General features: G+C 49.3%; 1 long non-coding RNA gene across 1 annotated transcript; it reads right to left on the bottom strand.

Annotated features, from left to right (window-relative positions):
- Positions 1-33,083: 33,083 nt before the first annotated feature.
- Positions 33,084-53,841, bottom strand: LOC128838909 (uncharacterized). Its single transcript, XR_008445323.1, has 4 exons — positions 53,705-53,841; positions 52,909-52,982; positions 52,006-52,079; positions 33,084-33,467 (listed from the first exon to the last, which is right to left on the bottom strand). It is a non-coding gene; the product is annotated as an uncharacterized LOC128838909 (long non-coding RNA).
- Between the last annotated feature and the right edge of the window lie 18,248 nt (positions 53,842-72,089).

Genomic DNA, 72,089 nt, shown 5'->3' with positions numbered 1-72,089 from the left:
ACCCAGGATCGGATTTACACCTTACGCATCCTTAGGCACAGCGTCTTCAGTGCCCCGCCCCCTGCCTACAGCTGACCTTCGTGTTTTCTGTAAAAGAACGAAACTTTTTTAACCCACTTTTAACTTTTAGGTACCCCGGCACCCCGAGGCACGTGCCTAGTGTGCCTCATTGGAAATCTGGCCATAGGGTTACCACAGTGGGTAGGTCTCTGTGGTGAGAGAGAGGGGAGATGACAAATGGCTGACATTTTAAACCCCCGCGTTTTAGTTTGCCACACCATAATTTACAGATTATTATACTTAAATTATCAATGTGTGTTACAGGATGGTTTCACTTTCTATGAATTAAATAAACTAGTTAAAACAAAATCCAACACTTGTAACCACAACATCATCTCACCAAGGTCCAGCAGCATGATTTGATCCCTAGACCTTCAACTCAGACCTCTGCTACTTAAGCAGCTGCTAGCCTTTCAGTTCAGCCGCTAGAGGAGGACGCGACATGCGTTCCCAGAGGGTTATGGAGCTGTCTGGCCTGGCTTTTGGAAGACCAGCAGGATTTAGTGCTTAGAAAAGGCATGTGGCTGAGTAGTTAAAATTTGGTTCTACCATGTTAGTGCTGGGTTGTATTCCTGTTTATGTCAGCCATCGCCTTGTGTAATTCCTCTGTTAACTTCTTTGTAAAAAGGGGGGGGGGGTGACTAATACTTGACTATCTTCTAGGCTTGTGGTTCATGGCTTTGAGCAATAATAAGGGTAGTGAAGTGAATATAAATACAGTCTGAGCTAAGACTTGAACTTGTGGATTCATCTCTCTCAGATCACCAAACTTTCCCTGAGACCTGGGGATCACAGTCTGAATCACTTGCCCCTCTAGCATTTTTATGTGCATGTTGCACTATCATGGCCAGTTCAGCCAGATTCCCTTTTTGTTTGTTTTTTTAAAGTGAAAAATAATGACACAGTCTGTCATATGCTATACCAAGTATAGCTTGTGTTATAAATGACTTAGTGTCATAGGATCCAAGTTCATCTGTGCATAAATTTGGGTTAGTGAAAATAAGAGAAATGTAAAAAACAAACAAGAAGTTTCGCGTGGTAACCAACTTAAGCTGTTTAAGGGTGCGTCCCAGACTGTGCACAGTGAAGAAAACCCCAGGCAGCAGCAGAAGAAAATATGAAAGTGTTTTAGCAACAACAGACTGGTCAACTACACTCCAACCTATCAGATACGGACAACTGAGTATGCAATCGACTATAGAGATCTTATAAAAAAAATGACTGGTCGGACCACATCCAACTTAAACTGTAGATTATCAAGCAGAGTCAGTTTATGTATATACCTGTGGGTTTGAATCTCTCTCATTGAAATATGGCTAAATTTGGTTAACGTGTAAAAGCGAATGTATCATTACTGTATATGGTAATTATTTTGTTAATTAGTATGATGGCATCTTCTCAGGAACGCTACAAAACTTGATGGCTGGGCAAAAGAATGTTCCGCAGTCTGGTATCTCTTGAACTAGGAGACTTTGAAATCCAGACAGAATTCTTGGTTACATTTCAGGATTATTTGAACCTAGAATATCTATTTCGGAGAGGGGTAATATATAGTGAAATAAAAAAACCCCACATTAACTATTTTGAGCATCAGGCGGTGGAAGCCATCTCTAAACCCATAATCCATGGCATTAAGGGCCTAGCTACTAAAAACAAAACAGTACATGATGTATAATATGCATGACATTGCTAAATTCTTAAACCAAACACAAGCAAAACTTATTACAATCACAACAAATAATAATAAGGTAAAGATATTATTTGTACTGCTTATGGGAGTTACCTGTTAGCTACCCTAACCAACTCATTAGGGAGCACTGAATAAGGAAAACTGATTGACCTTATTAGCGATGAGCCGTTAGCCAATGATATTGTCCTCGATGTACAACAAAAACTATGGTAAACTAGCAGCGTGTTGAATCATGAAGGCAAATTCCCTTTAGCACAATTCATAATTTGGGGTCAGCAACACCGCTTCCTAATCTTGCTCGGGGTCTGATTCCAGGTACATTTCTTTGATGTTTTCACTGCCAATATTGGATGCTGACATAGCAATATTTAATACATTGGTTACTGTCCCTTCTGCAGGTTACCTAGCAAATGGCATCTATAAGAAGCGACTGGCTTTGCCTCAAATATTGGTGTATCACACGGCAACACAAACCTGGAGCGAACTGCACACGGACGGTTGTTTCCACTAACTGAGATCAATACCTTTGCCAATGTGATGTTTTCGATACTGCAATGCCAGTGTGTGGCTACAGTGGCTCAGGCCAGTACAGTGGGACAGAAGCTAGGCACTCCTGTCTCCTGCCCAGGGAAGATTACTCAATATCAACACCCAGCAGTAAGGGTGACTTTTAATCAGGGTTTAAACTCTTAAAGAGTATTTCCAGGAGACCATCCCCGCCCCCAACATGCTATAAAACCTCCAGGGGGTTGAAAATATGTACTGGAGCTCTGCTCTGGGCAGCCCTGGGTGAATTTAAGCCTTGCTTATAATATTATTGGACACTACTGTGTAGTAACTGAATACAAGGAATTTATATATGGAGGCCTCACTAGTCCAAATTTCTGTGTTATGCCTCATGGCACTGTGGTACACACTACAATAGTGCCTATCACACTCTTTTAAAAAAAAAAAAATCTCTTATCCAAAGTGAGCCCCGATATCAGGATAGAATTGAAAAGTACTCACTGTTTTTTAACATGCATATTAATCCACTCCCTGTAAATTTAAAAACATATATAACTTAGAGAATTTTTCACTTGACCACAGCTCAAAGAGCTGGGAAGCACAGAAAAGAACACACACCGTATTCAAATTAGCAATGAGATGCACAAGGCAAAACAAGTCTTAAATGACCTTATCCATGATGATCTTGAAATACTAACCTCCCATCGCAACAGGGTCGGCACCCCCCTTTCGCAAGCACCCCCCCTTGGCCAATGTGTGCCTGCAATCACTCGGCTTTGGAACAGAGCAGCACCCACCTCTCATGAGCACCCCCTTCTGGTGAGATGCGAGCCGGCTGTCTCTTAGTTTATGATAACAAGGTGGGACCCACCTCTCATAAGCACCCCCCCAGATGATGGTTTCTTCAGCAGGTCCTCACACACTATCTGTAGGTGGAACAAACAAAACCAACCTCCTTCCAAGGTATACAGTCTTTACGTTCCCGCCAAGGCTTCCTCCTTGGAGACACTGCTCTACTGTAACAGTCCAACATGGGCCCATCACCGTACCCTCAGCTGGTGTGTCCTTTTTGGCAGCCCTCCCTGGGCTCAGTCTCTAACCAGACCAACAGGGCCCATCACAGTACCCTCGTTCGGTATGGCTAGGCTCTGGGCTGAGTCCTTGCTCGGCCTTGCAGTCAGACAGGAGCCTTTTGGGCTCCTCCAGTCTTCGGCAGTCTTCCCTGGGCTCAATCTTGCCCCCCACTGAGCTTTCCATGGTCCTGCTGCTCCCCCAGCCAGGAACCTGATCTTCCCTCTCTGAGCTCCAGGCAGCAGCTGACTGCACTGTCCCTATTGCTCCTTTTTATATGGCCCTACTGGCCCAATTGGCTGCTCCAGCAGCCCCCTCTGATTGGCTGCCTCCACTGCAGCCACTCTAGGCCGCTTGAAGAATTTCTTCTTGGCTGTTTTCTGGGGCGGGGTTGGGCAGGGCCATGAGGCCTCCAGCAGAGGGTCTCTGGACATAGTCCAACCCATCACACCCAAACTTGGATAGAAGTTGCATTTAAAGCTTTGTTTGTGGTACAAGGTGTATTCGTTTTAGCTGTGTTAATTGTGTATTGCCACTTATGTACTTTGGTAAAATACTTTAAATCATATGTAAAGGCTCTCACCACTACTTCATAAATTAATATGTCAAAGGTGTCACCTTGACTATAACCTATAGTCTTGCTTGGCTAGCATATATATTAGTACACATTAAGCAAAAATAACTTTAAGCACATACGTTATGGAAGCTATATAGCCAAAATTGGCCTGTGATTTTTATATAATCCTGCTGACTTATGCTAAGTATCCCATAACCCCTTGCATTCATTGAAGTAAGTTTTGGCTTGAGCAAATAGGGAAGCTGTCAAGATCAGGACAGATGAGTGCTTTACCATAGCAACAGAAAGGGAGTTACTCTCACAAACCTGTACCGAAATCGCCCAAAGGAAGAGGACAAGACATATGATTGTTCTACCCTAATGCAAACATAGGAGGTATCGTCACACCGTTTGGTACCTGAAATGCATGTGTTCAGAACAAAGATAAGGGGAACACCATGTTACCAGAAAAACGAGGTAAAAAGTTGACTGGTTAAATCTAGTTTCAGATGACATAGATAGTATCTTTTACTTATAAACAGGTAGGGTATAAAATATGGCTTTAGGGATTTAACTGTGTAAGGTGAATGTAACTTCGCTGGACAAGATGGCTTCCTAGAAACTGGTATCATTGAGACACTCCGTACCTCAAAGTAGCACCCTGGAACCCCATATTCACCACTGTCATATGATTATTATATGTTTTGTATAATGTATGTCTTGTGAGGTATCGTGTTGAAAGTCTTGATGTTGAACCTTAATATTCTCATTAACTTGTATGTACTATCATTGTATGTGAAGTTATGAAGTATTACTATGTGTGTGTTACTGAACTATGTTGTGAGGTTGGGAAATGCCCACAGCCAGCCTTTCAGTGCCAACAAAGGGGCAGAGTCACATCAGGACCAGCCAGACATGTGTCGATGAGCCATTAAGGGGAATCCACTCTCCAAATGACCATCCCAGAGGCTCCTCAGAGAGGGCACGTAAGCAATGGGAGCGGCCTAACTCTGTCTCAGAAGGATCTTTCTAGCATCTGAAAGAAAGTATAAAGGAGGGACAGTGACATCATCATTTGGCCTCTCTCCTCCCCTATCTCAACACCTGGAAGATCATCTGGAAGACAAAGTCTTTGAACTGGGGAGATTGGTCCCAGGCTGGGAAGGGAATCCAGACTGTGTATTGAGAACTCTGAGCTGCCTGTAACATCTCTTAGAGTGAGAGACTGCTTGATTCAAATCTTGCTTTGTCTGTAGAATTTAGACTGTGAATTTATTTTTAGTTCTTGTGTGTATTGGCTATGTTTACAATGTGCACCTTACAACGGCTCTCCCGGCGACAAAATAAAACCACCTCCAACGAAGGGTGGTAGCTTCGTCAATGGTAGAATGGCTCCCACCAACAAAGAGCTGTCCATACCAGCACTTTTCGTTGCTAAAACTTTTGCCATTCAGGGGGTGTTTTTTCACACTCCTGAACGACAAAAGTTTTAGTGATGAAAGTGTCAGTATAGACAAAGCCTAACCAACTTTGCTCTCGATGCCTGCAGCTTATAATCACTTAAAATATATCTTTCTGTAGTTAATAAATCTGTTTTATATTTTACCTAAGGCTTTGTCTACACTGGCACTTTCATCGCTAAAACTTTTGTTGCTCAGGGGTGTGAAAAAACACATCCGTCCCCCCAAATGACAAAAGTTTTAGTGACAAAATGCACTGGTGTGGACAGTGCTTTGTCGGTGGGAACCATTTTACCGTCGCCGAAGCTACCGTCTTTTGCTGGAGGTGGTTTTCTTTTGTTGCTGGGAGAGCTCCCTCCCAGCGATAAATAGCGGCCACACAGCACACCTTAAGTGGCACAACTACGCCATTGTAAGGTGCACAGTGTAGCCATAGCCTAAAACTGTGATTTTGGTTGAAGTGAATCTCAGATTAGGTTAACAAGGGCAGGTGCATGTCCACTACCCTTTTGTCGGAGTGTTGAACTAAATAATGAGTTTGCACTGCCCATGGGAGTCTTAAGCAGCATAAGATTGTATATTTCTGGGGTGCAAGGCTGGAGTTGTTTGCTGGTGCCCATCTCTGTAGGTTTGTGCATGGTTCAAGGAGAGAAATGAGGTGACTTGCCCAAGATCACCCAGCAGGCCAGTGACTGAGCCTAGGTCTTCTAAGACCCAATGCTGCCTCCTCACCATAGATTCAACTGTCAGAAAAAGTAATAAGATTTTAAGAGAGGCCTGAACATTTGTTCTGTTCCAAAGGACCAAAAACTCCCTTAAATAAAGAACCCAGATATTAAAATAGACCGAAGAAGCCGATTTGCAGAACATTTCTATATAGACCATTATTGTTTGGGGGTGGGGGTGGGGGCAGGAACTGAGGCATAACAAGGTTTTCTCCTACACGTTTTTAATCTTTATCAAGGACTTTCACACTCTCAGCTGCTGGGCAAAGCCCAGTAGGAGAAATATTGTTTAACTCTGTCAGCAAAAACATTCAACATTCAGTTATTATCCTCCTCCGACTGGAGGTGGTGGGGGTGGTCAGGGGAATCTGAATGATGATAAAAGATATTGTCAAAAAGACGTCAAAACTGCACATGAAAGGGCAGTGTCAAAGATGACAAGTTTTGGAGTCCCCCATGTATAAAACCTCTGGACACAGGCACTGCAGATGAAATTCAGTAAAATCACCCTCTGTACTACAGACACCTTTAAAAAGAAAAAGAAATCAATCTGCTGAAAAGTTTCTTAACTGGGACCTGCTAAATCTAACTTGTTACTGGAAGTACCTACACTTAGTAACCTGAGGTAGCTATTATTTCTGTGAATGACATTGCCCTAAAGAATATCTGATTCTATCGAGCACGACTACAGCTTCTTGTTGAGAAAATTTCCCCTGTGTGTTGAAGATAGCAGTGATTTCCTCAGCTAAACTGGGGACTAAATTAACACCACAGCTTTAATGAAGACACCCTTTTAGCCACTTTTAATGTTATGTCTCTTTACACCAATGTCTCTCCAGAGGACATCCTGCAAGAATTAACAGAAGCTCTTAACAAAAATCAATAGGAAAGAGTCAAATACAGAAGGGCTTACACTAGCTAAGCCCATCTTTCACACCTGTAACAACTTCACTTTCAATGAAAAACTCCATCTACAATTGCCAAGTGCAGCTAAGGGAATGCACATGGCCTCACGATGTGCAAGTGATTTCATGAGCAACCTGGAGGAGAAGGTTAGTACAATCTCCCACATACAAAACTCATGCACCCAGGATGTGGTTTATGTCAGTGTCAACTTACAGAATGCAGGCAACAAAGCGTGGTCAAACCCAGCTATCATCACTCACCCATATACACACACACAGAATGCTTCATTGCAGGAGATAACTGATTTTCAAAAATGTAAGTGACTTAAGAGCCTGACTTCCATTTTCAAAAGTCACTTAGGAGCCTAAGGGTAAAAAGTGTCAAAATCATCTAAGTGACTAAGGAGCCTAAGTACCACTGACTTTCAGAGCCCAATGGCCAGCCTTGGATGTCTAAATTTGGACACCTAAACCCATGCTTAGCGACCTGAATCTAAGCAGCCTGATTTTCAGAGTTGCTGATCACCCACAGCTCTCACTGTCATCCTTGGGAAACACGGGTGCTTAGCATGTGCAAATCAGGGCACTTTTATTTAAATATAAATTTCCCCACCTTTAGAGACCCACATCTGCACATTTTGCCATTGTTCTTAATAGATTAGGAATATTTAAAGAAAAAAACATCACTGTGCCGTGGTTTAACTTTGAATCAACTGGTTTTCTTCTGATGTGCCTTACTAAATTTGCCTGCTCTCCTAACTGACCAGGGAAATACAAGCAATTCTGTGTTTGGTTAAATTTATCCTGAAGATCGGAGGAAATAATGCAGCATCCCTCCTATTATTAGTAGTGAATCCAGGACTTTTAAATTACCTGGCATAATGAAAGGGTTGGGAGCCAGAACAGTCAGAGCTGCAAGCAAGGAAGATAACATATCTTCTGTGTGTCAATTTCTTTGTTCTAAACATGATGACTCAGGGTCATGAGTCACAACAAAGTTTAGTATGAAGCTGATAGAATAGAAGGTAGCTACTTGGCTGGTATTTCAATGCTAGGAAACGGCTGGTACTTTAATCAGTGCCTTTTTCCTTGGCGCTGCCTCTTGAAATTGATCCATCATCACTACATTCATCTAGACTCGTGTATTGCCCCATCACTGTGATATCCCACACATAATAGCAACAATAGGGATGTTTCTCTCTTCCTTTCTTGTTGATAAGAAGCAGGAATGGGTTGGTATGATTGTAGACATATATATAAGGCTGTGATTAGTTCTAATTCAGCCACTGGTGCCTAGAAAACTGTTGATGGATTAGTGCAAATCCTCAGTGCTAAATCATAATTTGCACCAGCTGAGTTTGCCCCTGCAAATGGGTGCAAAATGGATGCAAATTGTGGCTTTCCCTATCTATGCCTGGAGATTGCAACAGTGCAGCTATACCAGTTGCTAGCCACCATAGACTTTAAGGCCAGAAGGGACCATCATGATCATCTAATCCAACGTTCATGGACTAGCACTGGTCTGTGAGATTTCCCTGACACAGTTTAGGAAGGCAACAAGCTGGTCCCTGGTATCAAAAAGGTTGAGGAAACACACCCCTCCTACACATCACAGGCCACAGAACCTCACCCACTTCCTCCTGTGATAGACCCCTCACCTCTGGCTGAGTTACAGAAATCCTCCGCTCATGATTTAAAGACTTCAAGTTACAGAGAATCCACCATTTACACTAGTTTAAACCAGCAAATGATCTTTGCCTCATGCTGCAGTGGAAGGTGAAAACCTCCAGGGTCTCTGCCAATCAGACCCAGGGGGAAGTTCCTTGCTGGCAATCAGTTAGATCCTGAACATGTGGGCAAGACCCAGCAGCTAAATACCTAAGAAAGAATCCTCTGTAGTAACTCAGAGCTCTCTCCAGCTGGTGCCCCATCTCTAGTCATTGGGGCTAAATCCTTAAATGGCCCCCTCAAGGACTGAACTCACAATCCTGGGTTTAGCAGGCCAATGCTCAAACCACTGAGCTATCCCTCCCCCTACATGCCATTATAGGCAATCTCCTCCATAAACTTACCATGCTGTCTTAAAGCCAGTTAGCTTTTTTGCCCCCACTGCTCTTTTTGGAAGACTGTGTCCAAACTCCATTCCTCTGACCGTTAGAAACCATCTAATTTCAAGCCTAAACTTATTGATAGCCAGTTTATATCTAGTGGTTGAATTGGGCCATGATCTTGGTTGGAGCTCCCAGGTGCTCTGTAATAACACATAATGCTGATGATTAGCAGTCATTGGCAACTGGGAACATGCAAATTTCCATTGATTTGGTATAAATATCCAAAAGTTCAGGGTCTGTTGGAAATTAGTGGGAGTTTTGCCATTGACTTCTGTTGAGCTAGGATTTCACTCTCAATGGTCTACTGATTTGAACTGGACCTCTCACAAAAATAGGATATTTTAAGGAGAATGCCAACATTTCTGCTGGCAGCTGGAGAGGATGCAAGTGCCTCCTTTCTTGATATTTTGGCAGTTTCATTTCCAGACCCCACCAGAAACTAGAAGTAAAATGCCCTTAACTGAAGATTTCAGAGTCTCCAAGAAGTTTTAATTCAAGTTCATTTCTCAAGATAGGTGATGGCTCTGGGCAGGGGTTGTACTTTATCCAAACCCACTGATCTATTGCTAAAGTAATAGCATCATGAGAGTTGGTGCTAATTAGAAGCAGTGCCCTTGTGGTGAAGGTCTGAGTAGACATGGGGAGCTAGCACCTTAGCTGGTGAAAATCAGCACAGCTCCATCCAACGTTGAGGCCTTAGAGGGTTGGACTGGTGCAAAGCTAACACACTAACTCCATGCCACTAGAAGATTCTGTTGTGTGAGGGGGATTCCCAAGCAGCTTGTTAAACACAAAACCTGATGATCTGGCCTTAGATCTAAAAGCTGAGAGAATAAATTCACAACCCATCCCTGTGCATGAGCCGCTGAAGTGGTTCTAGGATGTAGTACCTTTCACTTTTCGATTCAGGGCCTGGTGGAATCATTTACTCCTGTGCAAAGTGGGCATCAGACGTGCCCAGAGCAGAATTCTCCACACGCTCACATCAATAGTTCCTGGCATCCATTTTGCATAAGTGTAATTGACTCTGCAAGACAGTGGAGCATCACCGCAACCGACTTTCACTCACCCTCACGTTGCCCATTACCCAGTCTGGTTAGGTCCTGCTGGGGCTCCTCCCATGCGCTGTGGCATCAACAGATTTTTCCATTTAACTAAGAATTGTCCTTTTGTGTGTCCCTTTTGCTTTCTATCTGGTCACCAGTTTTCAATCCAAGATAGAACTTTCCTTTTCATTCTGTGTGGTTACATATTTCCCTTCAGAGCTGCTTGGGAGGGACTTTATCACAAGCCATGTGGAAATTTTAATACTTTATCTCGTGTGGCTCATTTCATCTGTTCTTGGGCCACATCCTCACCTGGCGTAAATCAGCATTGCACCATTCAAGTCAAGGACAGAGTGCCATGTTATGCCAGCTGTCGTTCTAGCAGCTGCGAATCTGGCCCATTATTCTTTATAAGAATGTGTTGCGGAGCAGTGACTTACCCTTACAAAAGCAATGCTAGGTTGCTCACACTGATACGTTTTATAATTCCGTCTCTAATGACTGGCTTAAAGATGTTTCTGTGACGGTTGGATCACAGAAACCCTCTTGGGAGCTGCCACCAGATGTGCAAAGACTACCCCTGCTCCTGTTTTCCCTGCCAGCTCAGGACTCCAGCACCCTGTCTTGCTGAGCCAGACACTCCCGTCTGGCTCCACCACAGATCCAGGGTCTGAATCACTTGTCCCAAAGCTGCAAGTTTCCTGAAAACAGCTTACAGAAGTGTGCTTGTCTTTAGCACTCAGATGCCCAACTCCCAATGGGGTCTAAACCCAGATAAATCCGTTTTACCCCGCATAAAGCTTATGCAGGGCAAACTTATAAATTGTTCACCCTCTATAACACTGATAGAGAGATATGCACAGCTGTTTGCTCCCTCAGGTATTAATACATACTCTGAGTAAATTACTAAATAGAAAGTGATTTTATTAAATACAGATGATAGGATTTAAGTGGTTCAAAGTAGTAACAGACAGAACAAAGTAAGTCACCAAGCAAAATAAAATAAAATGCGCAAATCTATGCCTAATCAAACTGAATACAGATAATCTCACCCTCAGGCCTGGTCCCCACTAAGTCCCCACTTCGGACTAAAGTACGCAAATTCAGCTACGTTAATAACGTAGCTGAATTCGAAGTACCTTAGTCCGAACTTACCGCGGTCCAGACGCGGCAGGAAGGCTCCCCCAGTCGATGCCGCGTACTCCTCTCGGCGAGCTGGAGTACCGGCGCCGACTGTGAGCACTTCCGGGATCGATCCGGGATCGATTTATCGCGTCTTAACCAGACGCGATAAATCGATCCCAGAACATCGATTGCGTGCCGCCGGACCCTCCGGTAAGTGAAGACAAGGCCACAGAGATGCTTCAGTAAGTTTTTTTCTCAAACTGGACACCTTCCAGGCCTGGGCACAATCCTTTCCCCTGGTACAGCTCTTGTTGCAGCTCAGGTGGTAGCTAGGGGATTCTTCATGATGGCTCCTCTCTCTCTCTGTTCTCTTCCCCCCTTTATATATCTTTTGCATAAGGCGGGAACCCTTTGTCTCTCTGGGTTTCCACCCCCCCCTCACTGGAAAAGCACCAGGTTAAAGATGGATTCCAGTTCAGGTGACATGATCACATGTCACTGCAAGACTTCATTACTCACTTGCCAGCACGCGCCTATACAGGAAGACTCACAGGTGAATATAGCCATCTGCAGACAATGGGAGTCATCAAGATTCCAAACCATCCTTAATGGCCCACACTTTACATAATTACAATAGGCCCTCAGAGTTACATTTTATATTTCTAGTTTTAGATACAAGAGTGGTACATTTATACAAATCAGATGATCATACTCAGTAGATTATAAGCTTTGTAATGATACCTTACAAGAGACCTTTTGCATGAAGCATATCCCAGTTACGTTACATTCACTTATTACCGTATTTTCTCTAAAACTCAGTTACATTATATTGAATTATCAAGTTTTTATAAAACCATATAGACTGCACAACGTCAGTTTCCTTTTAGCATTTTTTAAAACAGATGAATACAACACAGGCTACTGTCCAGCCAAGCAGCTGCTTGGAATGTAAAGTGCATAGTTTTGCTATTTCTTTCACTGGTTCCTTTGGAACTCCCAGGCAAACGTCACCCAGCCCTGGCGCTCTACTGAAATTTCATTGCATGAGCTCCTGCAGCAGTTTTTCTTTCGGCACTTCTGTCTGTGACAGCCTTCCACCTAAACCACCTCTACAGAGAAACTTTGGGGTCTGATTCCTTTGTGGTGCAGACTGTGCCAAAGAAGTGATTTAGCTTTTCATTTGTGTGTTTTTCCCCAGACAGAAAGAGCAAAACTTGTATATTGTCTAGATGATTTTTATTTTAGCCCAAGCAAGAACAAATATAAAGTCTATGGGAGATAATTGCCCCCTACAGAGGGGCGAGTCCCCAGATGGCAAGAACCACAGCCTGCAGCACAGGATGAGATATCAGGTTGCAAGGGTTGAGATGATTATTTGTGTCTATTTAGGTAATGCCTAGGCGCTCTAAGCAAGAATCAGGGCCCCATTATATATAGCTCTGTACTAACAAAAAACAACGAAGACAGTCAGGTGCTTACATTGAGCATGTTCAAACTGACAGAGTTCATGACATTTCAAGCCATTCCTGGTTCTGGCTGGGCTATAAATAGCACTTAGCATTTACATTTTCAAAGCTTTAACTGATGCTCACTACTGGACCCATGTGAGGTAGGTTCTGTAAGTATTATCCACTCTTGTTGAGAAAAGGGAGACAGAGAGGGTGACTGATTTGTACAAGAACACATGGAGCAAAGGTGTCTGACCTGGGACTACAACTCAAGAAGTCCTGGTTTGTAGGTGTGTGATCAGACTATATATAGTCCCAGCTGAAAAAATGTGTAGCAGGGAAAGAGTAACCACTTTTTCTGGACCATCCATTTGTGTTTAGTTTAAAGAGATGCCATCAAATTGAAAATAAGCCACCTGTCTGAAAATGTTGTGTTTCTCCAATTACAAGTAACGCCTAAAATTCCCATAACCCAACGAGACTAAAGAAAAAATCCCGTTCTTTCAGCTCAGGGTGCTCACTTTGTGCCTTTGAGAGCGCTCCTGCACATACAGTCAGCTTCACTGCTTTGACAGACACCTTGTGTGTGATGGCATCACTCTAATGCACTGATCTTGGGGAGTTTCCATACAGGTTCTTCCCCATTCCTCTCAAGATGGGGTTCATTATTAACAGCAGCAACAAAGCTGAAAGCAAAGAAACAGCAGGCAGGCATGTGAGCAGAGAGGACAGGTGAGCACAAGCAGAGAATATTTGATCTTTCATGGATAGAGCCCTGCCCCCATGTAGAACCCCAGTGGGAGCAGTGGGTCTCTGGAAAATAAAAGGGTTAATGTCAAGTCTTATCCAAGCATTATATGTGACCTCAAGGGAAGTTTCTGAGATTGTAAATAGGAAAATACCCACTGCTGTCACCATCCTATTTCCTGTCTAGCAAAATTTCTCCAGGTGAAGTCGACCTTTAAGTCCTGCCAAAATTGGATTGGCTCTCTTAATTCCAAATCTTTAGAAAAATCTGTCTTGATCTTGTATACACTATTTCTTTCCAGGCAGCTGCCACACAGACTTGGCTGTTGATTCTTTGATATGTCGGTACTTACATTCATGAATAACTGCAAATGGTCCAGCATCTTTCACTCTTAGTCATTATGATCTGGAGATGGAGACCACATACCTCATTTCACTCTGCAGTTGGCAAGGACGCTTGGGATTTCTCTGCTTTATTTCTGATTCCCTTTTCCCCGTTTGAATCCTGTATTGAAGAGAAATACAGCCAAAGCATCTTTAAAACCCAGCCTTATGGTTCAATATTTAGCAATCTAGATTTTAAGTCCCTGCCCTTCTGTGATGCTTCCCCGTGGCTATCCAGTGTTGTGAGGCACCTCACTATCACCTGCCCTTAGTAAGAGGGAGCCTTGTCTGTGCCCATTGTGGGTCAGCTCCCTGACTCCACTGTGTACTGTCAACACAAACACTACCCTCAGGGCTCCCATTCTTTACTGGTTAGCTAGCAATACATACACTTCAACTCCCCGAGTAGCCTCCTGGAGTGACCAACCCCTTCTTCACTGGACACTCACAGAATTAGCAGACCTGCTGTTCCCAAAGAGACAGTTCAAGACCCCAGCTCTGCTTACTACACAGGACTTAGATATGTTTATAGGGCAAACACTAAGTTCATTTCACAGAGACTCAAATGATAGCAAGTAGAGTTACTGGAAACAATGGGTTACACAGAAAATAAAATCATAATGCATTCTAGAGCTTGAACTTAACAAAACACCTTCTCAGAGAGACCAGGTAGGGGAGGTAACATCTTTTATTGGACCAACTTCTGTTGGTGAGAGAGACAAGTTTTTAAGCTACATAGAGCTCTTCTTCAGGTATGAGAAAGGTACCAGAGTGTCACAGCTAACTACAAGGTAGAACAGATTGTTTAGCATCAGTAGTTATCACATATTCTAAGGGACCATTCAAGGTGAAGTGGCCTGTTTACACCCCTGCAGTCATAGGACAAAAAGAGGGGTTAGTGGGTGTAGCAAATCGCTGACTCATCAGCGCAGCACCTCCTGCTGGTTATCAGGGAATTAGCACTCTCAGCCCTGGAGCACCCTCCCTGGGCTGGTGTCTCACCCTCTGTTACCTACCCCTCTGCAGTGTCTTTATCGCCACCATGTATAGGCCCCACATGCCTCCCAGACCACAGTGCCCCTTACCTTGGGGGGCTGCCACCCACCCAGGGAATCCCACTCCTAGGGTTACCATATTTCAGCACGCAAAAAAGAGGACAGGAGGAGCCCCGCCCTAGCCCCACCCCTGCCCCTCCCACTTCCCACCCCCCCAGAACCCCCGTTCCTTGTCCCCTGACTGCCCCCTCCTGGGACCCCTGCCCCTAACTGCCCCCCAGGACTCCACCCCCTATCTAAGCCTCCCTGCCTCTTGTCCCCTGACTGCCCCAACCCTTATCCACACCCCCACCAGACCCCTGGGACTCCCACGCCCCATCCAACCACTCCCCCCCCCCTGACAGCCCCCCCCCCCAGAACTCCCAACCCATCTAAACCCCTCTGCTCCCTGTCCCCTGACTGCTCCGATCCCTCTCCCCACTCCTGCTCTCTGACAGCCCCCCCCCAGAACTCCCAACCCCCCCCCACTCCTTGTCCCCTGACTGCCCCCTCCTGGGACCCCTGCTCCTAACTGCCCTCCAGAACCCCACCCCCTACCTAAGCCTCCCTGTTCCTTATCCCCTAACTGCCCCCTCCTAAGACTCCCCCCCCCAACTGCCCCCCAGGACCCTACCCCCTACCTGTACCCTGACTGCCCAAAACTTTCTCCTCTCCCCCCAAAAAGCCCCCCCCTGAACTCCCGACCCCCCCCCCGTTTCTTGACTGCCCCCTCCAGAACCTCCCTGCCCCTTCTCCTGCCCCCTTACCCTGCTGCTCAGAACAGGGTGTTGGGCTCTGTGTGAGCCGGACACGTGGCTGCGCTCCCCAGCACAACAAAACCCGGTCCCTGGCCCTGCACAGTGCTGCCGGACCGGGCTGCAGGGGAGAGCTGCCGGCTCAGAATGCAGGGCGGCTCCGGCTCCTCTACAGCTGCTCCAGAGTCCAGCCCGGGACTTTCCTGCAGCCCTCCCAGCCGCTCGCTCTGCTCTGCCGGGGGAGGGGGAAATCCCGGACATTGTGAGTGCTTTACAAATTCCCCCCGGATGCTATTTTTAGCACAAAAAGGAGGACATGTCCGGGTAAATCCGGACGAATGGTAACCCTACCCACTCCCCTGAGCCCACCTCACCTCAGTGACCCGCTGCCAGTCCTCCTCTAGCCCCTTTACTCAGGGCAAACTGCAGTCTGCAATGGCCACTCATCATTGGCTAGGGGGTTGGACCTGCTGCCTTTCCCTGCAGCCCCAGTACCTCCTTAGGCCTTCCTGTCAGCCTACCCCTTCCCCAGCACTTCTCTGTTGAAGGTACTCTGTGCTCCCAGGCAGCCCAGTCCTTCCCACCCCAAGGCTGGGGTGAGACTGTCTGCCACCTAGCTCACAGCCCTTTTAATACCAGCCCTCCTGGGCCCGGATTGGCTGCTACCTGCCCTCCCCTGATTGGCTCCTTGGGGCAGCCCTTTCCCAGAGCTGGCATTAACCCCTTTCTCTCCAGAGTGGGGTGCTCACCCCGCTACATTGGGTTACATATTGTAATAAGCTGTAAATCCAGTGCCTCTGTTCAGTCCATGATTTTTAGTGTCTAGCAAAGTTATAAATGTAAGCTCCCAGGCTTGTCTTTTGAAAGTGTTATGCAGATTTCCTTTAACACTTTAACACACTCAAAACAACCTTCACCAAACAAGGACACTCTATAGAGAAGTAAATCACATCATGGATCAGGCCACGCAAATACCCTGAAAGAACCTGCTTCAGTAAATAAATAAATAACGCATCCCCCGCCGACCGCACACTCCTAGTTATCATCTACTGCCCCACACTGGAAGCCATACAAGGTATCATCCAACAGCTACAACCTGTACTCGATGGGGACTCCATTCTGAAATAAATCTTTCCTGAACCCCACACCAGAGGCACCAGATCTTGCCAGAAACAACAGATGCAAAACCTGCAGACAGATCTCCACTGCTACAATGATCAACACCCCCATATCACCCCCTTTCAGGATCCATGGGTTCTACACATGCCTATCACAACATGTGGGGTACATCATCCACTAAATGTCCCAACAACAACTATGAGGGTGAAACGGGACATCACTATGCTCTTTAATGACCTTACACAGGAAAATGATAAAAGACAAAAACACCCTATTACCTGTGGGGGAACACTTCTCACAAAGTGGTCACTCTATATCTGACCTCTCAGTCCTCATCCTCAAAGGAAACCTGCATGACACTTTCAAAAGACAAGCCTGGGAGCTTAAATTCATAACTCTGCTGGAAACTAAAAATCATGGTCTTAATAAAAACACTGTATTTATGGTTTAGTACAGGGGTGGGCAAACTTTTTGGCCCGAGGGCCACATCTGGGTATGGAAATTGTATGGTGGGCCATGAATGCTCACGAAATTGGGGGTTGGGGTGCGGGAGGGCTATGGCTGGGGGTACAGGCTCTGGGGTGGGGCTGGGGATAAGGGGTTCGGAGGAGGATCAGGGCTGGGACAGGGGGTTGGGGCACAAGAGGGAAGCAAGGGGGGCAGGCTCCAGGCGGTGCTTACCTCAAGCAGCTCACAGAAACAACGGCATGTCTCCCAACCGGCTCCTACGCAGAGGTGCGGCCAGGCATCTCTGCGCGCTGCCCTGTCCACAGGCGCCGCCCCTGCAGCTCCCATTGGCTGTGGTTCCCAGCCAATAGGAGCTGCGGGGGGAGCACTTGGGGCAGGGGCAGCATGTGGAGCTCCCTGGCTGCCCCTACACATAGGAGCTGGAGGGGAACACGCCGCTGCTTCCGTGCGGAGTGGGGTAGAACCCCAATCCCGCTCCCCGGCTGGAGCGCCGGAGCGGAGCAAGCCCCGGACCCCGCTTCCCAGTAGGAACTCGAGGGCCAGATTAAAACACCTGGAGGGCTGGATGTGGCTCCCGGGCCGTAGTTTGCCCACCCCTGGTTTAGTACAACAATCTGTCACCCACTAATTCCCCGTTTTTGTCCTATGACTACAGAAGTGTTAATGGGCCACTGCACCTTGAATGGTCCTTTGAAATAGTTGTTTTGCCAGGCCAGAGACAGTGGTGGTTGATCAACACTCAACAATGGTCTATTCAAAGTACAACAAGTTGGGACAATGGATTTGCTTTACCTGGGAGAAGACCTTCCTCCCCTTGGAGCAATGGAAAAATTACCAAAAGGCAGAACAAAAGAAGGAGGTGACCCCAACAGAAGCCCAAAAAGGGACTCACTGGAAGGGTGGAGGCAGAGGGGACTGGGGAGGAGAGACATTTTGGATCAGATTAAGATGAGGGAGGCTGCTGCAGGGGCGGAGTAGGCAGGGGGGTGGAGGATGCAGCCTGCCTGTCTGACAGAACACAGATGGTGTCCCAAGGATGCCCAAGGGAGAGGCGAGCTGGTGAGAGGCATTGCATTTAGGATGTGTTGTATGATCTGTATGCGCCATGCTGGGTCTGTTAAGTAAAGAGCAACGGTGCTAGAATTGGGGCAAAGCCTGTCTACCACTAGGTGGTAAGTGTTCACAACTACCATGTTACCCGTGAGAGGGTTCAGGGATAACAGTGTGAATTGCATAAGTGCCATCGTTCTAGGTCATAGTCCAGGGCAACTGCACCTGTATTTCCCCCATCATGGTCCAATGAGGGCACCCATTCATCTTCCCCTGAAGATTTCCTGGGAACCCCACCTAGCTTTAAAAGTTCATCTTGTCTAGGACATAGTCCTTAGAAGCTCATAACACTTCTCAGGGTTTACATTAGTCATGTCTCCTCCTAGAGACATTACCTACAATCCCACACTAATCCAGAAACTGTTGCATTTTTACTACAACGATCTAAGATTCTTAAACTTAATTCAGTAAGGTTTAACTCAATTCAGTAGTGTTTGCCAGATGTCACAGTATCTTACTTCACAAGCAAACCCATGAGACAACTCATGGAGTAAGGTAGTACTCAACATGGATGAGGTGGCGGAATCCAGCCTTCCATGACTTTTATAACATTAAGCAAGGGAGAGCTAGAGGCATCAGATAATTGCCTGCTGGGACCAGGAAGGAATTTTGATTCTCACGTACAGCCTGGCAAGTGGGAAAGATGCATTATGGGACAGCTTCTGGCTTCCTACAAGGCAGTGGGTCTCATGGATGACTCACAGTAATAAAAGAAAAGTTTCAGGACAGGACCCCTGCCTGTCTCCTATGTAACCACCCTCTGAAAACAGTTTGCAGCCCCCCCCCCCCCCCCGCGCATGTTGACAGCCTATGTTTTAAAGCATCAGATTATAGCCATTGCAGGAGGAAGGATACTGAGCTAGATAAACAAGGGGCCTGACCCACTGAGGCAGAACAACGTCCGTTGGAAGCCTTTCTATGAATGCAGATTGCTACTTATTCTGCACGTCTCCCCTGGTTTTTGGCAGCAAAGTCTCCACAAAAAATGAGTAATCTGTTTTCTGCAGATCTTTTGTGAACTCCAGTAACTGCTCTGCCTGCACTTGTACACTGCACAGAGTGTGCTGGCACCCTCAGAAAATCCCAGCTGTGGGGGACGCTTTCCAAACAGTTGTTGATCTTTATGTCCTACATCTTGCCAGAGTGACCTAGGGACCAGGACAAAGACACCCATTGAAGAAATGCCCTCCGAGAGAATTGTCTGCATTACAATATGTTCTGCATTTATTTAGGATCATGCAGACCTGCTGTCCTTGTAAATATGTCAGCTAAGCAAAAAGAAAGAAAACATGCAAGCACACGCAATGCAGGAGTTCTGTCACAGGGAAACCTCTGCTGGAAATTGTATCCATTAGCCTAATTAATACTTGCTAGCAGCTAATTAACTTTACTTCAGAGGGCTGTTAGAGCACGTTAGATGGTTGTTTTCATTTTGTGTTTATTAATTTTCATTTTTCAAATGCAATGTAAATTGATGCTGTCTGCATATTTCCAGGTCAAGCATGCAAACTGGTCACTTTGACAAGCACGAGCAGCCTGGCAACATACCATTAGCATGAATGTAGGAGAAAAAATGGCGGGCTAGATCTTTTGGCACTACTTTGCGACCTATTGATAAAACCCTCATGTAAGAGCTAGGTAATATTATTATAGCTGCAAATGGATCAACCGAGAGAAGCCCATGCTAAGTGTGAAACTTATGAAAGAAAATAAGTAAATACACATTTGAACCATTCTTTTGAACATGGAACCATCATAAGAATGTTAAAGATGTACTACAAGGTGTCTTATGCCACTTAGCTATGGTTCCTCCATCAGATTAAGGGTATGTCTATACTACCTGCCGGATCGGCGGGCAGCGATCGATCCAGAGTGGGTCGATTTATTGCGTCTAGTCTAGACACGATAAATCAACCCCTGAGCGTTCTCCTGTTGACTCCTGTACTCCAGCACCGTGAGAGGCGCAGGCGGAGTCGACGGGGGAGCGGCAGCAGTCGACTCATCGTAGTGAAGACACCGCAGTGAGTAGATCTAAGAACGTTGACTTCAGCTACGTTATTCACATAGCTGAAGTTGCGTAACTTAGATCGATTCCCTCCACCCCCAGTGTAGACCAGGCCTACCACATGCTCTGGAGCAGTCTAGTTCTTATTATGGTCATGGACAGTAGGGTCAGCAGTCAGCCAATGACTCTCTGCTCAGTGCTCTAGCTGCTAGCAGGTTAATTTCATTCCTGGGTACTGATCAAATGCTCCTGGAAGTCAATAGGAGTCTTTCTATTGATTTCAATGGGAGTTGGGTATAGCCTTAAGTCTGCCAAGCCTGGAAGATCCGTTAAAACTGGTGCATGAAGATCGAGAGTCTTCTGTTGTACAGTAGTGACTTCACAGGAGAACAGGAGAAGGTGTTCCTTCCAGCTCTTCATGCCTTACGGTCGTTTTGACTGAAAGTTTTAGAGAAGGGGAGAGGGTGAACTGCAAACCCCTGGAATGGTCCAGTGTTCAAAGTTCAAAAGTCAGCCTGTAGTGGGTTAGCAGTGGTCCTTCCCCTCTGGGTCAGTGGGAGGCCACTCCGCCACATTATGTCGCAAGGCGTCACCCACAGTTAGGAAATTAGCAGAGTAACACAGAGCCTGTAGCTCTGACCAGCAGTCCAAGCAGAGAGGTAGTTATTTGGGGGCTCTAGACTGCAATCAGGACAGTGAATAGTCTGTGGCTCAGACTTGTACCCAGGGCTGAGTGACAGGCAAACAGTAAGTATGCCGGACCCTTAGGGCTGGTCCACACTAACCCCCCAGTTCGAACTAAGATACTCAACTTCAGCTACGTGAATAATGTGAATAACGTAGCTGAAGTCGAAGTATCTTAGTTCGAATTTACCGCGGGTCCACACGCGGCAGGCAGGCTCCCCCGTCGACTGCGCGTACTCCTTTCGCGGAGCAGGTGTACCGGTGTCGACGGCGAGCAGTTCCGGGATCGATTTATCGTGTCTAGACAAGACGTGATAAATCGATCCCAGAAGATCGATTGCTTACCGCCGAACCTGGAGGTAAGTATAGACGTACCCTTAGTCAGGGAAGGGCCATAAAGAGTCTGGGGCTCAGGCCAGTACTCAGGGCTGACCACAAACAGTTAATAAGCCCAGCCCTTAGTCAGGGTGGGGCAGTAAAGAGTCTGGGGCTCTGGCAGGTATTCAGGACCGAGCAACAAGAGGGTTGGGCATCTTAGCTCCAGCGGACGGCCGACACATACAGACTCCTTGGCCTAGAGAGGGGGGACTGCTGGGGTAGGAGGACATAGGCCCACCCACTCCACTGCATCCCGGCCCAGGGCCCTAACAGTGGCAGACCACTCTGCCACTGGGTCATCAGGGAATGCAGCCGCAACACGCTGACTGGATCTCCGATAACAACACAGCCGGACTAAGGTCAGCAGTCCCTGGGCCACACCCGACCTCCCTGTCGGGATGTACCTGGATCCACAGCGGTTCCTCTGGGCTGTCAGGGTAAAAGGCCCACAGCACTCCCGGCATCTCCTCCATGGCTTGGTCAGTGGGTAGCACCAGCAGCTCTGCCGGGGTCCATGGCAGTCTCTCAGCTCGGGAGCAGGCAAAAAGCGTCTGGGTCCTTCAGCAGCTGCAGCCCAACTGAGCTCCAGGACCCGCCTTTTATACTTCCTGTTCCACCCACTGATGTCTGGTGGGAGGGGCTAGGGCAGCCTGGCTCCGCCCACCAGGGTTCACATCATGGTCCCTCCCCCTCTGGCTCAGTGGGAGGCCACTCCGTCTCACTACACAGCTGCTACAGCATATTGGTAAGAAAACCCAATGATGTTCTGCTCTGGGATAGGTCTCTACATCCCAGCCCAGAGGATGGAACAAAATAGCGAACACATCCTGAACAACAGAAAGACAGTGCACTCGTCAAGGCAGGGAGATGGGACTCAACACCAGGCAGCTGCCAATAAAAATCCTAATTTAGCAGAGTCAGTAATTTGATTAGGCTTGAGACAAAAAAATTATGAGGGAGAGAAAATCATCTCAGACCCTAATCAGAAAGAGCAGCTCCTTGGCCGATGTAAATCTACCTGGCTCCAGTGCCTTCAAAGGAAATATGCCCTGATACACCAGCTGGGGATCGTGCCCACTCCCAAGTGATTCGTTCTTCATTCCATACCGTATGTCACTCTCCATGCAGTGACACAAGCAGACAGTTGCATGCAGTGTTGCTACAGCTGCCTAGGAATTCATTATCCACTGACATCTCACCACTTTTTAAAAATGTGTCCCCTAGAGAGGGGGGACTGCCGGGGTAGGAGGACATAGCATCGCCACCGCTGCTCCCAAGAGAGCGAATTGTGAAATATCCATGTTTGTTCTGATCAAATGGAACAGCCACAATCCCCCGACCCAACGTGAAACCCTTTTGCCACATTACAGCTGGGCAGAGCTTTGAACAAGCATCATCATTTATTTTTCTCTCCTTGGCACAATGACTGTGAAAGGGGCGAAAGACTCAGCCAGAGACACAGGTCAGTGGAGAGGGAAAGAGCAAAGGCAGAGGTAGATTAATTAGCTCAGCGCTAGTCTCTGGAATGGAAGCGGGGGCGTGGAGAGTCCAGTTTGGATTTCAAAAACTATAGTCTGCGTGGATGAGAAGGTGCATATATGTGGTGTCAGCAAAGCTGACCCAGCAGTTTGGGATGGTTCTAGTACCAGGCACTGAGCGGAAAAAACTCAGTAATCTCCTTCTAACTCATTTCTTATAGCCCTAATTCAGCAAGATACTTCAGCACATGCCTAACTTGAAACATGTGAACTGTCCCTTTGATATCACCAAGGCTACTCACAGGCTTAATGTTAGGCACATGCTTACGGGTCTTCGGAATCAGGGCCTGGGACTGGATCCAGTCCCAAGTCAAGCTAATGGAAAGACAGCTATGACTCAATGGAACTGGATCAGCCTCTAAAACAATCAGCAATAGTTAGTGCCCACCAGATCAGCTCCAACTGTGGATGAACCTGGTAAAAGAGAAGCATCACATAACAGATAAAGTGTAGTGTTGTGTAAACACACACACACCCACACACACCAGGCCAGAGTCTTATCTGGTACAAATCAGCCGAACTCCGTTAAAGATACTGTACAGTGAGGCCAAGTTCTATTAGATGAAGATGTGGCCCTACATAAAAGTAACATTAATGTGGCACATTTTCTATGCCAACACTCCCCACAAACCCTAACCCTGCCACCTTGTGCTGATGTATTGCAATTACAGTACACAAAAGCTTATTCTCAAATAAATTTGTTAGTCTCTAAGGTGCCACACGTACTCCTGTCCTTTTTGCTGATACGGACTAACAAGGCTGCTACTCTGAAACCTGTACAATCTTTGATGACATGATCCCGTAGTACTATTTCCTCTTTCTCTGCATAGTGGATGAGGCACCTGAGCTATGGTTATTTTCATCCTCATTGTTTATTAGCCTCACTCACTACAACTCAACCTAGCTACCCCCCGGACACCGAATGAGACAAAGGTTTCCTAAAGCCCTCCCAATTTAAGCACAGGTGTACAGAGGCAATTCAATATAAATGCTTGCATTTTTAAACCCTTATTATCTGTCAAAATCAAAATGGATTTTCTCCAAGCCACTAAACATGATGGACATAAACATTGTTCTCCATGCCAGATTTCACATATCTGATGTCTCCTGTTGAGATGCTAAATCTATTCAAGAAAAATCACACACACACACACACGCACACACACACCTTTTTATTTAAGATACGAAGACAAAGGATTATATTTTTCACTCCCCTGTATTCAAAAACAGCTGACCCGTTTCTGCTCAAACTTTGCAAACTAATTCACTCTATGGCAGGTCAGACCTAGAGATTTTCAGCCCTAAAATTTGATCAAGTTACTACTTCTTGGAAAAAGACCTTTAGATTGGAAACAATTAGGCAGCCTATAACTGTAGCTTCATGCTCCAGTAATAATATATATTGTGATAGACCCAGGCCAGTTGGGTACAACAAAAGTAGTCCTGTTGGTATCCAGGAAGTGCGAAAGGACCTCCCGCCAGCCTAAGGGGAGAATCCACAGGTCTGTGATACCAAATAATTATGGGGGACAACTAATGAAAAAAACAGGAACGGGAGTGAGGTCATAGGACTAATCGAAGGGAACCTGATGGGGACACCGAGCAGAGAATCCCGGACAGAGCCCACTGCTCTTCGAAGGCGTCAAGAGAGCCAGCGGATGCCACCCAGAGGAACTCTGCCCGGATGCGTGAACGTACGGAGGAGCAGAAATAGGCCCCACAGTCGCAGGAAATCCCGTCAGCCAACCTCCTCTCCCTGGTTTTGTAGATGGCTAGTTTGGCCAGGGCTAAGAGAAGGTTGATAAAGAGATCCCACAACTTTGTGGGGCCACGGATAGGGAGTGCATAGATGAACAGGTGAGGGGAAAAGTGCAACCAAAAACGTAATAATATATCTAAGAGGAGCTGGAATAGGGGCTGCAACCTGGCGCACTCTAGATAAATGTGCGCCAGGGTTTCCTTCATGCCGCAAAAGGGGCAGGTGTTTGGGATGGGGTAAACTGCGCCAAGTACATGCCCATGCTCACGGCCCCGTGAAGGAGCCACCAACTGATATCCCCGGCGGGCCTTGGAACCAAGGTGGAGTATAGGCTGGCCCACCGGGGCTTCTCACCCTCGAGAGGTGGCAGGAGGTCCCGCCACTTTGTGTCGGAGCAGGACGCGAGAGTGAGGAAGTGAAGGGTGTGGAGCACAAGCGTGTACAGATGTTTCTTTGGCATGGTCTGGAACAGAACCGGCTGCAGATCATGCAGCCGGCTCACAGTGAAAGGGTGGGGGGGCCGGTTGGGTCCATGGGGCAGGGGCCCAATGAAAGGTCCACTGGGCCTGCGGTGGAGGGTGGGCGGGGCGTGCCCTCTCACAGGACCTGGTCGAGGTAGGCCCAAGCAGCGGGCGGTAAAGTGGCCTTCACCCCCTGAAGTACACGCTGGGGAGTGCGAGGTCTGGAGAGCCCCATGCGCTGAGCAAGCGTCAGAGGATCCAGCCAATCTCCCCAGTTGTAGTCCAGGAGGTCTCCGACTCTGGTGACTTCAGCCAAGACCAACCTCTGGCGCACCGCGGGGGACTCCGCCACCTGCACACGAAGCTGGGGGTTGTGTAGCAGGGGCTCTGCGAGGAGATCAGCCCTCACGGTGGCCGCCATGAACCTGGTTGTTGAAAATAGCTTCCAGGTCCGGAGAAGGTTTTGGTAGAAGACCGGCAGCCCAGAGAGGTCTCGCGGAAGACCTCTCGGCTGGAGATAAAGGAGCTGCCGGTTGTATCGGAGCCCTCGGAAGCGGCGTAGGAAGGTGTGCGCCAGTACTCTCCACGCCAGACTACCTGCACCATACAGGAGCCTCTGCAGGGCCTGGAGGTGGAAGACATGGACCTGAGTGTGTAGGCACTTCAGGCCCTGCCCCCCCTTCTCCAGGGGCAGGTGGAGGACCCCTGCAGAGACCCAGTGCATTCCTGGCCAAAAGAACTCCAGAATCGCCGTCCGGAGGTTGGCCAGGAAACTCGGGGCCGAGACCAGGATGTGGAGCCGGTACCAGAGCATGGACAGGACTAGTTGATTGAGCACCAGTGCCCTCCCTCGGAGGGAGAGGCACCAGAATAGTCCTGTCCATTACGGGAGCCGCTCCATCAGCCTGCCCTCTAAGCCATGCCAGTTCTCCGGCGGAGATGGATGCGTGGCAGAAAGGTAAACGCCGAGATAGAGCAGTGGACCCACGCTCCAACGGATGGCCTGAAGCGCGGGTGGGGGGGAGCTTGCCTGCCACCCGTCCCCGACCACCAGGCCAGAGCTCTTGACCCAGTTGACCCAGGCGGAAGAGGCTGCTGAGTAGATGGCCTGGCAAGCCTTCACGCCAAGTCGCCCGGGTCCTGGACCACGAGGAGCACATCGTCGGCATATGTGGACAGGACCAGCCGCAGCTCCGGCTCTCGGAGCACCAACCCCGTCAGCCTCTGACGGAGGAGACAGAGGAAGGGCTCAATCGCCAGAGCCCACAGCTGACCCGAGAGGGGACACCCTTGATGTACTCCTCGCCTGAAGCTGACCGGCTCGGTCAGGGTCCGGTTGAGCCTGACCAAACACTCTGCGGAAGCGTACAGCACCTGGAGAAAACCCACAAACTGGGGTCCGAAGCTGAATGCTTGCAGAGTGCTCAGGAGATACCCATGGTCCACCCTGTCGAATGCCTTCTCCTGATCCAGGGACAAGAGGGCGAACGATAGACCATCCCTACACCCTAGTTCCAGGAGGTCCTGGACCAGATACAAGTTATCAAATATTGTGCAGCCCGGGACGGCGTAGGTCTGGTCTGGGTGGACCACGTCCACCAGCATGGGCCCTAGCCGTATCGAGATGGCCTTCGCCATGATTTTGTAGTCCGTGCTGGGGAGCGAGACGGGACGCCAATTCCATAAGTCGTGGAGGTCCCCCTTCTTCGGCAATAAGGCGAGCACGGCTGGGGAGAGCCAGGGGAGAGGAAGTGCGGCTGAAGGGCTGGTTAATGAAGACACCCTCAAACCATCGGTAAGGGAGCCCTAAGGTAAGGGTGAAGAAGGGAGAAGCAGGAGAGCTATGCGGAAGTGGAACCTGGAGTAGAGGGCGGGCCCGGGTTCCCCCCAACCTGTCACTACAGAAACACCTCCTGGGAAGGGAAGATAGGCCCCTGTCAGGACAGGAGGCTAAACTGTTCTGAAATAAGCCCCTAGGGACAACAGAGACTGTGGGAGTTCTCTCACCAACCTCCTTGCTGGCTTATGATGAAAAGGGCTCAGTGGACTGTAACCCTGGCCCTAGAGAGAGAAGGGCTACGTGGAGGGTCACAGTTAGCCACTGAGGCTAGCAGGAACCGCCTAGAAGCGCGGGACCCACGGGGACAAGGTCAGAGCTCTGCCCCCCTAACATTAGCACTTTAAAAACATTGATTGTATTCAGTTTAATCCACGATTCATCAGAATAATGTGTAATTATTGTGCAATCAATCAAGTAATGGAATCATATATTATACTTCATGACTGGCATATTGGCTTTATCAAATATTCCAATTCTGTCGCGCTGAGATTTTTAGTTTCATTTGCAGAAGTTTATGCTTTGTTTTTATGATGAAATATGAGTGACGTGGAAATAAGGAAAGGGATGGAGAACGACAGTGAAAAATATTATAATTCCATTATATAAATCAGTATCACACCCTCACTTGGAATATTCTGTTCAGTTTCAAAAACAACAAGGAGTCTGGTGGCACCTTAAAGACTAACAGATTTATTTGGGCATAAGCTTTCGTGGGTAAAAACCTCACTTCTGTGGATGCATTTCACTCTATGCCACCAGACTCCTTGTTGTTTTTGTAGATACAGACTAAGGCTAGGTCTACACTACCCGCCTGAATCGGCGGGTAGAAATCGACCTCTCGGGGGGACAATCGATCCCCGAATCGACGCTCTTACTCCACCAGCAGAGGTGGGAGTAAGCGCCGTCGACAGGAAGCCGCAGAGGTCGATTTTGCCGCCGTCCCTACAGCGGGGTAAGTCGGCTGTGATACGTCGAATTCAGCTACGCTATTCACGTAGCTGAATTTGCGTATCTTAAATCGACCCCCCCCCCCGTAGTGTAGATGTAGCCTAACACGGCTACCCCCTGATACTTGTTCAGTTTCAGTCACCCCATCACCAGAAGGCTACAGCAGGATTAGAGGGGTTCAGAGACAGGTAAAACTGTCCTATGACTTACAGATCTAAAAGATTGGGACTGTTTTCCTTAGAGCAAAGGTGACCAAGAGGGGATAGGAGAAAGGTATAGGAGGTAATGAATGGTATAGAGATGTTAGACAGGGAATGTGACGGGGAGATAAACCTGCACCAGGGAGGGAGGGGTTAAAGAGTCGCCCCACTCTGCTGCACTATGCTGGGTGTTGGTCTTAAGAGAAGGCAAACTCAGCAACAGGGGGCTGCCTCGAGAGGGCAGCACACACGATGCTCGATGCTCAGTGTGGCGGAAGGAGCCTGGCTCGGGCCAGCAACTGTAGCAGCCCTTGACAGGAGGGTAGACGTGGCCTGAATGGTTGGTTGATTGGTGAGCAATGGAGCCAGCTGCTAAAGGGGAAGACATTGTAGTGGGGGATCCACCTACAAGAAAGGGAGCGGGAAGCTGAGCCTGCCTGGGTGGGAGTTGCTTTTCTTCTGCATGTTTATTAAATGTGGGCTAAGTGCCTGTTATCCCAGAAGGGGCTGAACTCTTTGAAATGACTTGGCTGGGGTTCCACGTCACATCTATGGCTGAAGAATACTGAGGGGAAACAGAAGGAGAGCTGCTGCTTTGCCATGTCCAACCAGGAGGAGGCCATGCCAGGAAGGCAGCTCCCTGACAGGGAACTTCTGTTTGTCTTGTCTTACACAAGGATAACGGGACAGTCAATGAGAGTGAAAGGTGACAAATTCAGAACTGATGAAAAGAAATGCTTTTTCACCCAATGCACACTTAGCCTGTGGAACTCATTGCCACAAGATATTACTGATGGCAACAGCTTAGCAGGATTCAAAAAAAGAATGGGCACTGATATGGATAACAACAACATCTAGAGTTACAAAGGTAAGGGCTACAAAAATAAGCAATAGTTTTGGAAGTGATATACGCTGAAGCTTGAGGGAATATAGGCAACCTCTAACTATTGGGGTTAGGTGAAAACTCTTCCCAGGTTAGCCCAGGCAGAATTGCTTACTGTGCTACCACTCACCCCAGGACACCTCCTCATGGCTACTGTGGGGGATTAGTTCTATCCAGGTCTGATGCCCCCTTCCATCATCTTGCTGTTGCTATGGTCCCACTCATTCTCTATGACTCCACGCATTTCTTTGTGACTCTGGGCTCCAGCTAGGTCACTGCACAGTCCTCACATTTCAGAGTACAGAACTGTCTCGGGCAGTCTTCCCAGTCACTGTCCACCGTGCCACTTCTCCAGTGGCTAGTAGGGGAGCCTGAGCCCACCCTTTCCTCTGGGTTCCCATTCAGGCAGGGCCGGCTCTGGCTTTTTTGCCGCCCAAAGCGCAAAAAAAAAAAAAAAAAACCTGTGGCACGGCCAGAGCAGCAAAGCAGGAAAAAAAAACAACAACCCTGCAGCGCAGCCGGACCGGCAAAGCAGGGAAAAAAAAGCAAAAAAACCCTGTGGCATGGCCGGAGCAGCAAGGCAAGAAAAAAAAAACAAAAAACCCTGCGGCGTGGCCGGAGCCAGGGTGCAGGGGGACTCCCTGCGCTGCAGACGTGCCCCGGCTAGCAGCGGGGAGCGGGCGGAGAGAGAGAAGGGGGGCGGCCAGGGCTTCAGCGGGGTGGGAAGGATGCGGGCTGCCCTGCCAGGCTTGCTACAGACTTGGCACCAGCTGGGGCAGATGGAGCACGCAGCCCACTCCCAGCAGGGCGCTCCCCTCCTCCGTGCTGCTGCCCCCTACAGGATTGGCAAACAAAACAAAAACAAAAAGCGGCCGTGCTGCCCTAGGATTGGGCGGAATGCCGCCCCGTAGAATCTGCCGCCCCAAGCACGAGCTTGCTCGGCTGGTGCCTGGAGCCGGCCCTGCATTCAGGGACCCTCTAATCAGTGGCCAGGGTCTGCAATATCCCACCTTACTACTTTTCCCCTGAGCCTTTTCTTACTCTGCCTCTCTCAGGCTTTCACTCCTCCTCCCTTCTGGATTAACCCTTCCTTCAGGGTCGGGGGCACCAGAACGGGGGGGGTGGGGGAGTGGGCCATGGCCCCATCACTTTTTACTGGCTGTAAGGGTGAGCAATAGGGGAGAGGGAGCGGAGAGGAGCAAGTGGGGCGGGGTCTTGTTGGAGGGAAGAGGCGATGCAAGGGCAGGGGCTCAGGGGGAATGGGTGGTATGGGGGCAGAGCACTGGGGGAAAAGCTGGTGCAAGGGGATGGGGCCACAGTTTGGGCCCTGGTGGTCTCCCCACTTTTATGGAGCTTGCATCACCCCTGCCTGGGGCTTGTACCCTCCCCCTGGGTTTTTCTTCCCTCTTTTAATATCCAGAGTGTGGCTGAAGGCTCCCTCACTGCTGCCGTTTTCTGCTGCCAACTTCCTTGCTTTATACTAGCCCCACCTGTTCCATCTCAGCTGGGCTCCATCAATCAGGGATTACTTAGGCCTCTTAATTCTCCTCAGCGGTGGCCTATCCACTTAATTGCCCCTTTACAGTCTCATTAATCCTTCCTAGGCTAGTGTGGGGTGAACACTTCCTCTGAAGTATCTGGTGATGGCCTCAGTCAGAGACAGGATGCTGGACAAGATGGATGTGGGGTCTGGCAATTCTGAGGCTCTTACCTGATGATGACTCCAGTGTTGGACGGTTGTTTGAAAGTGGCACTGAGGGGCAGGCTGCGCCTATGTTCCCCTCTCCCTCCACGGCCCGCTTCCTCAGCATCAGGGTTGAGACACGCGGGTAGCGCTTTGCGACAGTGCAAGAACCTCTAAGAGTGGATGGAATCCATAAGGTCATCAAACTAACATTACCTTGGCACGAAACCTGACTTAAAAATGGAAATGAAAACATGCTGGCAAAGAAAGGATCCTAGAAAAGTGCAGAGGGAAAATGGAGTCGGCATGTACCAGGCACGGCCAATACACCCTATTTGCTGAAACTTTTAAATGTGAGCAGTCTGTGATGCAGTTTGCCAGAGAGAGAGAGAGAATGCCCTCAGGAGCTGCAGGTGGATTACCTGGCAGAGGCTGGCGGCTGCCGTAATGATGCGATGCTGATGTCCCTGCAGGGCACAGGAGGGATGAATTAAACATTTCCCTCTGACAGTGAAAATGAACGTCTCCCATCTCCTGTACTGAGCAGCACACTATGAGACTGCAGCCCCAGGGTGAAGAACTTCCCTGCTGCCTTCCCCCACAGCAGACACTGCAGATGGCAGAGGGATACTACAAACGGGGGAGCTGTAGTTCAGGAAGAGAACAGACTGTACTCAGGCACCTTTTGGGACTACAAACTTACTGCTCCACCTTTCCACTGGAAAAATGAGACCAGAGGCCAAATTCTCAACTTGTGTAATTCGCCATAGCTCCAGTGACTCAATGCAGCTGTGCGGATTTACACCATCTGAGGCCCCAGCCCTATAGCTGCAGAAAGTAATAAAAGCTCCTGAGGGAAGCTGTGCTTTGGTTCTGCATTTGTACAGCACCTAGCACAGGGGGGGCCTTGGTCTGTGAGTAGGTTCCCAGCGTGCTACTGGAAAACAATGTGTTCACAATAGCCATAGTTAATAAGAATACATGCAAAATACTACGCAAGCACCAAATCAATGCCAACAACAGTGCATGCATGCAAAATTACAACAATAATACGACACCTGTTTATGAGAGCCACATTGTATTCTTCACAGCTAGTCATACTGGCTTGGCTATTCATTCTTCAGACATAATTGCACACATTCTGGTCCAGATCCTGAGCTGTCCAATCAGTACAGCTCCATTGACCTCCATGATCTTTCACCGACCTCCATCCTTTGAGCTTTATGCTAGGTGAGGATTACTGTAGCTCCGTGTCATGAGAAGTTCTGGCCCTCTGAGTGTATTTATAAAATGCATGCAGAAAGAGTTAGATATATTCTTTGCATGGTGTTTGTCACCAAGGGGGTAAACAGGTTGTGACATCCAAACTATGTCCACACAAGCTAAACCAGGTACAGCATGCCAGGTTCTCTACTCCAGGCGCTAGTCCAAAGTCCAGATTTCCATTCTGTGGGAAATTCCGACATTTTGAAATGTCCTTTAATCCCAAATTGGAATGAAAAGCTGAAGTTTCCTGCAAAATGAAAATTCAAAAAAATTCATCTTGGAAATATTGAAACAACCTTATCAAAATATTTCTGTTTCATAAGGGCGAAGAATTTCAATTCTTCTATTATGAACTGCTTATTATAGTATAAAAGTCTAAATGATCATGTTAAAAATGAAGCTCTTTGACCTTATTGAAATAAAACACTTTGATCATTTTTTCATGAAAAATGTCAACCAAATCAGTATAATCCCAGGCAACATTTCAATTGTATTGAATCAACTTTTTCCAGTAAGAAAACTGTTGTCTCAAAACCTTTTTGACTAGCTCTATCCACTTCCTGGAAACTTGCACTGTTATTCACACCCGTGTAAAGTGATAGGTTTAAAATGCTACTAAATCAGACTGGTAGCATTTTACACCTATTCTGCCCAGGTATAAATGACAACACCAGGTGCAGAGCAGTAGAGAATCGGGCCTCAGGCGAAGTAATATTTCCCTATTGGCCAGAAGAGCCCGGGAACAGTGGCAGGCTATAAATTGTTGCAATCTGCACAAGTCTGAGTGGTGCCTGTTTAAATAGTCTGACAGTCTGTGGACAGCTGGGAGAAGATATTGCTGGGAGGAGAAAAGGGAAGTGCGATAGACTGTTTTGATCATTCCTGGGCAGCCTTGATTTAATGAAAGCTCAGCATTTTTGTTGAGTCCAAGCGGAGGTAATGGGATTGTCTCATACACAACTGTAGGAAACACCTTGTTGCTCTAATTCTTTGACTGACTTTTCAGCCTGGGCTATGATCTTGTGAGACCTTAATAGCTAAAGCCAGATTTGGTCCCAGTCCACATTTGGTTGGGAGACCTCCAAGGATCGTTTGTTTGTCATGTAGACAGGACTTGCAGAATTGCAGCTCATAAGAAGCAGAGGGGCGTGAATTCACTTTGTCACAGACGAAGCTTGCGATATCATGGAAGTTGAAATCTGCTCCCTGCTGGGCTGTGCTCTTTTATTCTTTACCTGTGTCTTTCATTATCGTTCTGTTTTCCAAAATGAATCCACAGTCCAGCTTTCAGAATCAATGCTCAGCTGTAATTGTCTCCTACTTTATCTTTTTCCTCACACCGATAAACATCGCCGGTATGTTTTAGCCTTGAATTAGTTCAGTTTCCTTTTCATCTGTTGTTAATTCAAAGACTGAGTTACAATAGTCACTTTCATTCTCATCTTTCATCACCTGTCTCTTCCAGTCTCTCTCTGTGTCAGTCTTTGCCGTATCTCCAAACTGCAGGGAAAATAAAGCCAGCCTCCGTATCGAGGTAGAACACATTTCTGGCTGACCTACATATTTCTGCATTATCTCACAATATCTGTTTCAATGGTGACCTCAATGAGCACACACGCAAATCCAGCAACCTCGCTCTTTTCCACATTTCATTCCGAGGAATCGGGTGCATTTTAATGCTCACAAAAGCATGAGCTGGACGACGCCCAAGCCAGGTATTAGCCTAGCACTGGGGGAGCGCACACACAACCCCCGCTAGTCCGGTACCTGTGGTTAGCTGAATAGGAAGGAATGGCTTTGTGGGTTAAGGCACAGGACCGGGCTCACGAGCTAGAGGGGCAACTCTCAGTTCTGCCACAGACTCCCCGCATGACCTTGGTTACATTATTTAATCTCTCTGTGCCTTGGTTCCCCCTCTTGTCTTTTAGATTGTAAGCTCCTTGGGGCAGGGACTGCCACACTGCCCTTTACTATGCGTCTCCACAGCACTTAGCACAGCAGGGCCCTGATCTCAACTGGGACCTCTGCCGGGACACAAATAATGAATATAATTAGGAACTGCCAGCTATAATGCTTTGTGCCCTGATTGATATTCGACACGTCTCCATCAGTTCATTCGGGATTGAACCAAGCTGATGGATTTCGCTTCTGTTATCAAGATCAGAAGGTAGAAAAGCAAATGCATTAAGTTACAATGGCCCTTGACCTCCATTCCCAACGCTAGTTTCATTTCAGAGCAGTCAGTCACAGAGGATGCCTACAGACGTGCCTGGAACACACAGTGCAGGGTCCAGGTTTCCCAGTGTACTCCTGCAATGATACAAAGCAGCCAGGCACTCACTTTAGCTACTGGGTTAAGCTGGGTTTTGGCTGTCTTGAGTCAGAGCAGTCCAGTGACTCTGGCTCTGTAGTTTTAAACCATGCGTTTGTTCCACTGTCTATTATTTGCAGTGTTTCAAGGTACGCTCATGTGGCTGTGGCAACCCCCTGAAATCAATGGTTCTGCTTTTAAAAAGTGATGTAAAAACTCAGCATAAGGGTGTTAGGATTTTAGCCCCGGCCTGGTTAAACGCACTTGGCTTCAGCAGATGAAATATTTATTCAATAAGGGCCTTGAACCTGCCAGGTGCTGAGCACTCTGCCCTGGATGGGACAAAGTACTGAAGTATGTGCATAGCTGTAAGCCATTGAAGTCAAAGGCCCTGGGCCGCTTTACACCAGCTGAGGCTCTGTCACTGGGTGATCAATGGCTCCATGTCTAGTTGGCAGCCGGTTTCAAGTGGAGTGCCCCAAGGTTCGGTCCTGGGGCCGGTTTTGTTTAATATCTTTATTAATGATCTGGAGGATGGTGTGGACTGCACTCTCAGCAAGTTTGCAGATGACACTAAACTAGGAGGCGTGGTAGATACACTAGAGGGTAGGGATCGGATACAGAGGGACCTAGACAAATTAGAGGATTGGGCCGAAAAAAACCTGATGAGGTTCAACAAGGACAAGTGCAGAGTCCTGCACTTAGGACGGAAGAATCCCATGCACTGCTACAGACTAGGGACCGAATGGCTAGGTAGCAGTTCTGCGGAAAAGGACCTAGGGGTCACAGTGGACGAGAAGCTGGATATGAGTCAACAGTGTGCTCTTGTTGCCAAGAAGGCTAACGGCATTTTGGGCTGAATAAGTAGGGGCATTGCCAGCAGATCGAGGAACGTGATCGTTCCCCTTTATTCGACATTGGTGAGGCCTCATCTGGAGCACTGTGTCCAGTTTTGGGCCCCACACTACAAGGATGTGGAAAAATTGGAAAGAGTCCAGCAGAGGGCAACAAAAATGATTAGGGGTCTGGAGCACATGACTTATGAGGAGAGGCTGAGGGAACTGGGATTGTTTAGTCTCCAGAAGAGAAGAATGAGGGGGGATTTGATAGCAGCCTTCAACTACCTGAAGGGGGGTTCCAAAGAAGATGGAGCTCGGCTGTTCTCAGTGGTGGCAGATGACAGAACAAGGAGCAATGGTCTCAAGTTGCAGTGAGGGAGGTCCAGGTTGGATATCAGGAAAAACTATTTCACTAGGAGGGTGGTGAAACACTGGAATGCGTTACCTAGGGAAGTGGTGGAGTCTCCTTCCTTGGAGGTTTTTAAGGCCCGGCTTGACAAAGCCCTGGCTGGGATGATTTAGCTGGGAATTGGTCCTGCTTTGAGCAGGGGGTTGGACTAGATGACCTCTTGAGGTCCCTTCCAACTCTTATATTCTATGATTCTAGCCTGTCAAAATGTAACCCAGTCCCTTGGGCCCAATATTGCTCTTGCTGACACTTGCTGAAATCAGGGGAGTGACAATAGTGTCAGAACGATGTAAGGGAGAGGAGAACCAGGCTGTAGGTTTGTAAGTCTGTCAGTTATTAGTCCAGAAAGTCATGGGTCATTCACAGTGCCAACTCCAATTCACAACTTCAAAACTGCCCTTTCTGCTATCTTCTAAGCCACTGCTTGGATTCGCTGCTGCTAGCAACCTTGGCCAGAAGGGCAGAGAGTGCAAGGTCATATCTAATGGCATCTGAGTGGAGAAGGAGTAACGCAAGGTGGTAATATCATACACGGTCAGAGGAAGCTTAGGCAAGGAGTTGCGGGGAGTGGGAAGGGGAGAGAGAAAGGAAGAATGGTATAGGGGCTCAGATCCTGCCCTCACTCACATCACTGAAGACAAGGGAGCTATGTCAGTTTACATCAGCTGAGAATCTGGCTCAGTGGAGCTACAGCAGGGTAAAGCCAGTGCCAGAGACAGGAAAATCGGGCCCAGAGTTTTAGTGTACTCCCCTGATCTACAGAGGCTGCGAGTCTGTTCCAACCCACTTCCACAAAGCCTAGCTCAAGCTATTGCGACTCCAGTATTCAGCTTTGGAGGTTCCTCGGTCAGTCCTTGATGGCAGCCATCCCATTAGCAGAGATTAGCTACCAGCTATCTAAGTCTACAAGCAGCTGCCTTTGGTTCAGAAGCCAATATCTGACTATTTATCGGTGTAATCCATTTTTTCCATGAAACGTGAATCTATTTTTTTACAGATAACTTTAAAAATGTACATAAATAAACAACCCCCTATCAAAATTATGAATATTTTATAAAATTTGGGGGGGTATTTACCGTGCTAAAGGCCAGTTCTGCAGCCCTACTCACCGAACAAGTTCCCTCCTCTTCCTAAACTACAGTATATGAAGCCTCTGGAGCAGTGGTTCCCAAACTTTAACAACCCGTGAACCCCTGTCACTAAAATGTCAAGTCTCATGAACCCCCTCCTAAAAATGAATATTTCAAGGGATTTTCTCCCTTACCTCAACATAAATAATAATTAATAAATAGTGTGTAATAAGCATGTCATAAAAACAAATTTTATATTTCCAAGATCACTGCTTTTATAATTTATCATTACAGTATTTTTATTACATTATGAAAACGGCAACTCTTCCAAGATCTCACTTTTGTAGCTTGTATCACTTTTGATTAAGCCTGTTATAAGACAAGGCTCCTATCAGAGGCACCAGTAGAAAAAAAGGGTGCGGGGGCAAAGCCCCTGTGCACCCTAGGGCCTGGGGGGGGCACCGCCAGAAAAGTGGGCCCACGGGGGCAGTGGAAAAAAAGGGGAGGGACCCGTGGAGGGGGCGGCACATGACCCTCGTCACCCCCCCATACTGGCGCCTCTGACTCCTATGTTTCATCAGGGAGTATAGATGTGAAACAGTGTGAAGGTATTTAAGAAGGCAACTCAAAGAGTTCCTCCTACACAAGCATTCAGGTCTTGAGCAGTCCGGGCAAACAATGCACGTTACAACAAAGCTTAAACTTGTTCTTCATAATAATTTAAAAACAACACTAGCAGCCTATTTAATTTTAAAAACAGCAAAAAATGTCCAACTCCCTTTCCATTTCTTATAAGGAGTCTTGAAGTTTAAATCTCCTCAGTGTGATAGACATGTTTGCTTTGATCTGCTTAGCTCTTGGAAGTCCCCGTGCTGTTGGCCCCGTACTGCCTGAGGTCCCTAGGGTCAGCTCTGTCCACCATTAGGGAATTTTTCCCCGAGAACCCCCTGTAACATTTGGTGAACCCCCAGGGGTTCACGAACCCCCGTTTGGGAACCACTGCTCTAGAGGCAATAGTGGCATGGCCTAAAATGCCAGTACTAGACTAAGTTCTGCTCTACATCACCTTCACATCATATGCAAACAGCACCGCCCAGCTCTCTCAAGGTACAGTGACTATCAACATCAGGATGAAAGACTAAGGCGATGCAGATATAGAAGCACTTGAATGACTCGCCACCTATCTTCTAAATACCTCAGGTATTTGTATGGCCCTCATTGCTATAAAATCCAAGCATCTCACTGTCTTTAATTAATTTAATCCTTACAACATCCCCTGTCAAATTCAGGCTTAGCCACAGTGATCCAGCATTTGTGACCTCCAAGCTTGAATATTAGTACTTGTGGCACCTTAGAGACTAACAAATTTATTAGTGCATAAGCTTTCGTGGACTACAGCCCACTTCTTCGGATGGGCTGTAGTCCACAAAAGCTTATGCTCTAATAAATTTGTTAGTCTCTAAGGTGCCACAAGTACTCCTGTTCTTCTTTTTGTGGATACAGACTAACACGGCTGCTACTCTGAAGCTTGAATATTGTAATTCTCTGTACCAAGGTCTGAAACAGATGCTCTTAAAAAAGCCACAGCTGGTTCAGAACATAGCAGCCTGTCTGTTCAGTAACACAAACTGCTAAGAACATGTCACCCCAGTGCTCTGCAGTCTTCACTGGCTCTGGGTCAAACTCTAGATTACATTTGATCTTCAAGCTAACTGAGGGACCACCTCATCTTGACTGATCATGACCTCCTACAACAGCTATATTTCACTGGAACAGTGACATTGCCAACCCGAGGAGCATACTGCTAGGTGACTGGCCCATCAGTCTGTGACTTCCTGCAAGAGGAGGTCTGGATGATCATGGAACCCACCAACCTCACAGAAACACACACTGAGAAACAGAGTTTCACAGACTGAAGGAGAAAAGGTAGAGAGAGAGAGAGATCTTTGTGTTCATATTTTATACATTTGTGAAATGGTAATGGGCAAGTCATAAGATTAGATAGATTCTGTGGAACTAATCATGTAGGTGAGTTTAGAACATAAGAACAGCCATACTCGGTCAGACCAAAGGTCCATCTAGCCCAGTATCCTGTTTTCCAACAGTGGCCAATGCCAGGTGCCCAGAGGAAATGAACAGAACAGGTAATTATCAAGCGATCAATCCCGTTGCCCATTCCCAGCTTCTTGCAAACAGAGGCTAAGGACACCATCCTTGCCTATCCTGGCTAATAGCCATTGATGGACCTATTCTCCATGAACTTATCTGGTTCTTTTTTGAACCCTGTTATAGTTTTGGCCTTCACAACATCCTCTGGCAAGGAGTTCCACTTGCGTTGTGTGAAAAAATACAGTTTGAAGGTCCCAGCTCAGGCCTTAAATTTTATTAGCTCAAACTCATCCCTGCTACAACTTAATCAGGATGAATTTGACTCACTGTGTTATGTTGCATCACATTGAGGCCCCAATTCAGTCAGGTATTTAAGCAAGCACCTGGTTTTAAGCACGTGAATAGTCCCATTGAAGTCAAAGGGCTTGTGTGCGTTGCTCAGTAGGGACTTAAATTGTCAAGTCGTATTGGAAATTTAAAATAATCTGCCAATAAGAACACTGCACAGAGGCCCAGGGAGCATCTGTCAGCATGTGAATCCATGGTGCTGTATCAATTTTACCTCCAAATTTCACACACAAGGCAGCAGCTGTCAGTGACTCTAAAAAAGAAAATAAATCTGCAAAATGAGGTGTTCAGAGGCAAAAATACCCAGTGACACAAGTGATGAATATTTATAATTCTAGTTCCAAAATAACCTCTGTGTTGTGAGAGATGGTTGCGAACTCTAAGCTGTACGTCTAACGTGCTTTATTATACGCACTAATAATAGCATTTAAGCCCCAGATGAGGCGCTGTACAGATCACAAATGCAAGTGCTGACAGAAGAAAAAGGGGCCTTTTTAAAACCCCGAGCCTGGTTCTGCCCTGAATTACACCTGTGTTATACTGGTGGCGCTCTATCGATTTCAGCAGAGCTACACCACTGGAAACTTGGAGTAAGACAGTGAAGAATCTAGTTCCCAATCTCCGATGCAAATGAGAAGCAGCGCTGAGATTATTGCTCACTCTCACATGATCGAAGCTGCCTAAAATAGTAAGTGAGTTCAATGGGTTTCATTGCTGCTGTAGCAAAACCGTGGGCAAGGAAGGCAAACTTTTCAGAGATGAATGACTCCTCGCGTTCTCTGAAAACGTACAGCTGAGCAAAATTGCAATGCAGCATCTGACTTTCATTTCCAGAACCACGGCACGAGCTGAGCAGAACCCCTGACCATTGTCCCTTTTCACAGGGAGCCATCACACTGTCAGCACAGGGTACTGAACCACTGTTTGGCCCCTATCTACACCAGTGGTTAACCCATATTTAGCCATGGTCAAGGAACAGCTGGGTAGGAAGAGAGGAGCTGTGTTTACCATAGAAGACAAGTCACGTCTGGTGTAACCCCATTGACTTACGCAGAGGGAAGAATAGGACGCTGGGTGCTAGTTGAGAGAGGGCTGAGGAGTCAGAGCATAGTTCAGCCTCCCTGTCCATTCAGATTCTTACAGATGCTGGCAATAAGGGGTCCAATTAGTACCATTCTGTTGTGGTATTTTCTGTGATAAGGACACCTGTCCGCTGCAAAAAGCACCCAGACCACTAACTCATTCACACAGGCAGCCAAAGAGCCTTCAGCTGTGCAATGGGGGAGGGGAGAGGTCAGGTACCCACCTCACACTAGAGCTGGGCCCCAAGAAGTCAATTCCCTGCAGGGGGCCTGCCCTCCCCAGGAGAACCTGTGTAACCTGCCCAGTAGGTAAAGAAAGCTTTCACCTGGTCACTAGTCGGGGAGGAAAGGAGAGGCTGAGGAGTTGGCTGTGATGTCTCAGCCTAAGGACCATGCTGTGTTTGAAGAAGCTGACAGGTAGGTGAGTTGTATTCTTTGTTGTAATGACTGAGAGGAACTTGCTGTTTGGTTTGCTGCACTGACCCGGTGCTGAAGGAACTTTGGGCCTTTTCCATTAAAAAACAGGCCAGAGCCTATAAAAGATGGCGTATGACTCTTCTTTGGGCTCTCTCCTTTATTGTGGAGCCTGATGCTATGGCCTCAGGCTAGCCCTGCATAACGACATAGTGACCAGAGATCACTACTGATGTGGGTTTGACTAGAACTAGTCAAGGACTAATTAGAGGAGAAAAACTTCCTATCCTTATTGCCTCTCTCCACCCTGCCTTTGTCTCTTCTCCCTTCTGTTTCTCTCCTTCCATGTGTGAGTCTCCCTGGTATGTTTTCTATTTAGTTGGACTCTGCTTTCTTGGCAGGCAGGTGCACTTGGGCCCCAGTAGTACTCGCTGAACTTCATGCACTGTACATGCTCTTACTGTCTTCAGTGGAATCATTTGCCTGTTTGAGTTAAGCATGTGCATAAATGTTTGCATGACTGGTTTCCTATGAAAGCCCATCAGCTGTCTGTTCCTGGAGGGAAATGGAACAAAAAGTGGGGTTTAGACCCAGTCCCTGTGTGACACTCTGTGCCCTAAAGAGACACTCTGCACCCCATATTCACCATTGGTGATATAATTATGATATGTTTTGTACAAAGTACGCCTTGTGAGGTATCTTTCTAAAAGTCTTAATCTATTGAATGTTAATATCCTGTTAAGTTGTATGTGCTATCGCTGTATTAGAAGTTATGAAGTTTTGCTATGTAGGTGCCACTGAAACATGTTGTGAGGTTGGGAATACCCACAAGCAGCCTTTCGGGTACAACAATAAAAAGTTCAAACAATGTTGATGCCCCATTATGAAAAATACAAACGTTCACAAGGATTACTCCAGGAACTGTGAACAATGGAAACCTCTCCGAAGATAGCACTACACAATGGGAACTGTTTAACTCAGGTCACAGCAAAAGATCTTTCTAGCAAGTTGGAAGAAGATATAAAAGGGGGAAGTGACATCATGAATGGGCCTCACTCCCCACACAAGAGAACACCTGGAAACACCTGAGGAACAAAGACTGAACTGGGGGAAGTGCTGGTACCAGGCAGGAAAGAAGGAAGCCTGCCTGTGTATGAAACCTTGATGGACTGTTTATACTATCTAACAGGGTGAGACTCTGCATAATTCAAATCCTTAGGCTTAGATTGGGTTTTTGTTTATTTGCTAGGTAATCTACTTTTATCTGTTTGCTATTGCTTATAATCACTTAAAATCTATATTTCTGTAGTTAATAAATCTATTTTATATTTTACCTAAAACAGTACGGGTTGAGTGAAGTGCTTGGGGAAAAATCTCAGCTCAGGAACAAGAGTTGGTGCACGTCCATTTTCCTTTGTAGAAGTGGCAGACTGGGTAATATCTCATATACTGGTCAGGCTTTTGAGCAGGGCAGGATGATACAGCTCAGGGGTCCTAGGCTGGGGAACTGGGGGTATTTTGGCTGGAGCCTCACTCTATTGTAAGTTCTTGATTGGCTTAGGAGAAGCATTCATATAACTGCAGCTGGGTGTGCCCCTGCCTGTGTGAATGCTGGCGGGAGTGCAGGATCGGGAGTGGTCTGCAGCTTGTCACAGCAGCACAGGGTGAGAGGGGAGCCCAGGCTTATAAAACAGGGGTCTCAGTGGTACCTGAGTTCAGGTTGCACTGGTGGGATGGAGGGAAGAACCTGGCACATCCTGTTCAACAGATTTCACAGGATCCAGCAGGTTCTAATTTGAGTTGTAGAGTGTCTGTCATTGGAGACCTCCCAAAGCACTTCCCAGAGCTATAGATAACCATGAAAACTCACAGCCATATGAACAGGCAGCTATATGGCTGAAACCCCACATGGGTGAGAATGTAGCTAGGTCAGAAGAGCTCAGCAGCTCCTGTTAAGACACCAGCATTGTCATGATATTTGGCTATCGGGGGTTGCCTTGACTTTTGGGGGCTCATGAGATTTTACAAAATGTGGGGTCTCTTTATTTCCTGAAGGTGTTTAAGCCTTCAGGAGTCATGTTTTCCAGCTTTTCTCCATACCCATGAGGACTAGAAACTTGCTTTTTTAATGAAAGCTGAGATTTATAGGTAATCACAGGACTGCAGAAGCAGGGAGTTTAAGGAAAACTCAGATATCCCAAGACTCGTGATAAAATCACAGCAGATGGCAACATAGATACATAATTATGGCCAGATTTTCAAGAGCTCATGGTAACCCCTGTTGAGTGGGTGCTCCAGATTCTGATCTCCAGAGGACATGAGTCTGTGACAGCCTCCAACTGGAATAGCTCATGCTTTCAGCCCTGTAGGTCTCAGTTCAATCCTCAGTGTGTTGAGAAAGAAGGTGGCCCTCACACTCACACTCATAGAATAGAATCATAGAATATCAGGGTTGGAAGGGACCTCAGGAGGTCATCTAGTCCAGCCCCCTGCTCAAAGCAGGACCAACACAACTAAATCAGTACACTGAAAATTTGGACACACGATTAGGTGCCTAAATGGGAGCTGAGCTCTTTTAAAAATGTGGCCCTACAATTGCAGTGGGTTAAGTTACAGAACCAAGAGAAGAGAATTTAGAAACTGATCTAAAGCCCTGTAAATAGTGTGCCACCAGAACTTAATGAGAGCAACAAGGCAAGCTTCCCTACTGGACTTCAGTGGAGTTGGCAGCTACTGGGCTTATGCAAGGGAATAGGCAATAGAAATCTAAACTGCTGCTATGAATGCAGCCCACAGGAGAACTCTGTTTGTAGCCTAGGTTTTTCAGTGCCAGATTCTGCCCTTGTAAATCAGGAAGATTTCTATTGACTGCCATGAGTTTGCTCTTAGCTACACCTAATCCTGGCAAAGTCTGGCCCAATTGGATAGTGTCTGGAAAAGGAATGGACCTATTCTGAAAAATAATGGGAGTAATCCCCTATGCACTGCCTTTGTATCTGTCAATAATTTTAGCAAACTCCCACCTAATGCTGTTCAGCTGCACTCTACATACTCAGTGCTGTGCTCCGATTCATGGGTGCATGTGTCTTGTGAAACTCAGCCATTGGCTTCGAAGTGCCATGGCTGACTTCTCGTAATCAGATCTGTGTCCATTTACTGGCTGGAGGAAAAGCCCTTGATCTGAGCACATTCATCACTGGAACAGTAACGTACTGGGCGCAAAGCGGAGAACAAACTGAGCTCTCGCTTCCTTCCAATGCAATGTTCAATAACAGAGTTAACTTGGTAGATGCTGAATGAGCAGCTTTTGGCCATTGGCCATTGATCTGTTTGTGTGGCTTGGATTCACAAAAGCTATTTTCCTTTGCATTTATCTTGCAGCCTGTGGCTAGATACAAGAAGTGCCTCGCCAAGCTGCAGGGAACATGGTTTTCTTTCTTTGGGTGTCTGATCCCACCAGTTCACTGCTGGCCTTAGGGCAGAATGGAGACAGCAGTGATAACCTCGTAAAGAAATGTGGGACTGAAGATTTGCCTTGCTTATTAAGTGCTACAAGCCTGGCTGGTGCTATACAAAAGCCAGAGGAAGAGAACATCCCTCCCCACAGAGCCCAGTGCTGAAAGCGCTCTCCTGTGCAGCAACTATTGAGGTCAGCTCGTGTAAAAGGGTGTAGCTCACATGAAGTTAAGGGCTGGGCCTACTTGCTCCAGTAAAGACTCTGGCCCAATGTGAGTGCCTCCAAACATTCAGTGCACAGATGTGGCCCTTAAAAACTCTTTTTTTTTTTAGAGCAAATGCTTGGCCCTACCATGCATCCATTCAACTCTGTTGGGATGAATTTTGGGTGAGTTCCAGTGATTGTAATACCTTTGCTGTGTGTCAGGAGTCAGCATGGAGGGAAGCTTTTGAAACAGCAGCTGGAGTGTTCTCTCCATTTGGGTCTTCCTCTATTGCAGCTGTATTCCCAAATCCTGCAAAGTTTGTCCCTTGGGCTGGAGTGCTCTCTGCAGAGTGGAATCTCCCCACAGCATGTTAGCTGCCTAAGATATTCCATTGGGAAGCCATTGCTGCTGCACAACTGTGACGTGCTTTAGTCTTGAAATGTTTCCTCTCTACCTTGCTGCCGAAATTCAAATGACTTCCCAACAAATGGCTGAGTTCGCCCCTGCACTACTGAAATTAATGGGAATTCTGCAATAGGAGCAGGACTGGACTAATCTATAGAGGTGGGTGAATGGACCACCAATGTACCTGCAAACAGAGCAGCTGTGTTCTCACTGCTACTTACAGGTCTGAGTGCTTGTTCCTCCTGAGCATCCAGATGAGCCATGTTTCAGTTCAGAAACATTCACAAATAATAGAACTTTTAAATTCTCAGACGCACTCAGTAGAAAAAGAATCTCTGCAAAATGGTGCATTAATGGAAAGAGTAGTAGACAACTATACAGGGGGACACGCCGCCATCCCAATCCTAAACCGGGCAGTGAGTCAAGAGAATGACACACACACAGACAGACATGCTTCTCTCCTCTGACCCTGAGTTCTGTAATCCAAGAACATCTCCAACTGTGGCCTACACTTTCAAAGTCGCTAGACGTTGGCATAGAAATATGCTTATGAGTGTAAATATGACATAACTGGAATATGTTTTATGCTAGATATGCCATGTAACATCTTTGCAAAGGTTATGTTCTACTGAATGTATTCATCCTATTCGTATGTATGTATCATTTTTATATCTGACGTTACGAGTGTTGTCTCTCTATGCTTGTATTTAAAGTGTTTGCTGTAGGAAGCACATAAGGCCGATTTGGTCAACATAGTGTGAAGGGGTTATTCAAATAATTGGGAGTACTTAGCTAACACTGGACCTTGATAGACACCAATCCACATCTGAGCTTTCCTCGGAGCGTTCGGGCTAACGTGGGCAATGGCATTGGCCTGTAAAGAACTGAGTCATGCATGGACATGTGACTTACCCATGTGACTCCAAAATTCCATCTTGTAGCTGTGATTCTACACAGGAGAAGAGAGGGGGTTCCGCCCACAAGGGAAAGATATATAAGGCCCTGGGAACCTCCTCCATTTTGTCTTCAGCTGGCTCAAGAGATAGCCTCTCCACCCCAAAGAGATGCCTGAAAGAAACTGGAACAAAGGACAGTAACTCCAGGGGTGTGAATGATTGCTGGACCCAAACTAGGAGGAAGTCTAGTCTGTTGAAGAAGTTTATTGGAACATCTCTTAGGGTGAGATTTACCTGCATTTAGTTTCTTCCTGTATTAGGCTTAGACTTGCATGTTTTATTTTATTTTCCTTGGCAATTTACTTTGTTCTGTCTGTTATTACTTGAAACCACTTAAATCCTACTTTTTATATTTAATAAAATCACTTTTTACTTATTAATCCAGCGCAAGCAATTAATTCCTGGGGGAGCAAAGAGCTGTGCATCTCTCTCTATCAGTGTTATAGAGGGCGAACAATTTATGAGTTTACCCTGTATAAGCTTTATACAGAGTATTTGGGGTTTGGATCCCATTGGGAACTGGGCATCTGAGTGTTAGAGACAGGAGCACTTCTTAAGCTGTTTTCAGTTAAGCCTGCAGCTTTTGGGGGACGTGGTTTAGACCTGGGTCTGTGTTTTTAGCAGGCTGGCATGTCTGGCACAACCAGGCAAGGTACTGAAGTCCCAAGCTGCCAGGGAAAACAGGCTTAGAGGTAGTCTCAGCACATCAGGTGGCAGTTCACTAGGGGGTTTCTGTGACCCAACCCATCACACCGAGACTCCTTAAAGCAGCCTGGCTTGGAGCCGGGGCTGTGACTGGGGCCAGAGCAAAGCCTTCTCTATGATAAACTGAATAAATCGAGCTCCTTAAGGGTATGTCTACACTGCAATTAAAAATCTGCTGCTGGCCCATACCAGCTGACTCGGAGTCTCACGGGATGTGGGCTGCAGGCCTGTTTAATTGCAGTGTAGAACTCTGGGCTTGGGCAACAGCCCAGGCTTTGGGACCCTTCCACCTCAGACTTTATTGAACTATCTTAATTTCATAAGGTTTATCCAGGATATTATCAGTGTCACACCAGTCCAGGATATTATCATGTGTCTCCTCATACATAAGCATCCAACTCCTCTTGTTTGTTATGTAGGTTCCTAGCATAAGTATGTTGACACATTACAAATTTTTATTCCTTACATGCTGCTTTGTGCTTGGATTTGTCACGCGTGTGAGGTTTTGGGGCTGGCATATGACGTGTTGATAACTGGGCAATCATCATACACCTTCCCCCTTCATGGTTAGTTTAAAGCCCTGCCACCTACACTAGCTAGTCTATTGCTCAGGCAACTGGTGCCCCTACTACCACATGAAGGCTATCTGATTCATACAGCTCCTCTCTCTATAGTAGGTGCCTCAAAGTTCCACAAAACTAAAACATTTTCCAACACCACTCACCTAACTGACTGTTCACCATCAGTAACTTTTGCCTTCTCTCTTATCTTGCCTGAGGGACAGGAAGGATTACCAAGAAGATCTTGCGGCTCCATTCCCAGATTCCTGAAGTCTTCCAGGATCTGTAGAATTGTGCCTGAGTTGGTGTAATTGGTTCCAGTATGGATCACCATCACAGGAGTCTCTCCTGGATGCTAAGTGGTTTGTAATAGCCCGGTAGACTTAAGGGGCAGGTCACATTTTGAACTAGGAGAAGGTTCAGAATACTCTTCAAGGTTGGCTCTGAGTAGAATGTTACAGTAGTCCAACCTGTAGGTGACAAAGATGTAACAACTGACTTCTGTATTGTAGAAGAGGTTGTAAAGGCCACTGCGGCTATCTAGGACTCAGATATTTAACTTTTATGGAGCACTAAGAGATCCACATCTTTCTGTGGAGATGCCCAATGATAGACTCATAGACTTTAAGATCAGAAGGGATCATTATGATCTTCTAGTCTGATCTCCTGCACAACGCAGGCCACAGAATCTCACCCACCCACTCCTGTAACAAACCCTTGACTTATGTCTGAGCTATTGAAGTCCTCAACTTGTGGTTTAAAGACTTCAAGGTGCAGAGAATCATCCAGCAAGTGCCCCGTGCCCCACGCTGCAGAGGAAGGCGAAAAACCCCCAGGGCCATTGCCAATCTGCCCTGGAAGAAAAGTCCTTCCCAACCCCAAATATGGTGATCAGCTAAACCCTGAGCATGTGGGCAAGACTCATCAGTCAGACACCCTGGAAAGAATTCTCTGTAGTAACTCAGATCCCACCCCATCAAGTGTTCCATCTGATGTAAACCACGATAGCTCTGTTGGAGCTGTTACCAGTTGAGGATCTGTCCCCCACCCCCTCATTCAGACTGTTATAAACCTTACAAAACAGCCATAGATTTAACCGCTGAGCCATCCTGCTTTTCATTAGGGCACTAGCTGGGGACCGGGATTCAATTCTGTTTCTGCCACTTTAACTTCTGAAGCCGGAAAGGCCCCAGCAGAGCTAAAGTGGTCATGCCTTGTGAAATCTCTCTGCTGGCATTTGTGGCTTTTCTCCTTCTCCTGCATGAATAAACTGGGTTGATCAGCACCCTGTGAAGCCAGTTGCATTGTCCGCAGTCTATTCATCTGGCACAGGCCAACGTGACCTGGCTGTTACATTGTTGGTCACATTATACCCTTGGATTTGATAGGGGAACAAGTAGGTCATTTGGCACAGGACTGTAGGAAATGGAAAAACAAGCATTATACCCTTAAAGGCAGCTCGGCTTCTGAAGCTTCAAAATCCCAAGCCTTAAATCAAAGCCAGTATCTTCTTGCTCTCCTACCCATTAAAGACTTGCTGCTCTTCCCCTATGCTCTTATGGCTAGCGGTTTACTCTACCTGCTCCTGTGCCTCCATTGCATAGGCTCTTCCTAACTAAATGCATGGCAGACTTTTCAGTGCGGGGCTATAAATGCTTCGCCTACGCTCTGTCTCATGGTCTTTGATGCTGCATAACAGGAGGGGCCCTGTCTGCTTCAATAAAGGAAATGTTGAATCTTGGTCTACATGACAGGGGTTGGGGGGGAGGGGGAAGGGAGGGAGAAAATATGCCAGAACCCCCCAAAGACAATCAAACCAAATGGGGGCTGTTGTCACATTTAGATGTTGGTTATATTTTTCTTTTTGGTTTTCATAGAGAACTGTGACTCATGAATCTTAAGCAGAGCAGTTGGATGTGCCTAGCATTTTTTTTTTTTTTTAGCTGCACAGATGTATGTATTCAAGTTGGGGAAAGTAAGTATGATGCTTGGCAGTGGATCTCCTTGTAGCTTTGATGGCCTTTGAAGTTTCATACTGCTTCAAAGGAGGAGGAACAATGACTTGTGCTATACAGATTACAAAGTCCTTCGATATACCAGTCTGTCTAAATAATATATGGCACCATCAGAGGTCACCTGAGTGTCTGCTTAACATGTTGTCACTCTCTCATACTAATAAAATAATATTTGGCACCTGCAAGTTCTCCCAAAGCACTTTACAAATACATATATTAACATTAATGTAGTAATTAATATACTTATCATGAATAACCTAGTATTTAATGATGGGGAACTCAGCTACAAGTTAAGTGACTTGCTCATAAAATTCCAAACTAATGCATTATATGCAATGGGCTAACACCAGCCCTGGGCACACTTCCACTACAGGCAACAGAGTATTTTGCTGTGTGATAAGCCTGATGAATAGTTAGGAAAAACCTGGTAAAAACATTTTTAAAAAAAGATCCTCTGGGAGATTAAAATATGGGTTATAGTACAGTTACCATAACTATCTACTCTAGGCATTTCTAACTATAGTTTGCCTTACATCTTTGCAAAATGTCTTGTACTTCTGGTCACAGCCTTTTGTCTTATAAGTTATAAGCTTCCATTTAAGCCAATAAATGATGATGCTAACATACCAAGCCAGCTCTTAACACCTACTAGGAGTCCTTGATGTTATCAGTGATACTCTGTGGTGGGGCATCTGCCCCACCCCCATATTAGAGCGGGCTGCTGCAGTCCAGTGGGCTGGCGCAGACAAACAGCCAATAAGAAAAGGGCTTATTGGGAGCCAATCAGGGCCCAGATTGGAGACAGCCAATCAGGGCCAGGCTCAGCCCTATAAAAAGGCTGCTCAGGGAGAGAGCAGGGAGTGTGTCCCAGGCCTTTGACACCTCTCCAGAGGTGGGAGACTAGCACCAGGGACAGCGCAGTGCTGGGCAGGCTCGGGGGAGCAGAAGGGACCTCCAGCCACCCGGTGTCTGCCAGGCTGCAGGCCTTGAGGGGAAAGGGCTGAAGAGGAAGCGGCCCAGGGACGTGGACAGATGGAGGAAGAGAAGAAAGGCAGGATGGCTGCCACTAGAGGGTCCCTGGGTTGGGACCCAGAGTAGTGGGTGGGCCTGGGTCCCCCCCCTTGCCTTACACCTGGCCGACGGGAGTGGCCGTCTTGGGCTGTACCAACCTTCTGCCAAGAGGAGTGTGACTTTGGGGGTGCAGGTGCCCACATTGGCCAGGGTGCAGAGAGACAGCTGATTGATTCCCCCCCTGGAAAGGAGTGAGGATGGACTAGGGGGCATTGCTGGAGGGCAGTGGCTCGAAGAAGACGTTGCAAGTTGGGAGCAACGCGGGTCCACACGCCAACTGAGGGCAAGATGACAGACGGGACACCACCAGGAGGGGGCGCTCCACTGGACTGAGCTAATTCCTGAGGATGACCAGCTGGGGGCGCTGGGTGGTGAGTCCCAACCCTATCACATACTCTTACATTGCAAAATTCACCCCTATGCAGAGGGACAGCGTAAGTCTAAGACCTATTGATCACTATAATCCTTCCACACAGGTGTGAATTTAATCTACAGTGGATAATATGCAAACAGTGTTCAAATGGGAGACAGGGAAACTGGTCATGCCTTTCCCTCTGCTAGTAGGGGAAGCTGAGGAGGAAGTTGAATTGATAATTATGTTGCCCCTCCCCTCCAATTTCATCGCAGAAGCTAGAGATTGTGTGGGTAATGTCAGTGGTTCTCAACCAGGGGGACGGGTCCCTGGGGGGCTGTGAGCTGGTTTTGGGGGGTCCACTAAGCAGAACCAGTGTTAGAAGTGCTGGGGCCCAAGGCAGAAAGCCGAAGACCCACTGTATGGGGCTGAAGCGTGGGGCCTGGGGCCCTGCCACCTGGGGCTGAAGCAGAAGCCTGAGCTACGTAGCTTCACGGTGCCCCCTGTGGCATGGGGCCCTAGGCAACTGCCCTGCTAGCTACCCTTTAACACTGGCCCTGGCTTTTATATGCAGAAAAGCCAGTTATTGTGGCACAGGTGGGCCGTGGAGTTTTTATAGCATGTTTGTGGGGAGCCACAGAAAGAAAAAGGTTGAGAACCCCTGGCCAAACAATCTTTCCAGAAGCAATGTCCTCAGAGTGCCGGGTAAGGACAAAACAATTTTGTTTTTGCAATTTAAACAGAGTTCACCTACCAGGAAAATCACTAAAGAAATGCCAAAGAAAAGCTGCTTAAAGATAGAGGGAACATTTATGCTGGGAAATGAAGTACCCCAAGAGTTATTAGCAGGAAAACTGTTAACCAATCAGTGCCTGCTTGGACTTCAGATTTATCTCCACAAACAGCCAAATTCATCCATTACTGGGCTGAAATCAATGGAGTTACAACAGGGCCAAATCTGGGCCATTGACTTTAAACGATAGTTACCTGCATGATGAGATAAAGCACTGGAATACTAGCTCACAAATCCCAGCGTATCGGCCCTGCTGAAATGTATTTTCATTACAGATAGGCATCCCATTGTGCTAGGTACTGGACATACACCAGACAGCCCCTGCCCTGAAGTGCTAACCATTTAAATAGACAAGACAAGATCAGGAGGGGAAAGAGGTGAAGTGGCTTGTCCAAGGTCAATGGCAGAGCTAGCAATAGAAACCAGAACTTCTGATTCCCAGTCTGGTGCCCAAAGTCTGCTGTATGGTATTGCCTCCCTAGGAGTCACAGGTCATCACTTGGTCAGACTTCAGACCCTACTGGGAAACAAGGTGTAGAAAAGCCTATTACACATCATTGTAAAGAGTCTCATGCTGGATAACGAGACTCATAAATGCAAGAATATTGCTTAAAATCTGCCCACTGAAGCATTGCCTCTTGACTGAAGTCTGAGGGTCACCTCTGACAGAACTTGGCAGAGGTAAGTGTGTATAATAAGCTGTATGAAAACATGGTGGAATCTGGTACAACTGGATCAATTTAAGCAACTCCTGTTTTGATCCATTATATGAATGATCCAGCTCCACAACCAGGGAGCTTCCCAAATCAGACGCTTAGTTGGAATCCAATCACTATTTTACAAGAACATGAATTGTGCTAGGCAGAGGAACGCTGAGGGAGGCCAGTGACACTATAATGGGCTGTAATTAGTTTGTATAAGCTGCAACATACTTTACCTGCAGCCAATGGCTGATGAACTGGATGTGAAATATTTTCCTTCTTTGAAATGCTCCAGAAATGACTCCTGATCCTTATAAAACAAATGCTCCGTGATTAGTATAAAAGGGCAATGCTGAATACACAAAAGGGAGGAGCTGGGGGTCAGACTGTTGTGGCAGGCTAGTACAAAGGGACAATTGGCCAGATATAAAAGCCCTTGGGGAATCCTTGCAAACAGCCCCCTTATATTACGCACAGAGACTGGGGATGCCCCCCACGGAGTTCCATGACCAGATGGAGATGACATAGGGATGGGCAGGAGGAGGCATGGTCATGATCAACCTGTGCCCCAGTGGTACTGCACCCCTGCAGTAGCCCATAAGAGAGCTCTGGAAGCAGACACACAGAGTAGGGCAGTTGCCCAGTCCCACAATAGCCCCACCCTCCCTAAGTAGAGGAAGTGCAAGTAAGCTGCACCCTCTCCGATGCTACACTGGCCCAATCTGCCCCTGAGAACTGGGGACACTTATTTACAGGTTTCAATGTCTACACAGGGTGCAGGGCAGGGAAAAAGTGGGCCCATAGGATCCATTCCAACTCCAAAAAACTTCAGTCCAGATCCTCTGCTAATCTAAATCCACAGAAGTCAATGAAGCAATGCCAATATATACCAGTTCAGGCTTAAAACTAAAGGTTGCTTCATTCTCTCTCTCTCACACCCCCCCTCCAAACCTAACCTAACCTAACCTGTGGGTTGCTAAACAATAATCCAGTTATTATTTGTCAAGTCACTTGGGAAACTCTAGGAGCAAGGAAACAAATAGTTATGGGCATCATATATCTTATATTGCCTACATAATTAACACTTTTCTTTTGAAGTATAAAGGAATATATGTTTCATTGCAGCACAACAGCTTTACCTCCAATTCATGGATTGTAGACATTTCATGTGTTCTCTTGATTGTGGCAACTAACAAAATTCTTCCAAAGGATGCTGTCAAATGGGAAACATCATCAGTCAATATACTTAAGCAACAGTACATTGTTTCAGAAAAAGTACTTTTAACTGCTGAGTGAATGTTGTATGTGGTTCTATAGGAAAAGTGTAGCATAATGAAAAAATTATAGATGTGAACTTGCACATTTACTAGCCTCAAATACATCATCATACAATTGTAAGTTGCTTTTAAAAGGGTTTTGTATTGTGCTCACATACGGAGCTTATGGATGAAATAATAGTGTTTCTTCAGGGTCAGAGTTCAGATTTTTGTGTCCTAAATATACATTTCTTTGTACTAGATAAGAATAAAGAGCCAGATTCTCAACTGATGCAAACTGGCATAGCTTCACTGACTTCAGTGAACCTCCTGTGCCAATTTACCCAACCTGGGGACTTGGCCCAAGAACTGTGCGTAGTGTAAGAGCCGACATCTTTAACTATTCCTTTTAGGACTTGGTTTTATAAATGAACACCTGCTATACTGTCACTTAGTGACCTTCTTTCTGAAACAGTAGGTTGGTTTTGGAATCGTCCCCACCACCTTTTTTTTTTTTTTTTTTTTTTTTTTTTTTTTTTGCAACTTCCTTTACTCAAATCATTTTGAATTTCCCTGAAACTCTGCAGAAATATTCTCCATTGCTTTCAAAGTAAATATGCTAACTTCCAGTCTTTCCCAAAACACAGCTAATGTGAGTTTCATAATGGAAATTAGTTACCTTAATGATGAGGCTATTGTCTCTCCATAATGTAGGGTTACCATACGTCCGGATTTCCCGGGACATGTCTGCCTTTTGGGTCCCCAAATCCCCATCGGGGGGGAATTGCCAAAAAGCCGGACATGTCCGGGGAAATAGGGAGGCTAGGGTCTCCGAATCTGTGTGTGTGGGTCGCCCGCTGTGACATCATCTCGGTATGACACTCGGCTCCTGCCCAGGGCATGCTGGGGGCTGTAGTCCGGCCGGGCCTCACGCTCCAGGGAGAGCCGGGAGAGGGGAGCGGCCGAGAACTACAACTCCCAGCGGCCCCTGCGACGCGACCAACCTGCCCCGTGAGGCAGCAAGCCGTCGGGGGAGGGGGGGCGCGAGCCCCTGTCCTTTGGGTGGGGGGTGTCTCTGGGCACCGCTTGGCAGCCATCGCAGGGCTGGGGGGCGCCCCTGTGGGGGTTGTGGACGCCAGCACGTTGCGGGGAGCCGGCACTGTCTGGATTTGCGTCCCCCTGGGGCTGGAGCTGCGCCCCCGGCCCCGGGCACCAGTCACGTAGGGTTACCGATATGTCCGGTTTTTCCGCAATCAAACCCCCGTCCGGGGGGAATTGCCAAAAAGCCGAACATGTCCGGGAAAAATACCGGACGGGCACTTCCTCTCCCGCGGCTCCTCTGCTCCTCCCCTGACTCAGACTTCGGCTCTGTTTAAGAGCCAAGCTGCCCGAGCCAGCGCAACCGGCTTCGGGCAGCCCCCGTGTCTCCGGACCCCGAGCCGCAGGCCGGGCACTTCCCTTCCCGGGCTCCAGCTGCTCTGCTCTGGCGGCGCAGGGTCTGGAGGCAAGGGGGCTGCCTGAAGCCGGTAGCGCTGGCTCGGGCAGCTTGGCTCTTAAACAGAGCCAAAGAGTCAGGGGAGGAGCAGAGCAGCCAGAGCCCGGGAGGGAAAGTGCCCGGCTGGGGGCACAGGGTCCGGAGGCATAGGGACTGCCCAAAGCCCGAGCGCTACCGGCTTCACGGGTTTGCCGGGCAGCCTCCAGACCCTGCGCCCCCGGCTGGGCTCTTCCCCTCCCGGGCTCCAGCTGTGCTGGGGAAGCGCCGTCTGGGGGCACAGGGTCTGGCGGCTCCCCGGCAAACCGTGAAGCCGGTAGTGCTTGGGCAGCCTTTTTCGCGTGGCTGGGAGGGAGGAGGGGGAGTTAGGGCAGGGACTTTGGGGGAATGGGCGGAGTAGGGGTGGAGTTGGGGCAGGGCCGGGGGTGGGAAAGGGGCGGGGCCAGAGCCCGAGGAGTGTCCTCTTCTTTTTTATTTTTTAAATATGGTAACCCTAGGAGAAAGGAACCATGGAACAGCAACGTAACGTCACAGTCCCATTCCCCACCTGTCCTGTGGGGTCTTCTGGCCTTTAGAGCTACTGGTCAGGGCCTCCCCCAGTCTGCAGGGGGCCACCGGGCCTGCTGGCCTCCTCACAGCCTCTGCTGAGGCTACAGGAATCATAGAATCATAGAATCATAGAATAGCAGAGTTGGAAGGGACCTCAAGAGGTCATCTAGTCCAACCCCCTGCTCAAAGCAGGACCAATTCCCAGCTAAATCATCCCAGCCAGGGCTTTGTCAAGCCGGGCCTTAAAAACCTCCAAGGAAGGAGACTCCACCACCTCCCTAGGTAACGCATTCCAGTGTTTCACCACCCTCCTAGTGAAATAGTTTTTCCTGATATCCAACCTGGACCTCCCCCACTGCAACTTGAGACCATTGCTCCTTGTTCTGTCATCTGCCACCACTGAGAACAGCCGAGCTCCATCCTCTTTGGAACCCCCCTTCAGGTAGTTGAAGGCTGCTATCAAATCCCCCCTCATTCTTCTCTTCTGGAGACTAAACAATCCCAGTTCTCTCAGCCTCTCCTCATAAGTCATGTGCTCCAGACCCCTAATCATTTTTGTTGCCCTCCGCTGGACTCTTTCCAATTTTTCCACATCCTTCTTGTAGTGTGGGGACCAAAACTGGACACAGTATTCCAGATGAGGCCTCACCAATGTCGAATAAAGGGGAACGATCACGTTCCTCCATCTGCTGGCAATGCCCCTACTTATACAGCCCAAAATGCCGTTAGCCTTCTTGGCAACAAGAGCACACTGTTGACTCATATCCAGCTTCATATCCACTGTGACCCCTAGGTCCTTTTCAGCAGAACTGCTACCTAGCCATTCGGTCCCTAGTCTGTAGCAGTGCATGGGATTCTTCCGTCCTAAGTGCAGGACTCTGCACTTGTCCTTGTTGAACCTCATCAGGTTTTTTTCTGCCCAATCCTCTAATTTGTCTAGGTCCCTCTGTATCCGATCCCTACCCTCTAGTGTATCTACCACGCCTCCTAGTTTAGTGTCATCTGCAAACTTGCTGAGAGTGCAGTCCACACCATCCTCCAGATCATTAATAAAGATATTAAACAAAACCGGCCCCAGGACCGACCCTTGGGGCACTCCACTTGAAACCGGCTGCCAACTAGACATGGAGCCACTGATCACTACCCGTTGAGCCCGATGATCTAGCCAGCTTTCTATCCACCTTACAGTCCATTCATCCAGCCCATACTTCTTTAACTTGGTGGCAAGAATACTGTGGGAGACAGTATCAAAAGCTTTGCTAAAGTCAAGAAATAACACATCCACTGCTTTCCCCTCATCCACAGAGCCAGTTATCTCATCATAGAAGGCAATTAGGTTAGTCAGGCACGACTTCCCCTTCGTGAATCCATGCTGACTGTTCCTGATCACTTTCCTCTCCTCTAAATGTTTCATAATTGATTCCTTGAGGACCTGCTCCATGATTTTTCCAGGGACTGAGGTGAGGCTGACTGGCCTGTAGTTCCCCGGATCCTCCTTCTTCCCTTTTTTAAAGATGGGCACTACATTAGCCTTTTTCCAGTCATCTGGGACCTCCCCCGATCGCCATGAGTTTTCAAAAATAATGGCTAATGGCTCTGCAATCTCACCCGCCAACTCCTTTAGCACCCTCGGATGCAGCGCATCCGGCCCCATGGACTTGTGCACGTCCAGTTTTTCTAAATAGTCCCGAACCACTTCTTTCTCCACAGAGGGTTGGTCACCTTCTCCCCATGCTGTACTGCCCAGTGCAGCAATCTGGGAGCTGACCTTGTGCGTGAAGACAGAGGCAAAAAAATCATTGAGTACATTAGCTTTTTCCACATCCTCGGTCACTAGGTTGCCTCCCTCATTCAGTAAGGGGCCCACACTTTCCTTGATTTTCTTCTTGTTGCTAACATACCTGAAGAAACCCTTCTTGTTACTCTTAACATCTCTTGCTAACTGCAACTCCAAGTGTGATTTGGCCTTCCTGATTTCACTCCTGCACGCCTGAGCAATATTTTTATACTCCTCCCTGGTCATTTGTCCAATCTTCCACTCCTTATAAGCCTCTTTTTTGCGTTTAAGATCAGCAAGGATTTCACTGTTTAGCCAAGCTGGTCGCCTGCCATATTTACTATTCTTTCTACACATCGGGATGGTTTGTTCCTGCAACCTCAATAAGGATTCTTTAAAATACAGCCAGCTCTCCTGGACCCCTTTGCCCTTCATGTTATTCTCCCAGGGGATCCTGCCCATCTGTTCCCTGAGGGAGTCAAAGTCTGCTTTTCTGAAGTCCAGGGTCCGTATTCTGCTGCTCTCCTTTCTTCCTTGTGTCAGGATCCTGAACTCGACCATCTCATGGTCACTGCCTCCCAGGTTCCCATCCACTTTTGCTTCCCCTACTAGTTCTTCCCTGTTTGTGAGCAGCAGGTCAAGAAAAGCTTTGCCCCTAGTTGGTTCCTCCAGCACTTGCACCAGGAAATTGTCCCCTACACTTTCCAAAAATTTCCTGGATTGCCTGTGCACCGCTGTATTGCTCTCCCAGCAGATATCAGGGTGATTAAAGTCTCCCATGAGAACCAGGGCCTGTGATCTAGCAACTTCTGCTAGTTGCCAGAAGAAAGCCTCGTCCACCTCATCCCCCTGGTCTGGTGGTCTATAGCAGACTCCAACCACGACATCACCCTTGTTGCTCCCACTTCTCAACTTTATCCAGAGACTCTCAGGTTTTTCTGCAGTATCATACCGGAGCTCTGAGCAGTCATACTCCTCTCTTACATACAACGCAACTCCCCGACCTTTTCTGCCCTGCCTGTCCTTCCTGAACAGTTTATATCCATCCATGACCGTACTCCAGTCATGTGAGTTATCCCACCAAGTCTCTGTTATTCCAATCACATCATAGTTCCCTGACTGTGCCAGGACTTCCAGTTCTCCCTGCTTGTTTCCCAGGCTTCTTGCATTTGTGTATAGGCACTTAAGATAACTCAACGATCGTCCCTCTTTCTCAGCATGAGACAGGAGTCCTCCCCTGTTGCGCTCTCCTGCTTGTGCTTCCTCCCAGGATCCCATTTCCCCACTTACCTCAGGGCTTTGGTCTCCTTCCCCCGGTGAACCTAGTTTAAAGCCCTCCTCACTAGGTTAGCCAGCCTGCTGGCGAAGATGCTCTTCCCTCTCTTCGTTAGGTGGAGCCCGTCTCTGCCTAGCACTCCTTCTTCTTGGAACACCATCCCATGGTCGAAGAATCCAAAGCCTTCTCTCCGACACCACCTGCGTAGCCATTCGTTGACTTCCACGATTCGACGGTCTCTACCCCGGCCTTTTCCTTGCACAGGGAGGATGGACGAGAACACCACTTGCGCCTCAAACTCCTTTATCCTTCTTCCCAGAGCCACGTAGTCTGCAGTGATCCGCTCAAGGTCATTCTTGGCAGTATCATTGGTGCCCACGTGGAGAAGCAGGAAGGGGTAGCGATCCGAGGGCTTGATGAGTCTCGGCAGTCTCTCCGTCACATCGTGTATCCTAGCTCCTGGCAAGCAGCAGACCTCTCGGTTTTCCCGGTCAGGGCGGCAGATAGATGACTCAGTCCCCCTGAGGAGGGAGTCCCCGACCACCACCACCCTCCTCCTCCTCTTGGGAGTGGTGGTCGTGGAACCCCCATCCCTAGGACAGTGCATCTTTTGCCTTCCAATCGGTGGAGTCTCCTTCTGCTCCCTTCCCTCAGATGGGCCATCTAGTCCACTCTCCGCATTAGCACCTGTAGAGAGAACATGGAAACGATTCCTCACCTGTATCTCCATTGCTGGTGCATGGACGCTCCTCTTTCTTCTTCTGGAGAAGAGGCCTCTTCAGTTTTCAGAAAGAAAGAAATCTCTGGGGTGAGCACACAGCAGATGTCTGTTTTCCCAGGGCCAGATGCTGCCACCTGGTCACTGGAAGGGCCCGTGTGACCTCTGACCACAGATGAGGGAGGACACCCAGCCTGGCTAGACAGATTCCTTCGTGCCATGGCTGGGGACAGAAGCCTGCAGCCAAAGCTCACACTGCAGGAAACAACCTGCAGAGGCCTTTCATCTCCCCAGGGTCAGACGTCACCACTAGGAGAATGTGAGCGCCGGAGCACTGGGGGAGCTGGCCTGAGATGGCATCCCAGGGCACAACCACCTGTGTCAAGTCCATTCTGATTCCACGCTCAGCAAAGATGCAGGGAGCTGTGCGGTCAGGAGAGGCGCTGGTCAGAATTTGCCAGTGGAACCGTTTTTCCATCAGAAATTGCCAGCTTGTCAAAATCCAAACGTTTCGTGGGAACACATCGATTTGGACAAACCTTCAGACAGAAAGCAGGCAGGTTTCGCACGGAAAGCTGCTTGGCTCCCTGCCAGCTCGCCCGCCTGCCCACCTGCTTGACAGGCTGATGGGGGGCCTGGGCTTCCAGGCTGCTGAGAGAAGCCCTGGCTCCCAAGATCCCAGGGTCCCTGAAACCCTCTCCTCGCGGGGGTAATGTTCTGGTTACTGCACAGCTCTAGGAGGAGGGGAGGTATCCGATGCCCCACAAGCCACCAATCCTCCCTGCCAAGGTCCCAGTAACTACAACAGCCTGTGAGAACATCCTAACCTTTAGGTCACTTTCCCTGCCAGGTGAAAGGGTGCGAGCTGGACCCCTCCCTGCCAGCAGAGTCCAGCACTGCCGAGAAAGCCAAGTGTGGACTAAACTAAGCCCCTGGTTAACCCTTTCCCAGAGGAATCCAGAAGCCACTGATAATTGCAGGCTACATGGTGACCTCTCTCTCAGGTCACTCCCCCATCCTGGAATAGGGGTTGGTGAGTCCTGGACGAACGCCGTTCAGCTGGGAACATGCTCCCCCTTCTCGTGCCGAGGACTCCATGAGATGGGTGTAGTGGGCACTCCCGATAAAGGGGACAGTGTGACAGCTGCCTTTCAAATAGGCCCCAGGCATGGGGGGGCCACAGCACCCAATTCCTCTGTCCCCCCAACTTTCTTCGCTGCTTTAACGTACAATCACAACCTGCTCCGCTGACACCTCTGACTCCTGAAAGCCCTAACGCTCCAGGGGAGCAGGCCATGCCCTGCCCTGCCCTGGCTGCCCCGGGTGTTACCTCGGAGGGAATCGTTCCAGATTCCAATGGGTGGCAGGTCCAGGGAAGAGCCTTATCTGGGGGGAGGCTGTACCAGACCCGCCCGACCCAGGCAGGCTCCCAGGTACTCTCTGCTCGGGGCTGATAAGGCTCCTTAGCAGTTTCTTTCCAAACAAATTCCAGTTCAAGACACCTCAGAGCTCCACAGCAGGGCAGCATCCCCAGAGCGCAGCAAGGCGAGGGTTAGGGGGAGCAGTCGGTAGCAGCCCCTCGTACGGCAGGAGCGAGAAGTGCCAGCCTCTCTGCACAGAGCAGCAGCGTTCAGCCTGGGCCAGACGTGCTGGGGTGATGGGTAAGAGCGGGCTCGGAGAGCCAGAGGGTCTGTGGGGCAGCGCTGGGCCCTTCTGCTCCGCACTAGGGCCGGGTGGGCGTGTTCAGCTGGGATTGGAACCCGCCAGCACTTGTGGGTGCGAATGTGGGCTGGAACGCAACATGGGGCACTCCCACCTCGCCCGGGGGCGACTAGGGGGAAGGGCAGAGAGACACCTGGGCTGAGACCCCAGCTCCAGGGAGACAGTCACCCCTGCCCAGCCGGGTTAAATTGCCCAGCTGTGTGACAGCCCCTCCATCCCCGAGGGGTCGTCCCCCCCCCGGTATGTCACAGCAGGGTAATGTGCATATTGAACGGCAGGGGTTGCCAGAGACTGGCTGGGAGAGGCCTTTGGGGATGGAGGAAGCAGCACTAAGGTACATGCCAAACTCCCTACAGAGGAGGGGCCGTGCCCCGCAGGTGTGGGGGCAAGGAGCTGGGACACTGCGCGGTGGGTCATTGTCTGGCCCAGGCCCTTCCTAGCCGGAGGCCGAGGCATTTCCTTCAGGTCACCTTCCGCTGCAGCTTGGCCATGGGCCCCCATAGCCACTAGCCCAGCCAGGAATCCCAAGTGGGGATTGTCACGGCTGGCTCCTCCCTGCCGCCAGCAGCTCTTCACTGCCAGGGAATTCCTGAAATCCTGTGTGCCCTCCCCCACCCACTTCCTGGGGCTGTGAGTGCCCCCCCGGACAGCCCCCACCCCAAACTCTGAGTGCCCCTGGCCAGTCCCTCCACTCAGCCCCCCCCCCACTTCCGGGGGCTCTGAGTGCCCTCAGCCAATCCCCCTCCCACACCCCGGGGTTGAGTGACCTTGGCCAACCCCCGTCCCTTCAGGAGGAACTCCCAGTACCCACCCAGCCCCCACACCTCAGGGTTCCCCTCCCTGCGGCTGTGTGGCCATACCCCCACCAGGGCCGGCTTTAGGCCAATTCAACCAATTCCCCTGAATCGGGCCCCGGGCCCAAGCCCCGGTACGGTGTACCGGCAAGAGCCGATGCACTGTACCAGGGTGGCCCGGCTTCCCCAGGGGGCAATTTAAAGGACCTAGGGCTCCCAGCAGGGGCCGGAGCCCCAGGCCCTTTAAATTGCTACCAGACCCCCACTGCTGGAGCCCTGGGGTAGGGCTGCGGGGCTCTGGGGGCTATTTAAAAAGTCCGGGGCTCCTGCTGCCTCTACCGCCCCGGCCCTTTAAATAGCCACTGGAGCCCCCCTGCTTCCCCAGGGCTCCCGCAGCTATTTAAAGGGCCGGGGCGGTAGAAGCAGGGGAGCCCTGGGCCCTTTAAATAGCCCCCAGAGCCCTGGGATAGCAGGGGACTCGGGGGCTATTTAAAGCTGCCTCTGCTGCACCCCGTCCCCGCACCAGCCCCGCACCCCCTGCCCTGCCCACAGCCAGCCCCGTCTCCAGCCAGCCCTGCACCCCCTGCCCACAGCCAGCCTCTGCCGCACCCCCTGCCCTGTCTCCAGGCAACCCCTGCCGGACCCCCCCTGCGGCCCTGCCCAAAGCCAGCCAGCCCCACACACCCCTGTCTCCAGCCAGCCCCGCACCCCTTGCCCTGCCTGCAGCCAGACCCTACCTCCAGTGAGCCCCTGCCCTGCCTCCAGCCAGCCCCATGTCCACTGGTGCCCTGCAGTTCCCAGGGCAGTAACCCTGCACACCTGCTTCAATGAGGGGGGCAGGGAGCAGCTGGGACCCACACATGTGCACACCACTAGGGTGACCAGACAGCAAGTGTGAAAAATCGGGACAGGGGGTGGGGGATAATAGGATCCTATAAGAAAAAGACCCAAAAATCGCGACTGTCCCTATAAAATCAGGACATCTGGTCACCCTAGCACACCCCCAGGGAGTGGTGGGGACCCACACACGTGAAACGGAGCTCATTAATAACCGATCAACAGCATATATGATGCAATGTACATAATATATAATTTTATTATTTATATAGTTATGAAAAGTAAATAATACATGGAAGAAATGAAAGTCTTTTTTTTACATTTTTTTTTTGTTAGTCATCCCTGCCAGGGCCCCGCCAAAAATGTTCGAATTGGGCCCCGCCCTTCCTAAAGCCGGCCCTGCTGGAGAGAACAGGAGGATTCAGTCAGCAGGGGCTGCCGATCCGTCCCATTCACCAGGGCTGCCATCCTGCGGCTTCAGCATTAGTGGCTGGGGTGACTTGGGGAAAGGTCTCAACCTCCCCACATCCCACTTCACTGCTGCCAGAATCCCTCCTGCCCCCCCGCTACAGTCCCCTCCCTACCCAACCTGGGTGGGGCTGGAGGAGAGGGGTCTGAGAACTTGAGCTGTGGAGTGGAGGTGGCACAGCTGTCAGGAGCACTGAGGGGGAGGTGGCAGGAGCTCCCCGTACAAGGAGGGGGGTTGCCACTGCAGGTCACTAGGAAGGACAAGACTCCATCCTGGGGGTCAGGAGGGGGAATCCATCCCTCAGATGTGGGCAGGGGCTGGGTGGAAATGCTGCTGGTTCCAGGGGCCGTTAATCCCCCCTGATTCCTCGGAGGCGTCTGTGTCTCAGACAAGTTCTCGTTCCCTTGCAGCAGGAGGACGTCACGGCCAATGTGATGTGCCAGCTCCGTATCATGCGGCACTTGTGCCAGGTGCCCGAGGCGCTGCAGGGCCTGTGCCTCTGAGGCCACCAGCAACTCCCGCTCCCTGCTGCAGGTACTGCTCTGGCTCTCTGTAAATGGGGCGCTAGTGGAAGGGGAAATGGAGCCCCCTGGCACTCATAGAAAGCTGATTACAGAATGAGCCCGAACTGAGAGGCACCATATCCGCCCCCCTAAAGAGCCAGACTTCAGTGGTGATACAGCCCAGCTGGGGTAACAACAGGACTGAGAACAAGGTAGGAAGTTCAGAGCAGCAAGGAAAGCCTGGAGGGGAACTTGAGAAGAGAGGTTGGAAAAGTGCAGCAAAGAGAAAGGTGCAGACCTAGCTGTTGGGTCCAGGGCCCTGAGCTGCTATCAATGTCAGGGTGGGACTGGGTTCCCCTACCGGCCCCAGAGGAGGCGGCGTACACGCACCTGGAGAGGGTTCCCAAGCCCAGCAAGGGGGCTACAGGCTGAGCAAGTGCCCCAGCGATGGCAGAAGGACTTCTGTCTGTGGAAAGACCTCTTTGGACTTTTAGTGTGAGGCAAGCTGGGCCCCAGAAGGGTGGACTAAAGGTGGTGACCTGGCCGGAGTTACCAGGCAGAGAAACTCCCGTGGTGCTGGAGCGACCATGGATGGGGGACGCTAGCCCAGCGAGAGGGCTGTGATGCCATGCCTGGCCGCCGGGGGGCACCTAACGATGAGTAGATTCATTTATGATTGGCATAGTTGGCAGGATTGAGTTCCCCCTGTGATCCGTGAGGGAAGTCTTGGTTGCTGAAGGAATCATAGAATATCAGGGTTGGAAGGGACCTCTGGAGGTCATCTAGTCCAACCCCCTGCTCAAAGCAGGACCAATCCCCAGACAGTTTTTTGCCCCGATCCCTAAGTGGCCCCCTCAAGGATTGAGCTCACAACCCCGGGTTTAGCAGGCCAATGCTCAAACCACTGAGCTATCCCTTCCCCAAGCAGGTGTATCAAGGGACCAAGCTGGTCGCTGGATTTCCCACTTCAGTTCCAGGGACTGGCTAAGGAGATCTAGGGGTTTCTCCAGCAGCTCCTAGAAAACCAACAGACGCAGAAGGAAGTGCAGGTGGAGCTACAGACGCAGCAGCAACAATACCTGTGAGAGATCCTGCAAAGGGAAATCAAGCCAGGGTCTGCTACGCCCATGGACAAAAAGAGCAGAGAAGGAGAGCATGCCTGGGCTGTGCTGAGAAGGTTAGCCCAGGGAGAAGGGCATGAGAAAGTGTACAAGCGTGGCCTAATGCCAAGATGGGAGCAAGAGTTCTTTGTTTTGGGGGCAGAGAAGCAGGCCATATCAAAAGACACGGCCTGCTTAGGAAATTGCTGAGTGGCTGGACGAGGGGCCAGGGCCCTAAGAAGTTAGAAAGAAAGGAGAAGGTGTCCTCTGACACAAACCCCCATGAGGCAGGCAAGGTGGAGGTGGCTGGGGTGGCCATGGACCTTGCAGACCCTCCACCAACACACCCGACCCACATTAAGAAAGGGTTTGATCCTCTGCTCTTGCTTCCCAAATCCCTGCCCTCCTTGCCCCACACAGGCCTCTGCCCTGTTGCTCAAACTCCCATGCACATGTTAGTGCCTGTGTCACCCCCGCAACTGCAAGGTCTCATGTACAGTCCCCTGCCAGCAAACTGAAGCTGCCACTAGATCCAGAATAGGAATCGCAGTTCCTGTGCGCTGGCCTGAATGGAGTCTAGACCCTGGGCATGGGGAAGGCCAACGCTCACATCCAGGAGCAGAGCTGTGAGTAGGATAGGTAGGTGACACAGCAGCAGTGAGACTGCTATTGGAATACTGCCTCCAGTGTTGGTGTCCTCCTTTGAAAAAGATGGTCCTAGAAATTGGAGCTGGGGCAGCAAAGAGCCACCAAATGTTCTGAGGGCTGGAGAAAAATGCCTTCTAGTGAGCGATTGAAAGAGCTCAACCTGTTTAGCTTATCAAAAGAAGATTGAAAGGTGACTTCATTGAAGTGTTGAAATGCCTTAATGGAGAGAAAATATTGGGTATTAAAGGGCTCTCTAGTCTAGCAGAGAAAGGCAGAACAAGACCCAATGGCTGGAAGGTGAAAAGAGACAAATTCCTATGACAAATAAGGCACAAATATTCAACAGCGAGGATGATTGAACACAGGAAGAAGCTACCAAGGAAAGTGGTGGATTCTCCATCTCTTGATGTCATTAATAAAGACTAGATGCCTTTCCGGAATGTGTTTGCCCCAAAAGTAGCTATTGTGGTAGACAGGAGGCCTGTGATATGCAGGGGGTCAGATTAGATGCTCTAACGGTCTCTGCTGCCCATAAAGTCTACTCATTTCTGAGAAACCGAGTGTAGCATTGGAGCAGCCTCTGCTTATTAAACAATCAGTTTGTCAGCACCTGCAGGACAATTTGGTTCTTAGGACTAGTGAGCATGGACTTGTCAAGAACTAATCATTCCAGACCAATCCTAGCTCCTTCTTTGGCAGGGTTAGGGGCCTAGTGGAGGTGGGTAAACAGTAGATGTGATCTATTTTGGTGTTAATAAGGCTTTTGACACAGTCCCATAGGACATTCTCACAAGCAAACAGATGCTGCTTAGCACTGTCAGAGCAGCTTTTGCTGGGGGATTCTCCCAGCACTTTCCAATAGTGGGAAAGTATGAAATCCCCATTTGACTGCTGGGGACAGAGCCTAGAGGGGGCAGCAACTTACCCCGAGTCCCACAGGTCAATAGGAAACCAGCAATGGAACCCAGGAGTCCTGACTCCCAGTTCCCTGCTCCAATCACTCCAGCGGAGCACACTCCCTCTCAAAGCAGGGGGACCGGACATGAGGGCCTGGTTGTAATTGCCAGCTGTGGGAGGGAGTGTGCAGCAGTGGTTAGTTAAGGGACCTGGAAATAAGGACTGCTGGGTCTATTGGAGAGTGTCACTAGGAGCAGTGCATAAGATGAGATGTCCTATCATGTTTACTCAGATCAGATTAGGGCATAATAGAATGGCTGAAATAGTTTATTTTATTTGTATTGTATTATTTTGCAATTGTTAAGATGCTTCAGTCTGAGCTAAGTAGATGCTGATCTTATCTAATTTTTGAGATCTAAGTGTCTCCTCTTTGAGTGCGATGAGACAATTTAACACATTGTGACAAAGAATTTTCATTGCCACTTGTTATGATTTCAAGAAACAAACTGGTTTAGTTTGAATAGGATTTTCGGTCAGAAACGGTTTCAATGAAATTTCCCCACCATCTCGATTCCTGGGCTCTATCTCTGCCTTTCGGGGGGAGGGGTCGGGGGTTGCTGTCTGTTAGAACAGAAGTCTGATTTGGATAGGGATCGAGACCTCTTCAATGTTTTTAATGAAGTAAATACTAATGGGAATTGTGTGATCATGGGAGACTTTAACTTCCCAGATATAGACTGGAGGACAAGTGCTAGTAATATAATAGGGCTCAGATTTTCCTAGATGTGATAGCTGATGGATTCCTTCACCAAGTAGTTGCTGAACCAAGAAGAGGGGATGCCATAGTGAGTAATGAGGATCTCTTAGAAGAAATGGTTGTAGGGGACAGCCTTGGTTTGAGCGATCATGAGCTAATTCAGTTTAAACTAAATGGAAGGGTAAACAAAAATAGATCTGTGACTAGGGTTTTTTTTTTCAAAAGGGCTAACTTTAAAAAATTAAGGAAATTAGTTAGGGAAGTGGATTGGACTGAAGGACTTGTGGAACAGATGGATCAGACTGAACAGGTTCCAAACCTCTCGGAGGCCCTTACCTTCTAAACAGGGACGTCAGTTTTCTAGTAAAATCAGGAAAAAGAAAGGAGAAAACTCAAAAGAGGTTCCTCCTGGCGCTCACGTACGTGACCCCTAATACTCTCTCAGTCCTCAAAGAGAGACCTCGAGAAGGAGACTTACTGAAGGAAAGCTACAGGGGACTCAGAGGTTTCCCTGGCCCTGCGCCCCTGTCCTGCCTGGCTGATGTCAGCATCTCTCTGTGAGGTCACCACCTCCCCAGCACCTTTGACCAATAGGCTGAGGTCCTGCAAAAGTCCTTTGTGATATCACTGTCACACCCACCCCTCCCCTGCAGTGCTAATGTCCTGCCGCAGGCCAGACCCTTTGGAGGTTTGAGCTACTCCCTGTGGATCACCCCGCTCAATGAGTGTTCATTCTAGGAAGCAAGCCGGCTAGACAGTAAAACAGCAGAGGCTGCTCCCAATGCTACACTCGGTTTCTCAGAAATGAGTAGACTTTATGGGCAGAAGAGACAGTTAGAGCATCTAATCTGACCCCCTGCATATCACAGGCCTTTCTGCACCATATGGGGCAGGCAGAGCTCTGCCTGGGCGCAGGGGGAATGGGATGGGGGTAGATCAAGGAAAGAGGGGAGGGGAATGGGTGTGAGGGAAAGAGCTCCTGTCCCAGATGAAGGAATTTGGGGGCAGAGGAAAGGACCCTGCTCCACAGAGAGGGGAGAGGGTTTCTGTGAGTGCCAGGGGGCTCCATTTCCCCATCCACTAGCTCCCCATTTTCAGAGAGCCAGAGCAGTACCTGCAGCAGAGAGCGGGAGTTGCTGGTGGCCTCAGAGGCACAAGCCCTGCAGCGCCTCGGGCACCTGGCGCAAGTGCCGCATGATACGGAGCTGGCGCATCACATTGGCCGTGACGTCCTCCTGCTGCAAGGGAACGAGAACCTGTCTGAGACTCAGACGCCTCCGAGGAATCAGGGGGGATTAACGGCCCCTGGAACCAGCAGCATTTCCACCCAGCCCCTGCCCACCTCTGAGGGATGGATTTCCCCTCCTGACCCCCAGGATGGAGTCTTGTTGTCCTTCCTAGTGACCTCCAGTGGCAACCCCCTTCCTTATACGGGGAGCTCCTGCCACCTCCCCCTCAGTGCCCCTGACAGCTGTTCCACCTCCAATCCACAGCTCAAGTTCTCAGACCCCTCTCCTCCAGCCCCACCCAGGTTGGGTAGGGAGGGGACTGTAGCGGGGAGGCAGGAGGGATTCTGGCAGCAGTGAAGTGGGATGTGGGGAAGTTGAGACCTTTCCCCAAGTCACCCCAGCCACTAATGCTGAAGCCGCAGGATGGCAGCCCTGGTGAATGGGACGGATCGGCAGCCCCTGCTGACTAGGGTTACTATACGTCCGTTTTTTCCCGGACATGTCCTGCTTTTCGGTAATCAAACCCCCATCCAGGGGGAATTGCCAAAAAGCCAAACATGTCCGGGAAAATGCCGGCCGGGCACTTCCCCTCCCGCGGCTGCTCTGTTCTGCTCCTCCCCTCTCAGACTTTAAGAGCCGAGTTGCCCGAGCCAGCGCTACTGGCTTCGGGCAGCCCCCCACTGCCTCCGGACCCCGAGCCGCCAGCCAGACACTTCCCTTCCCGGGCTCCAGCTGAGCTGCTCCGCTCCTCCCCTCTCAGACTTTAAGAGCCGAGCTGCACGAGCCAGCGCTACCGGCTGGGCGCTTCCCCTCCCGGGCTCCAGCTGCGCTGGGGAAGCGCCGGCCGGTGGTGCAGGGTCTGGGGGCTGCCTGTCAAACCGTGAAGCCGGTAGCGCTGGGGCAGCCCTTTCCCCATGGCTGGGAGTGGGAGGGAGGAGGGGGCGGAGTTAGGGCGGGGAATGGGTGGAGTTGGGGCGGGGCTAGGGGTGGGGAAATGGGTGGGGCCAGGGCCCGTGGAGAGTCCTCTTTTTTTATTTATTAGACATGGTAACCCTACTGCTGACTGAATCCTCCTGTTCTCTCCAGAACGGGTCCAGCCTTGCCAGCAGCAGGGCAAGCGTCCTCTGCCCATGTGCCTCAGCCCTGCCTGGTCAGACGCCATCACCCGTCAGTCCTTGGCCTCCCAGGCTGCCAGTGATGGGAGCAACTCTGGGTGGTGGCTCGGGTGACACAGACACCAGACCACTAGGAATTGGGTGCAGCCCTGTGGGACAGGAGAGTCTCGCAGAGGGCACTTGGGGGACTCTCCTGCCCTTCCCAAGAGCGATAGCACCCTGTCCTAAGAACATAAGTCTGGGATGAGGCAAAGCTTGTCATTAATTAGCCTGGCTAAAGAGCTGGGTGGAGCTGCTCCGGGGACAAGCTGGCTCGCTCCTGCTCATGGAGGTGAATTCATCTCCCTTCCCAGGAGCACCTGCTCTCCCTTTCATTCCCCACCAGGCTCCTTGTGCCAGGCCAGCGAATGGCCACAGGATGGGAATGAGGCCTGGGCCCCGCCCCAATCTCCTGAGTCTAATGCAGCTGCTCACCTTGTCCCCCATCAGCTGCTGGATTCCCCCAGGAGGGAGTAGGTGACAGGGAGAGAGACACACACACATTTGTCCTTCTGGTTGCAGGGCTTGTGTCCTTCCAATCCCATTGGTGGCTGCACAGTGGGCAGAGTCCTCGCTGCGTGCCCAGCCCAACAGAATTGCAGGGCGTGGTGTGGAACACAGAAAGAGATAGAGAGACTCATCCTCCAGCCGGGGTCAGTCTGAGAGAAATTGGCTGGGGTCCCAGTCTCACTCTTCTAGCGGGTGCCATTTCCCAGCTGGGTTCCTTACCCCTCTGGTGCAGCAGCAGCTGGTAGAGCCGGTAAACCCCCTCCCTGGCCTGCCGGCTGATGTCCTTGGCTGGGTCACTGACGGACAGAGCCAGCTGTGCCATGTGGTGACCCATCCTGGGGAATTCCGCTGAGTTCTAATGGACGGGAGAGGGAGAGGGGACTCCATCAGCATTTTCCTGTCAGCTCCCAGTCCCCGCCGGGCCAGGACTCTCCTTCCCCTCAGCCCCTCTGCAGGAGATGCTAGAGGATAGGAGCTAGAGCCAGACCTTAATTTCCTCTGCCCCCAAGGAAGCCTGGAGCACAGGGCTGTGGGCAGGGCCCTCCATGAGGACTTGCTTCCCCAGCTGCTCCAGGATGACAGGGAGGCATGAACCTGGAGCACAGTCCCCTTAAAAGCCCAGTGTCACCACTTAACTAGGACAAGAAGAACTTGACTCAAGCCAGGCTCACTCTCTGCTCTGACTCTGCCTCCCCAAGAGGAACACTCCTAACCCACAGCCCCTGCAGCAGCAGATCCTACAGCCCGTCGGAGCCAGATCACCTACGCCTGGAGTCAGGAAGCTGGGGTCAGAGGTCACTTACGTCAAACTCAGGGAGGGTGATGGTGAATCTGAGCAGGGCCGTGCTGCTCTTAACGGCCCTGGCTCTCTCTCGCAGCACCCTGGACACGATCCAGTAGTTAATGTGCTGTGGGGAAAGGAGGCATTGCACTGACTGCCCTGACCAAGGATGCCCACTGGGGGCCCGGCTAGGAGGACAGACTGGAAAATGGATCTAAGAGTGAAGGTAAAATTGCCCCCACCCCTCTCATCGGGCTCACCTCCAAGATGTACTGGAGCCTGTCGGTGTCTGGGGACTCTGCCAGCAGGTTCCCCAGCATGGCGTCCAGGAGGTCTGGCAAGACCTTAGGCAGATCCTGAAACCAAGGGAGAGCCATGGGTCAGAGTTAGGGAAATTGGGGCTACACCTGCCACAGGATGCGAAGTGGGGTCTCTGGGAAGCACTGGTGAGACCCACAAACACATATCCTGGCCTCTCTCATTCACATCCCACTGCAGGCAATTAGCAAGGATTCATGGCAGGATGACAGCTGGCTCTTCAATCCATGACTTTAGCTGATCTACCTGCACTTGGGTGGTGTCCTTCTCCGTGCCCAGGGTGAAGACGGCGTTCAGGGCAGCTCGGAGGAGGTGGGTCTCCAGCTCTGGCTCCACGGCAGGTGTCATGGTGCTGGCAAGAGAGAGGATCCGGTATTAGACTGTGCAGTGCGGGGATGGGACTGGCACCAACACGCAGGTGAAACTGCAGGGAAATAGGCACAGGCTGGCGAGAATGGAAACTGAGGCACCGAGCCAGGGAATGACAAGGCCAAGGTTTCTCAGACAGACAGTGGCAGGGCAGGAATAGCCCCTGTTCCCTGCACCCTGCTGCCCCTCCTGTATCTGATCCTGGGAGTGAGCCTCTCCCCAAAGCCGTTGCAATGTTACTGGAGTGAAAAGAACAGCCCAGCCAGGAGAGAGTGACCCTTCCCCCCACCTCTGCCAGAGGAGCCACCCTTGGGCGGTGACCTGGGAGTGGGAGGGGCAGTGACTCCCAGCCCTGGGCCTGAGCAGCACTGGGGTCAGGGGAACCGGGCCGGAGGGTCTCGGTACCTGAGGTTGTCCACAGCAATCAGGGAGTTAGCGAGGACGGCGCCGGGTGGAGAGTTATCAGGCAGCTCCTCAATGAGCTCCTGTGAGACCCAAAGGAGACAAAGGAGCGTGTGAGATTCGGGCCTCACTGACACTTCTCAGTGAGGAGATTACACAGCCAGGGCCCCACACAGCTAGCAGGATCCCCCAACCTGCCCCCCGCTCCTCCGATTCCTGCCCAATAGTGACCACTCTCCGAATTTCTCCTCCTCGTCCCCTGAGTCCCTGGCTGTCCCTGCACCAGGGAGAGAAGGGGACAGGGTGACGCCTGCTGCCACTCGGGGGAAGGACAGGGGCACGGTGGGGCAATGTGTCCCCTTCCCACGACCGGGACCCAGGGCAGATCGGGCCCCACACTCCCCCCTCTCAGTGATGCCTTCAGCCCCCAACTCCTTCAGGAGCCCATAGCAAAGAGACCCCTCCAGACTGTCCTGGACTCCCTGAGAGGTGCCTCCCCCCAACTGGAGCACCAAGGACCAAAGTGGCAGCATCTAGTGTCAGTGGGGTTCATATGGCTCAGGGCTGACCCCAGGGCTGGGGACCCGCCCCCATAGCACTGATCGAGGGCCTGGGCCCAGGGAGTTCACAGCCCCGCCCTCACCTCTCCCTGAGCCCAGCCTGACTCCTCACCTGGAACAAAGCAGAGGTGCCCATCGGCCTCGCTGCTGCCCGAGTCCCAGGCACTGCTGCTGTCCCATGGGGAGCGGGCCGAGCTGCTGG

This window comes from Malaclemys terrapin, chromosome 6 (genome assembly GCF_027887155.1).
Source record: "Malaclemys terrapin pileata isolate rMalTer1 chromosome 6, rMalTer1.hap1, whole genome shotgun sequence".
Lineage (NCBI taxonomy): Eukaryota > Metazoa > Chordata > Testudines > Emydidae > Malaclemys > Malaclemys terrapin.
This window is presented reverse-complemented; position numbering and strand designations above follow the sequence as displayed.